General features: G+C 36.5%; 8 protein-coding genes and 1 non-coding gene across 10 annotated transcripts; 6 read left to right on the plus strand and 3 right to left on the minus strand.

The window, feature by feature from the left end:
- The first annotated feature begins 6,303 nt into the window (after positions 1–6,303).
- LOC141833254 (alpha-L-arabinofuranosidase 1-like) lies at positions 6,304–18,569 on the plus strand. Of its 2 annotated transcripts, XM_074720654.1 has the most exons (19): positions 6,304–6,325; positions 6,407–6,585; positions 8,554–8,608; positions 9,303–9,514; positions 9,747–9,868; positions 9,973–10,126; positions 12,019–12,088; positions 13,599–13,744; positions 13,823–13,868; positions 13,944–13,996; positions 14,454–14,598; positions 15,908–16,026; positions 16,108–16,179; positions 16,324–16,427; positions 17,033–17,089; positions 17,262–17,457; positions 17,976–18,116; positions 18,200–18,339; positions 18,481–18,569. In XM_074720654.1, the coding sequence occupies exons 2-18, from the start codon at positions 6,418–6,420 to the stop codon at positions 18,326–18,328; spliced, it is 1,989 nt and encodes a 662-aa protein (XP_074576755.1). In that variant the 5' UTR covers positions 6,304–6,325; positions 6,407–6,417; the 3' UTR covers positions 18,329–18,339; positions 18,481–18,569. The 2 variants fall into 2 exon arrangements, with proteins under 2 accessions (XP_074576755.1, XP_074576753.1); XM_074720652.1 differs by having other exon boundaries at positions 18,200–18,569.
- Positions 18,570–19,578: 1,009 nt separating this feature from the next.
- LOC141833729 (protein ROOT PRIMORDIUM DEFECTIVE 1) lies at positions 19,579–21,517 on the plus strand. Its single transcript, XM_074721223.1, is given in 3 exon segments — positions 19,579–19,848; positions 19,941–20,994; positions 20,997–21,517. Coding segments are annotated over 2 exon segments (1,302 nt in total). The 5' UTR covers positions 19,579–19,848; positions 19,941–19,991; the 3' UTR covers positions 21,296–21,517.
- Positions 21,518–34,298: 12,781 nt separating this feature from the next.
- Positions 34,299–37,132, minus strand: LOC141833230 (small ribosomal subunit protein eS4-like). The gene is made up of 5 exons (XM_074720620.1): positions 37,067–37,132; positions 35,724–35,801; positions 35,455–35,635; positions 35,188–35,285; positions 34,299–34,938 (listed from the first exon to the last, which is right to left on the minus strand). The coding sequence occupies exons 1-5, from the start codon at positions 37,067–37,069 to the stop codon at positions 34,501–34,503; spliced, it is 798 nt and encodes a 265-aa protein (XP_074576721.1). The 5' UTR covers positions 37,070–37,132; the 3' UTR covers positions 34,299–34,500.
- A 4,454-nt stretch (positions 37,133–41,586) lies between these two features.
- On the plus strand, positions 41,587–44,181 carry LOC141833349 (large ribosomal subunit protein eL18y). Its single transcript, XM_074720769.1, has 5 exons — positions 41,587–41,620; positions 41,700–41,789; positions 41,884–42,012; positions 42,115–42,297; positions 43,825–44,181. The coding sequence occupies exons 1-5, from the start codon at positions 41,618–41,620 to the stop codon at positions 43,981–43,983; spliced, it is 564 nt and encodes a 187-aa protein (XP_074576870.1). The 5' UTR covers positions 41,587–41,617; the 3' UTR covers positions 43,984–44,181.
- On the plus strand, positions 42,922–43,003 carry LOC141834257 (small nucleolar RNA snoR53Y). Its single transcript, XR_012602306.1, has one exon. It is a non-coding gene; the product is annotated as a small nucleolar RNA snoR53Y (small nucleolar RNA).
- A 5,002-nt stretch (positions 44,182–49,183) lies between the features above and the next one.
- Positions 49,184–53,885, plus strand: LOC141833059 (importin subunit alpha-1b-like). The gene is made up of 10 exons (XM_074720454.1): positions 49,184–49,519; positions 49,696–49,792; positions 49,913–50,004; positions 50,103–50,234; positions 50,337–50,522; positions 50,617–50,780; positions 50,854–50,932; positions 52,100–52,228; positions 52,905–53,032; positions 53,131–53,885. Exons 1-10 carry the CDS (start codon positions 49,310–49,312, stop codon positions 53,507–53,509), a joined length of 1,596 nt encoding a protein of 531 aa, XP_074576555.1. The 5' UTR covers positions 49,184–49,309; the 3' UTR covers positions 53,510–53,885.
- Positions 53,886–54,237: 352 nt separating this feature from the next.
- LOC141834147 (bZIP transcription factor 39-like) lies at positions 54,238–57,452 on the minus strand. Its single transcript, XM_074721601.1, has 2 exons — positions 55,838–57,452; positions 54,238–54,845 (listed from the first exon to the last, which is right to left on the minus strand). The coding sequence occupies exons 1-2, from the start codon at positions 57,420–57,422 to the stop codon at positions 54,376–54,378; spliced, it is 2,055 nt and encodes a 684-aa protein (XP_074577702.1). The 5' UTR covers positions 57,423–57,452; the 3' UTR covers positions 54,238–54,375.
- Positions 57,453–60,944: 3,492 nt separating this feature from the next.
- On the minus strand, positions 60,945–63,249 carry LOC141833634 (INCREASED PETAL GROWTH ANISOTROPY 1-like protein 2). Its single transcript, XM_074721118.1, has 7 exons — positions 62,637–63,249; positions 62,299–62,559; positions 62,045–62,176; positions 61,768–61,949; positions 61,568–61,679; positions 61,290–61,433; positions 60,945–61,163 (listed from the first exon to the last, which is right to left on the minus strand). The coding sequence occupies exons 1-7, from the start codon at positions 63,051–63,053 to the stop codon at positions 61,080–61,082; spliced, it is 1,332 nt and encodes a 443-aa protein (XP_074577219.1). The 5' UTR covers positions 63,054–63,249; the 3' UTR covers positions 60,945–61,079.
- Positions 63,250–65,571: 2,322 nt separating this feature from the next.
- On the plus strand, positions 65,572–66,202 carry LOC141833854 (small ribosomal subunit protein eS30z/eS30y/eS30x). Its single transcript, XM_074721362.1, has 3 exons — positions 65,572–65,641; positions 65,723–65,860; positions 65,961–66,202. The coding sequence occupies exons 1-3, from the start codon at positions 65,638–65,640 to the stop codon at positions 66,005–66,007; spliced, it is 189 nt and encodes a 62-aa protein (XP_074577463.1). The 5' UTR covers positions 65,572–65,637; the 3' UTR covers positions 66,008–66,202.
- The last annotated feature ends 4,563 nt before the right edge of the window (positions 66,203–70,765 follow it).

Consider the following 70,765-nt stretch of genomic DNA (forward strand, 5'->3'; position numbering starts at 1 on the left):
TTGACATGAATATGACTGGAGCTAGAATAAGCTCTTCTCGATATTTGGGAGTTCACCATCTCAGTTAAGTGGATCTAACATATATGCAACCACCTGTTTGAATTGATTCATATTGAATAATACTGTTCATGTTGTTGTAATTTGTATATTATGACAATTGTATAGTGATGCTCTTTGTAGTATGAAAGTTGTAATTTTATTAGATTATTATTGTTGAAATATTTTATTTGCTAGTTGTAAATTGATATTTGATATGTTATGAAATGATCTTGTTCTTTTATTTAGGAAATATATCTGTTGGTATTGAATTGTTGTTAGGATTTTCTGATACGAGAAGAGTTATAAATGGTGGTATTGGTTTTGACATCTTAAGGAATGACCCAATCGTGTTCAAAAAATCGTTGCTCTCAATAGGATATATCACATTGGTATTTGAGGGCATGGACACATTCAAGGGGACTACTCGAGCCTATAGAACTTAGTCCCGTGTCATTTCGATGTTTCTAGGTCCATCATCCATTTTCCTCAAAATCGGCTGATGGACCTTAGCCATTCAAAAAATTGAAAACTTTATATCTATAAAAAGAATGGAGTCCATGGAACATATTAATGGTGTCAGTCAGTGAGTATCATCGTCATGAAAATTATAATGAGCTTTAGACATCATTTCTCATGTTGATTCATGTTCAAAAAATTGTTGCTCTTAATAGGATGTATTATATTGGTGTTTGAGGACATGGATACATTCAGGGGGACTGCCCAAGCCCGCAGAACCTTGTCACATGTCATTCCAATGTCTTTAGGTCCATAAATCAATTTTACTCGAAATCGACATATGGACCTTAGCCATTCAAAGAAAATTAAAAACTATATATTTACAGAAAGAGGGGAGCTCATGAAACATATTAATGGTGTTTGTGATAGAGTATCATCATCGTAGAAATTATAATAAGCTTCGAATATCATTTCCCATGCTAATTCATGTTTAAAAATCATTACTCTCAATAGAATGTATCGTATTGGTGTTTAAGGGCATGGATACATTTAGGGAACTGCTCAAGCCCATAGAACCTAGTCTCATGTCACTTTGATGTCTCTAGGTCCATCAACCACTTTTGCTCAAAATCGGTGATGAACCTTAGCCGCTCATAAAATTGAAAACTTTATATATACAAAAAGAGGGGAGTCCGTGGAACATATTAATGGTGTCAGTGAATGAATATCATCGTAGTTGAAATTATAATGAACTTTGGACTCCATTTTCCATGCAATTCATGTTTAAAAAATTATTGCTCTTAATAGGATGTATTACATTAGTATTTGAGGGCATGGATACATTTAGGGACTACCCCAGCCCAAAGATCCTAGTCCCATTTTGATATCTCTAGGTTCATCAGCCACTTTAGCTTGAAATTGGCTGATGGACCTTAGTCGTTCAAAAAATTAAAAACTTTATATCTATATAAAGAGAGGAGTCTGTAGAACATATTAATGGTGTCGGCGAGTGAGTATTATTGTTGTGGAAATTATAATGAGCTTCCGACATCATTTTTCATGTTGATTCATATTTAAAAAATCGCTACTCTCAATAGAATGTATCGTATTGGTGTTTGAGGGCATGTATACATTCAAGGGGATGCTTAAGCCCACAGAACCTAGTCTCAAATCATTCCAATGTCTTTAGGTCCATCAGTCACTTTTGCTCGAAATCGGCTAATGGACCTTAACCGTTTACAAAATTAAAAACTTTATATCTACAAAAAGAGGGGAATCCATGGAACATATTAATAGTGTCGATTAGTGAGTATCATCTCATGAAAATTATAATGAGCTTCGGACATCATTTTCCATGTTGATTCATATTTAAAAAATCGCTGCTCTCAATATGATATATCACATTGATTTTTGAGAGCATGAATACATTCATGGGGACTGCCTGAGCCCTTAGAACCTAGTCCTATATCATTCTGATGTTTCTAGGTCCATCAACCTCTTTTGCTTGAAATCGATTAATGGGCCTTGGTCGTTTAGAAAATCAAAATTTATATCTACCAAAGAGAGGAGTTCATGGAACATATTAATGGTGTCGGTGAATGAATATCATCATTGTGAAAATTATAATAAGCTTCAAACAGCATTTCCCATACCGATTCATGTTTAAAAAATCACTGCTCTCAATAGAATGTATTACATTGGTGTTTAAGGGCAAAAATGCATTCAGGGGGATTGCTTGAGCCCATAGAACATGATCCCATGCTATTATAATGTCTCTAGATCGATTAGCCACTTTCACTGGAAATCAACTGATCACACAGAGGTGTATCAATCGATTAGTAGTAGGGATTCATGGTCACAGAAGGGTTTTTGTAATCAATTGATACATTGTCTTAATAGGATTTGACTAACCGTTAATGGTCACAGAATGATTTTAATCGATTATAACACTGTAGCAATTAATTAGGAGTACTGTTAATGATCATAGCAGATGTTTTAATCGATTAAGATACTGTAGCAATCACTAAGGAGTACTGTTTAAGGACACAAAATGTTTTGCAATCGATTGGTACACTGTATCAATCGATTAGGAGGTCTCCACCCATCAACCACTTTTGGGGCAAAATCAACTGATGGACCTACATATGTTTAAATATCTTAAATTGAATTTTTACTGACATAGTAGAGTCCTATGAATTAATTTGTGTTATCAAATAGTGTATATCATCATCTTAACAACATGTTGTTGATCTTTCCACACCAGCAACATACTACAATATGTGGGACCATTTTGTTAATCCTAGCAAGACCAATAACAAGTTGTTGTTGATCCCCCCTAGACTAGCAATATGTTGTTGCTGGTCTTTCCACACATACCTGTGAGAATACTCTGTTGCTAATCTTAGAAAGACCAGTAACACGTTGTTGATGATCCCCTTATACCAGCAACAGCGTGTTGTTGATCTTTCCACACTAGCAACACGCTCACATAACGCGACACGCACCCCCCCCCCCCCCCCCCCCCCCCCCCATGCCTCCTAACATGACCATGCCCAATGCTAACAAGAAGAACACTGGTAGGTCGTGCTTCTTGGCATGGCCATGGCAGATCTTTATAGTAGCTACAGTTTCATAGTTGCTACAATATCAAGTCTGTCTTATAGCAGCTATAGTTTTGTAGCTGCTACAAAGTGATTGAACAATTAATGAGGCCACATTGTAGCAGCTATATTTCCGTAGCTGCTACAACATCAAGCCTGTGTTGTAGTAGTTATAGTTCAGTAGTTGTTACAACGTGATTGAATAATTAAAGTCTGCGTTGAATATTAAAGAAGAGGATTCTTTTTCTCCGAGAAGATGAAAACGTGGTTTGAAATGGTGTTTTCTTCGGACACACGTGAGATTTCCAACAAGAGTAAGGATGAAATGGGAAATGAACTCACGTGAGGCTATGCGATTTGGACAATCGCAAAACCAACTATGTGATTCGGGTATATCGCATAACTAGCTACGCGATTTGGGAAAATATCAAAAAATTTTCTCTTAAATTAAATTAAAATTTAATTTAAATTTTAATCAGTATAGCTAGATAATCCTCTAAATTTATTTAATTTTAAAACTTGAATAAAAATTTAAAAATATAAAAGAAGGTAATAAAATATTTTTTTCCTATTTTTTAATATCTTCTATTTTTAATATCTAATTATAAAAGAATAAAAATTAAAATAAAATTAATAATGAGAACTAATTTTATTAATAAAAATAATTTAAAAAATGAATAAAAAAATTACTTTGATACTGATTTTTAAACTTAAATACAACATCACTGTGATGTTGATTTCTGAAAACTAGCACCATTGTTGTGCTGGCCTTTAGAAACCAACACAACATTGTTGGTTTTGATTACATATTGTGACATTGGTTTTTGAAAACTAGCACGACTGTGTCCTAAAAGTTTCAAATCATTTTGAGTATTATTGGAAGGGCCTTAAAACAGTAAAAGAAGGCTTATTTGGAATCAAGTTCACATAATAAACTCATAAGAGTTAGAATGTGTCTGATTGAAACTCTAGGCCTATCGATGAATTTTGACCAAAATCCATTAGACCTAGGGGTCTTACATTTCTAAAAATTTATAATGAGATGGAAGAGGGCAGTATAGTGAAGTTATATATGGTGTTCATTTTTGATTCTGACATCCCTACGATAAGTTATGTGAATATGCCAATTGCCTTAAAATCTAAAACTTCAAAAAGCTTTTGATTACAATTGTTAATTACTTCAAATTGATATCTCTGAACATATATAGACTCCAAAGAATTTTAAGAAACTATAACACTTGGAATGGAATTGATCGAAGCTCTCTAGGTACATCAATGGATTTTCACCAAAACCCATTGATGGATCTAAAAGTTTTGAATTTATGAAAATTTATCATGACATGGAAGAGGATAATACAGTGTATTTATGGTGTGTATGACTAATTCTGGCATCTAAACAATAAATTTTGGACAAAAATTAATAAAAAGGATAAAATTTCTTTTGAACCTCTAAAAGATCTTAAATAATATTTTTTGGGATCAAAACATGACCCGTTTCACCCCTATAATAAATGTAGATATCTGAATAAGCTTCAATTTGGCGTATAGAACGCCCCATTCTAATAGCCATGTAAAAAGTTATGGCCTCTAGAAATAGACATTTGACAAATATATACAACTTATCGTACAGATATCAAAATCAGGCACGGACACCATATATACCTTTTACACACTCACATCTTCCATCTTATGACAAACTTTTAAATTTTCAAATATCCTAGTCCATCAATGGGTTTTGACTAAAATTCATTGATGAACTTAGAAAACTTTGATCAAACTCATTTTAACTCTTGTAGGTTTTTGCAATGTCCTAAAGTCTAAGGGTGCTCTCCGTTATCATTGTAAAGAATTTCCATATACTCACAAGGTTTAGAAAGTTTCTAACTTTGTGTCAATTAGCATAAGCCTATAACTTTGTGTAGAAGATTTAGGACCATGATTTTTCACAATATCTATCTTCTACACACTCCGCACTTCCATCTTATTGTAAAATTTTAAAAATTCAAGTCATCTAGGTCCATCAATGAGTTTCAATCAAAAAATCATTGATAAATTTAGATAACTCCAATCAGACTCATTCTAACTTTTATGAGTTTATTAGGTGAACATGAGTCCAATAAATCATTTTTTTACTGTTTTAAAGTTCTCTCAATGATGTTTAAAATGATTTAAAACTTTCAGAGCACTATAGTATTGATTTCCGAATACCAATACTATTGTGACGTTGGTCTTCAAAAATCAACACCATCGATATTGTATTTAAGCTGTGATGTTGATTTAAAAAAAAAACACCAAAGTAATTTTTTTATTATTTTTAAAATTATTTTATTAATAAAATTAATTCTTATTATTTATTTTATTTTTATTTTTTATTCTTTTATAATTAGATATTAAAAATAAAAATATTTTAAATAATTTATTAATTTTTTATATTTTATTAATTTTTTATTAAAATTTTAAAATTAAAATTAAAAATAAATAAATTTAGAAGGATTATTTATTAAAATTAAAATTAAAATTTAATTTAATTTAATCACGTGCATCTTTTGGAAAAGAAAATTATATGTGTTTTTTTGGGGAACATTCTTAAACTTTAAGTGAGAATTTGCCGAGAGAATTTGATCTCATTCCACTTGAGATAGTTGTAGCTTAAATTAATATAATATATATATTATATAGTGAATGAATTGTGCTTAGTATTTCTTTAAAATATGTATCCTTTATGGGCAAATTACCCTGTAATACTGGGTTTATCCATGCTTGATTAACTTCAAAGGAAGTTAACCAAGTTTATAGCACAATCAAAACCAACCAACTTGAAGTTCCCGTGCAGGGTTGCTTTCTGGATTTCTCCATAAAATGGAAGCCGATAAGCTCCACATCGAGAGCGCGGAAAGTGCGCGATGAGATAAAAGCACAGACTTCCCTTCCAACGCGTCTTGTAGGGAATCCCCTCAACGACCCTGACCTCCTACTCCACGCGATCGGGTTTAAGAATTTTGTCCTCTCGATCATTATTATCTCTTTTGTGGGCCCACGGCGATGCACGGCCACGATGAGCGGAGGAAACCCGTGCGTGAAAGCAACGGCGACGAAGCGTGATCCACTTCCCATCCGGATGTCCGTCGGATCAAGATCCGACGGCCAAATTCGAGGCCGGAGTAACTACAAATTGCCGGCGCCATCTTGACTTCGTCACTCTCGCCAGTGGGATTCGTCGGCCGGAGCAGGTAAAGCTTAGGATCTTTTAGGTTTTTACCTGGAATCCTTCCGTTAGGGTTTGATCCTTCTTCTGTTGATTTCGGATGCAGAGGGAGAAACAATGGTGCTCCGAAGCGTGCTATGTGTTCTTCTCTGGCTGTGGGTTTCGATTTCATGTCGGAGTATTGCTTTGGGGCTCGAAGATAACCAAACGGCGACGTTGTCTGTGATTGCTTCACCGGAACAGGGGCGGCCGATACCTGAGCGCATGTTCGGAATCTCATTCGAGGTGAATCGTGTGCGCTTGCTCTTATTTGTTCCTTGCAATGATTCATTCTTCTTTCTTGAGAGGAAAGCAAAAAAGCTATAAAATTATATCAAGTTAATGCTGAAACTAACTATGGTGATATCAAATTATAGCAATCAAACATATCATATCCTTTCAATCATCTTCTAAATGCAACAGTAGAAGGAAACTGAAGACAATTATTAGCAGTTTAATTCATTACTCTATTGAGACCAAAGAAGACTTGATTAGTGATGATAAAATAAGACAAAATTCATTTAAATATAGATGAGGTTATAGTAGGAAATCAAGTCCAATGGCATAGGAGGACCCATATAATTGATCCTACTTAGTGGGAAAAAGATTTGATTGTTGTTGTTGATATTGGTGAGTTATATGATATAATGGCTTGAATATGTTTTAGATAAATGTTTAGTTCAGAACTTCAGGTTGCAAGTTTCTAATATGAAATTAGAGAGAATAATACAAATCAATGATTGAAATCTCGAATCGTTTTGCTCGATACTAGTGAAATTTCTCATTCTGTCAACGGACCGGCACCTGCGGTTCTGGTAGGGACGCTGTCAGGAGGCATCGCACAGGTCCAACAACGCCTCTGGAGGTGTTGCGCAGGTCCGGCGACGCCTCCGGAGGCATCGTCCGAGTCTGGCAACACCTTCGAAGATGTCGTCAGGCACGCGCCTGCCTCGATCACTCAGAATAGTGAATGGATTGAGTTTTTAAACTTAGATTTTAATAACAACTTAGGTTAATAATTTTAATCAACTCCTAGCTATAGTTGGGATAATTTAAATAGACTTAATTAAAGCCTCATAAAATTATCCTATTATATATTTTTTTAAATTATTTTTTATTTTTAAATATTTAGATTATATATTTTTAGTTACTATATTTTATACTTTAAAAATATCGAAATTATGCCAACATGACACAATACGGTACTGAAAACTGTATCGGTCCGATCTGCTACCAAAACCTCGGCACAGCTCGGTATTTTAAACCTTGATACAAATTGATAAAATATATGAGAAATTGAATCAAAACTCAAATTTGTGGTATTAAACAAGGGAGAATATGGGGAAAAGAATATTTTTTAAGAGAGAAAAGTGAAATATATTTTTTACTACATAAGATAGGCATAAATCCCTAATGTTTTAAAGTGCCTATAAAAGTTTGTTTTTTCAAATCCTATTAATGCTCTAAAAATAGTTCTGATTTTACCTTGGGCATATATGTATGTATAAATTTTTCAAAACATTGTTCATTAACAATTGTGTTTTGCGAATATGATTTCAAACTTTTCCATGAACAAATATTGTTGTACATGAACAAAACATTTCTTTAAGGTAACATGGAATTATTTTTTTCATGGATGCTTGATATGGAGCTTCTAAAAGAGGGTTGTTTAGGTGTTTTCAAATATAAGGAGCCCTTTACGTTTTTTTCTCCTATAAAATGGAAAACTAAGCTATTTATACTAAATATTGGTCTTCCATCACATGAAACAATGGTGCATTAGGTGAACTTAACTATTTCCTAGATAGGAAATGATCACGCTATCAATATTATCATCAATAAGCTCAATAGAGGCATTAGCCCCCGATTGCTCACTGCTCCCACTGTATCATACCAAGGTCACCAAAGCTATTTTGAGACTCAATTACATGGTTGATTTTCCATACACCTCAGTTTTTTTCCTAAAAATATATCAAACCATTTTAGGGTTTTTGGCTCATTATCTATCAAAAGAAACCAGATTGGTCATTATTTATTTAGTATCTTGCACTAGATGTTTTGCTATATTTATTTCCAACCTGATGATTTTTTCTATTATGCTTAGTTTGAGATCCTTAATAAAGTCCAATTTAATTACTTGTTCTTTCCTTTTTTGTACATGACATTTCAAAATTTGGAGCTATCATAGTTTAGAATATCTAAAATCATGTATAGGAGATCAACCATGCTGGAGCAGGTGGAATATGGGCAGAGCTAGTATGTAACAGAGGTAAGCTAAATTTTTTTGATATTACCTTATTTTTGTTGAGATATATTTTATAGTGATTGAAGATTCTCCTATATTAAATGATAATAGAATTTTTAAAATATTCCCCCTATGCTACTTCAACATTAATTGAGTGCAGATCTTTTTAGGTAATGTTCCTAACATGACATGAATTGTGCAAGACTGCAAATAATTGCATCTTCCTTGTCAATCTAGAAGAGTTTGATGTTATGTTAATATTTCAAGCTTATTTTAATATGTTCTTTCTTCTGTGCATCCATGATCTTTTTTAGATTTACTTCAAACCCAAATTATTGAAACACACGGCTCAATGTTTTAAATTGCATAGAGAAGATGAAAATTCTTTCATGTTTTTATTCAGAGATTCCTTTTTATTATCTAGCAATAGTCACAAAATAATCTTTAGGAAGGCCAACATTGTATGAACTTGTGAATTTTTGAACATATACAATAGGAGTAGGGTAAGGTGTCAATTGATTTTGACATTAAGCTCTGGATACTTCAGCTACCTATGCTTTCACAAACATTTCAAATATATACAGAGAATATGCAAAATTACATTTTTCAAAGTACAAACTCATAACATTTTGGAGTTTTAAACTCTGCACAATTTAAACATCTCTTGTTCATAATTTTCATATACCATGATAATGAAGCCCAAGCAAACATAATCCAGGTTTTGAAGATGGAGGACCCAACACACCTTCAAACATTTATCCATGGTCCATAATTGGAAATGAAAGTTACATTATGGTATCTACTGATCGAACATCTTGTTTCAACCGCAATAAAGTTGCACTTCGAATGGAAATACTTTGTGATGATGATGGGCCCAATATTTGTCCATCAGGAGGTGTTGGTATTTACAACCCTGGTTATTGGGGCATGGTGAGCTGTTCTTGAATGTTTGATATGATACCTAAATTATCTTGTATTTTTTTTACTTTCCCAGGTTAGGATCAAAAGCCATTACAGTCATTGTATCCTATATTCCACAGCTCTCCTATTCTGATTAATCTTCGTTTATAGTACACATTAAGATACAACAAAATGAGTAGACAGACATTTTCTGATATTTCCAATTACTGTTATTTACTTTATTTTTACTTTCATTTTCCAGAATATTGAGAGAGGGGAAATCTATAAGATTGTTCTTCATGTTAAGTCAAATGATTTAATTGACTTATATATATCATTGACGAGTTCAGATGGTGTGCAAAATCTGGCCACTACTAATATCAAGTGAGCCTGTTCTGTCGTTTTTACAAATTGAAATGTTTGGAGTAGAAAGGAGTATTACGTGTTTTGCTAATTTGTTCATACGATATTTTTTTGTTCCCTTTTAGATCCAATACATTAGATACGTCACAATGGACTAAGGTTGAGCTTCTCGTTAGATCTAGTGGAACAAATGTAAATTCAAGATTGCAACTCAAAACTAACAAGAAAGGTGTCATTTGGTTGGATCAAGTATCTGTCATGCCCTTGGAAACATATAAGGTAAATTTTCTGAAACCTGCTCTTTACTGATTGTTTGTTTATTTTCTAGCGCATCTCTTTTGTTATGAATGCATTTGGAGATATTTCTTCATCGAGGTTTTTTATATTTAAGAAATCATACTCATCGAATGAACTCAGGACCTTGGAACAGATCTTAGGTGACTAATGTGGATTGGAAATTTATACTTTGTAGTGTATATAAGATGATGGTAGAAGTCTAATTCTTTAAAAGGACACGCAATCAAAGACAATCCTGTTTTGTAGATGCCATAAACACCAAGTGAGGGATGTAGCATTCCTGGTTCTCCAGAAGGCACTCCGGTCTTCATGAGTCAGTTCCACCCACATAACTATAATAGGATTACATGGAGGTCCTTTGATTCTTTGTGAGGTTATCCTGCTGGTTGTGTTGTCTTGTAAACATGGGATAAATATATGGATATCAATCCTCATTTGTTCCTCAGAATAGCACACTAGGTGGAGTGAAAGAAATTCCTTCGTCTTATGTGTTGGTTTTGAGTTGTAGACACTATCTAAATTCATAATGCAAGACCTGAAATTTGAGAGATAATTTATTATTCCAATCAAATTTGATCCGCTCAATCCTCATCCCCAATCCATAATCAATTTATATTTAAGTTCCCTGTGCAATCACCAAGCACTTAATCTCCAAAAAAATAATCTTCTAATTCAAAATTTTTGGTATATGTCATACCTAAATCAATTAGGAGTTCCTGATAATGGGATAAAGGGAAAATGCATCTAAACAGAAGTATTGGCATCTCATATAATAACCGTATCCTGGATTGTGGAATTTAGTTCTGAAGAAATATAATCATTTTTCTTCATAGGAAACCACCAATGTCATCTATATCAAAGATTCCTTCTGTAATCTGATAGGGCAGTTATTTCCTGCACATTACCTTGTATTAATCATCCAGTCCTAAAAATAACATTCACTTTCCAATTTGGCAAAATCATAAATTATGAGATTGGAAATGTTGACCATTTGTTTTTGGAGAAGTATTCATTTAATATTTGACAATACCTGGCCCAGGCCAGTCCAATTATGTTATTATCAACTGTCACACCACTTGCCCGATCTAGCCATACTATGATCAACAATATTTGACATGCCAAGATGGCTATTGTCTTTGTGGGAGCTACTTGCTTCTGCATACTAGATGATTTATGCATCAGTGGTGGCATTCCTCAATTTAAGAAGTTACCATTCTTCTTAGCCATGGAGTGTTCAATTTTCTGCCTCTTAGTTTGTCATGTCGTAAGTTGACAAAGTAAGTCCATAAATTTATCTCTAGATGACTGCATGTTTTATCATTAAGGTTCCTTCTACTTAGCATACTTCCACTGCATAGTTGTAACATTTTACTAGCATACATACATTGTGAATGTCACCATCCCATGATCTTAAGTAACGGATTATTATTGTCATATACATGCACATATAAGGGAAGTCATTTTTATCTTGGAAAGACTTGTTAAGATAATCATATATCTGTTGGGTTAGTCCTAAATAATAGTTCTACATTCTTTTTAAATTTTCTTTTACATTGCCTTCAACAATAATGTGACACCATACGTTTCTCTCGCATGGTATGTTGTGTGCTTATAGAAAGGCTTTATAAACTTAGATGAGTGAACTATCATTAATTAACTTATGCTTAAGTATTTTGGGATATTGGTTGGGCCTCACAAGATAATACATCAATTGTCTCATTTAAGCAAATTATGACAGATAAATGCAACTAAAATGTTGTTCGTAATTTCAGTTTTCCACTGTTTGATCCCCAAAGCATTATATGCATAGAATAGTGTGAAGGGATATATTTTGTTTTAACATAAATTTTATTTATTTGGTTTATGCACTGCAGGGACATGGTTTCAGGAAGGATCTTGCTTCAATGTTGGCAGACCTGAAACCTCAATTCCTCAGATTTCCAGGTAAGCTTTTGGTTTTCATTATCCACGGTTTCATTTGTGTTGGGAACTGGGAAGAACAAGGTCCTGAATCAGTGTAGTAATATGAAACCTAAAACTGCAGTGGATAACATAGATAAACTGCATGTTAAAAGTAAAACTGAGTTTACATGGTAATGTTTCTAGAGGACAGGAAATAAAGATTGGTTTGTCGAAGCACGACCTAGAAACCATAAGCATCATTGCAATTGTCATTGCATGATGCGATGATAGAACAAATTGTTGTCTTTCTTTTCATGATGCATAATTAAAAGAAAAGAAAATACTATCGTCTTCTCAATGTTATATGTATAGCCAAACGCATTATGCTTCTATGAATATTCAAAGGCATTGCGCTGCTTTATTCATATGTGTATCACACAATATTTCACCTCAGGATTCCACAATATAATAAGAGCATAGGAACCCTATTCATTTGATTTCTGGGGGCACTAGGGGTAAGATAACATTGGAAGTATATATTTTCCAGTTGGATCTCAATATAGAAATTTTGTTGGATAATGCAAAAGAAATAATAAAGGAAAAAATTTGAGGAAACCATGATAAATAGTGAATCGAGTCACTTACATTTCAAATATTAATATTAAGAAGAGACTAGAAAAGAGTTAAATGAATGAATCAATTTCCTTTTACCAGTACCACATGCATGAAAGATACCAGGAATGAAAAAATATATGCCAATCACATAAGTAACCGAGATGAAAAGGAATTGATTCGCAATCTATTACCCAAATTGGCATATTAACAAACCATGCTCCACTCCAATTGGCACGGCTATAAATATAGGTTTCTTGAGAATACATCTTAACAACAAACAATGATTAACGGTAGCCTTGATGGGTGGTATAGTTAGAAGTGATAATAATGAAACCACCATTTTAGTAAATGATGTCATTGATCCGCACGAAGCTCAACAAGCTTTTGAATTAGTTGAAGCTAACTTGGGTGGAGCCAAACGTAAAAGACAAGCAATTGAAGCAAATCTGGCTCTTAGACAAGCTAGGATACAAGTGGAGGTTGCTAATGTTAATACCTACAAATTAAGTCATTAGACCAAAACAAATAGTTTTTTTAGAAGTTCTTTATATTATATACACCACATTGTTATTTTGCTAATTGAACACAATCAAATCTAATTTGATAAAAGAACATACAAAAGAAATAATGAAGAGAAAAATTAAACCAAGATAAATAGTGAATCAAGGCACTTACATTTACAAACATTATGATTGAGAAGAGACTAGCAAATACCCAAGTGAATAAATTTTCTTTTATCTTTACCGCATGCATGAAAAAATACAAGTAATGAGAAAAAAATATACATCAATCACTTAAGTAAATTGGCTTGAGTTATTTTTAAGTGTACCAATTTGGTTTTATATCTACTTAAATGCATCTTAATTTAGGCAAAACAATCCCATTTCTGGTTATTAACGTGGTCAGTAGAATCCTTTATGGTACTGTTTTGTTTTAGGTGGTTCTTATGTTGAAGGCGGATGGTTAAATAATGCATTCCGGTGGAGAGACACAATTGGTCCATGGGAAGAGAGACCTGGTCATTTCAATGATATTTGGAAGTATTGGGTAGATGATGGACTTGGGTTTTATGAATTCCTTCAAGTAGGTTTCTCATTTAAACAGTTTTTTATATCTATTTGCGGTCTTCAAAGGCTTTTATTTAATGCTGGATTGCTGCAGCTAGCAGAGGACATTGGCGCCGATCCATTATGGGTGATTAATGCCGGTATGCTATTTCATCTGTCAAAAGAGTTTTGTTGTAACTTCTGAGTAATCTGTCTGATACGTATTGCTATTACAGGAATCAGCCACAACGATCAAGTTAATCCCTCAAATATATTACCTTTTGTACAGGTATGCCCATAGAATCCCTTTGGTCTTCTTCAAGTTGCAGATAGAAATTTTCAATCTCTAACCACATCACAAGTTGTTTTTTAATATGTTTTTTCTTGGGGAGAGAGAAACTAACTAGTGAACTAAATATGATAACCAGAAACTTAAGTATATTGCCTTTTTCTACATCTAAGAGTTTCTTTCTGATGTGATCTACATAACAATTTAATTTAGTTGAACTTTTTGAATGTGTGAAAACTACAGTTTTTATGACCAGTGGGTTTAGAGAATATCTGTCTTGTAGGTTTTTAGAATATGTTATGTACCAACCCAATAGTCACCAATATGATGGAACTATTTAAATTGTATCTGTATGTTACTTTATGGCTCCAAAGTTTCATTGTAAATAAAAAAATAAATTAAAAATAAATAACAAAGAAAGGAATTGAGTTTGCTAACATCTGTCAAGAATGTATAGGATACTCTTGATGGAATTGAGTTTGCTCGAGGTGACTCTGGGTCTAAATGGGGCTGCATTAGAGCAGCAATGGGGCATTCAGATCCTTTTCAACTGAACTACATTGCCATTGGGAATCAGGATTGTTCAATGAGAAATTATAGAGGTATTTTTTTTTTTGTATTTGAAACACTGGATTATGTACAATAGCATTCCTTTGTCAAGCATATACACCTTGGTATGCAAGCAAGGACTCTTTCACAAGTTGACAGTTCGAACAATTCATGTACTTTAAAATGAACATACAGATATAGTCCCATTACTTGTTTGTCTCATCAATATAGATTGGATAAGGTGTGAAAGTGGATATGTAATTTATGATAATAATACTCATCCAATTATGGTTTTTATTGATCAGATTAATTTGCTACAAGCCTGCAGCAGGTTAAAGAACCTAAAATACATATGAGATCAGCTCAGACATGTAGAGTGTGCTAATAATCACTTTCCTATGTACAACATAAACAACAAATAAACCACAAGAACTAAGGCTTTAGCCTCTTGCTACACGTGCAAGGAGAACTTTGGCACAATGGTTAATCAATAATTGACCTTTTGATTTAGGTAAATCTTGTGTTGTCATTTTACTGCTTGATATTTTCAGACTTTCAAATTAGGACTTCTGACTGATTTTATTCAAGCTCAAGTTACCTTATGGTGGAAAACACAATAGACTTCATTTATTCTAATCACATGAACAGATGCATCGTTGAATTGTGTTTGTCTGTTATTTTGGATCAGCTACATGAAGCTTATCCCTCCATGAAGTTTATTCCTGCATTGGCTCTGTGCAAAGGCTATTTAACTAACAAATTAATAAATTGTATTTTTTAAAGCCACTAATCTCTTTAGCATTGTACCAGTTCATTCATTTGGGTACCAAGAGATCCTTTAGTAAGCCCAGATAGAAGAGAACTAGAATTTCTTAGAAAATGAGCATTTATGCCCTGCGACTATAACCAACACCCAAACTATCTATTCTAACAAACCATTTCATACAAAACTATCTATTCTAACAGGGAACACCAGGCCAAGCAAACCATTTGAGACGAAACCATTTATTCTAACAGGGAACACCAGGAAAATTGATTTATAATGTTTTGAATGTGGAATCAGGAAATTCAGAAGCACATAGTTGTGTGACAATCATCAAAAGATGTTGCCTTCAGTTTATGGAAATAAAATTAGTCAAATATAAATAAGCAGCTACCTCAGGACCTTTTGTAGTCTTAAAAACTATTGTATTCTTTATTATTATGTCGATAACTTTTTTGCCAAAATTAAAGAAATATATGGACTGCCATTGTATTTCCCAAGACTAAGAGCAATGTTCTAGATTGTATGTTTCTCTTAGTTGCAGTTTGAAGAAAAATAAGTGTTATATCAGACACTCATCTTGACTTACCATTTGACAGGAAACTACTTTAGATTCCACTCAGCCATAAAGAAGGCCTATCCAGATATCAAAGTTATATCAAACTGTGATGGCTCCTCTGGTTATTTAGATCATCCTGCTGACATGTATGATGTTCATGTAAGAGCTTTCTTTAAAACATTTTCAATGTATGTATGTTTAATTGTGTCAATAGTAGCTAAATGTATCACTTCTATATAGGTTTATGCCTCTGCAGATAGCATGTTTTCCATGAGTCATTATTTTGATTGGACACCACGTGTTGGCCCCAAGGTCAGGATAATTTCAGCTATAGGCACTAACTCAAGAATGTAGATAGAACCTTATGTTGCAATGCTGATTTAACAAATAGTTTTAAGATGGTTTGAATAAGGGTACATTGTCTCTGGGAAGTCAATCATGATTGTATGCTTCCAGGCTTTTGTTAGTGAATATGCTGTAACTGGGAGTGGTGCTGGAAAAGGAAGCTTTTTGGCAGCTTTGGCTCAGGCTGGTTATCTGATTGGACTAGAGAGAAATAGGTATTTGTTCCTTATTTCCATTCATATTAACTGAACTGATGCACTGAAATTCATTTACTGTGCTTACAAATGTAGATGATATTTAGAAGAACATTGTATTCTGAGTACCATCCATCTCGGGTTTACATGATCCTTTGACATATCTAATGCAAATATGGATCTACTTATTCTGCTTTAACCTACTTGCCTATATGATCAGTATCATTACCACAACAATTGACCACCCTTACCTACTCTGATCTTCTTCCTCTTTCTTTACCATTTCAGCCACCATCAGCACTAATATTTGGCAAATAATTCTGAAAATAAAGATACCAAATTTTTACAGATAAGCTTTGATTTCCATCTACTTAATTGTACCACCACCGTGGCCAAATCATGATTTTGTATGCTGCTTTTGGATATACCAAACCCCAGCAATAAGCAGTATTTTTTCATCTTTCTCTTATGTTTGTGCATCTGTTCTTAGAAGCAGCATTTCTTATTCTATCCCTTGGCAAAGAAAAATGAAAAATTCTATTTAATTGTGGAGCGATGTGTTCAAGTTATTTTTTCTTGCTTGTGCTGTTTGTCCCGACTCATGGTTTTGCTTGATGTCCTTGCAGTGATGTTGTTGAGATGGCAAGCAATGCACCACTTTTTGTCAATGACAATGATCGTAGGTAACTCTTTATTTGATGTTTCACATCAGAATGGAAAATAATATAGCTGCAAGACAGTAGGAGCTTCGGATCATGATCTCTTGTACTCTTTCTATTTATTATTGATCACTGAACAAATTCAAATCAATCATTATCTCTCTTACTTTTGAATACCTTTTCTTTTGGAGTCAAGATGGAATCCAGATGCCATTGTCTTTGACTCATGGCGGCACTACGGGACACCAAGTTATTGGATGCAACACTTCTTCAAGGAATCAAGTGGTGCAATTATTCAACCATCGAACCTACAATCTACTTCCTCCAAATTGGTAGCATCTGCAATTAGATGGACCAATTCTGATAATGCCAACGATTACCTTAAGATCAAGGTGGTCTTCTCAAAAAGTCTGCAAATCAAATGCTTTTGATCTCAATCTTCATGTATCAATGTAGTTCTGTTAATTTTCTCTTTCTTTTATGCCATCACCCCTTTCAAGGACAAATCTACCTTTCAGGTTATTTTCTTACTCAATCACAACAATTGATGCTTTTAGGTGATAATTAACAGTCAATGTTTTTATTAGACCTTGTTATTTAGGTTCTTTTCCAATCACAACTAATTAAGTCTCTATATATGCTGCTACCGTAACATACTCTTTTGGTCTATGCATAGTTTTTTTTTTTCAAATTATTGTTTGAATCTGTTAATTTATCCTGATTACTGCCATTTAAGATGGCTAAGTCACTTGTTCTGAACATGACTGATGATATAGACAGATAAGAAGGATCCATTTAGCCAATCCTAAATATCTGGTACTAATAGGATTCACCGATGATGATGATGATTGCATTAGATTTATTTCTACTCACTGTTCTATTAATCAAACAATTGAACTTCTTTATCCAGATAGTGAATTACGGGGGCGACCTTGTGAATCTGAAGATCTCTGTGACTGGATTAGCAAACCATGTGAGACCATTAGGATCTACGAATACTATACTTACTGGAAAATTGACAGATGAGAATTCATTCAGCAATCCAGAAAAGGTGAAGTAACTCTATCAAACACATTTCCCCCATGTTTGATAAATTAAGTTCCCTAACACTTTTTTGCTACTTTAATGTGATAGGTGGTGCCAATTGTGTACATGCTACCAAATGCTGGAAAGGAGATGAGTGTTTCAGTTTCTCCATACTCGATCAATGCATTGGACTTGCTTCTTGCACCAGAAAGTAACACAGCAGTGACTGATATCTAAACACGTGAGAGGTAATAATACTCAAACAATAATGAGAAGAACCTACTCATGAAATAATTGGTTGATTTGTGTGTGTTCGGGTTTGTGAATTATCCAAGTGATGAATGTTTATTGTTAGATTATAATAAGTATGTTTGTGATGATTTGTACAGTGAACAAGGTTCCTAAAGACACTCAAGATTCTAGATCTGATGTGTATGGATGAAGAATGACAATTTGTTCTTCCTCTTTGCCTCTATTATTTTGTGATTTCTACTGTTTCAATATTTAATTCGGAAGTAAGTTATTAAGTATAACTGAAGTTACTTAAGGCTCTTTATTAAATATCATAACAATAGTTACTGGAGGAGTTACTTCTTAATTTGAAATTTTGAGAGTATTTCATAAAAATTATAATATTTATTGATCATTAGTGAATACATTTTTATTTTTTTAATTAAAAATAAATATATATTTAAGAAAATAAATTAAAATTCATAAGAGCATCCTAATGCAGCTGTTAATGGGGATGTTATAACATTCCTTGGTATTAAACACTAATATGGAGCGGTGTTATTGTAAAATAATATGGAATCTTGTTTTATTACAAAAAATAAATCTCTATTTATACATGAATATAGGAACTTATTCTAGGAGAATTATTCTATAAAGAAAAATAGAATATTTATCCCTATTTATTAAACGATTAGTTTTAACCGTTGTTAACAAAATTATAAATTTTAAAATTAAAAATTAAATAAAATGGTTAACTTTTTAATGACTATTTTTAAAATGTATTTATTTAATATATATAATTTTAATATGATTGAGTAGACGGTGGAGCCCATAAATAAATAATGAGTGTTAATGTTAAAAAGAATGTGGATGAAAGAGATATGTTGTTATAATGAGTATGTGGTAGTGGATTCCATGCTTTTTAATGAAGTGGAGGGTGTTAAAGAATAACTTTAATAAAGTATTTAGTAAAAAGGCAATTATGTATATTAAACCTAAGGATAATTTAGAGAAAAATTTAAATTCGAAGCCTTCTTTTAATAACAGTAATAATAATAAAATTGAATTTGAAGCTAATCGTGTCCCGCAGATTCTTACACGGGTTAATTCTGGGTACAAGATTTTTAAAATTTGGAAGAATTTTTAAAACGGGTAAAGTTCGGGCTAAAAGTGAAATTTTTCTGCGCGTTAGATGTCACGGCAGTACCACAAACCTACCCCTACCGTCTTTCGCCCATTCCCTGCATCAGACGCAGTCTTCGCCGTCGCCGACGAGGGGCACTCCACCCACAGCCGCCGGGACCTCCTTCCCTTTCCCCCTCGCGAGAACCTTCTGTAGCGGCACTTCGTATCCCCTTCTCTGCTGCCGCAGCGAGGACTCGCTCCTCCGCGCAACCCTCTTTCTTGCGATCCTCGAAGCGTCTCAACACTCCTAGCTGCCCACGCTCACCGAAGAAAAACCCTAGAAAGTGGTCTTCCTTCGTAATCCTTGAAGTTTCACCGAATCGAAATCATTCTAGGGTGAGGTAAATTGCTCCCCATTTCTTCAACAATTCGAAATTTAGTGTCGTTAGATATGGTTGTTGATGTTTTTGTTTTTGTTTTTTTGCTGAATTAGGCCGATCCTGAACGAGGTCATAATTCCCGTAACGCAAAAAAAAAAAAAAGAATGCTTCGAGGAATTATACTTCAGACATTATCTTCGCCTTCTTTAATTGAGATTTACAGCTTTGGCCCGTTTAACTACAACATACAAAAACGATGGAAGAAACCAGTGGATTCTGCACAAACCCGTCTGGAGAGCAGAACAATAGATTTTACGATAGACAAGCTGATGAACCAGTTAAAGAAGCTAAGGCAAGCACTGGGAGTTCATGAGCTAATGTCTAAACGTAGGGGTCACTACACGTCTGTCCAGCTGCTCTCGAAATGGAGACATATGAGTGGCTTGAACACGAGCATAGGTGCCTTTCTAAGGAAGTACCCTCACATTTTTGAGGTGTATGTTCACCCAGTTAAGCGGAATCTTTGTTGTAAAACCACACAAAAGATGGTCGACTTGATCACTCAGGAACGTGTTATCATCAAAGAAACTGAACAGGATGCTGTTCGGAGATTGAAAAAACTTCTAATGCTGTCCGCAAATGGGACTTTACACCTCCATGCATTATGGCTTATACGAGAGGAGTTGGGTTTGCCTGATGATTTCAGGAACTCAGTTATTCCAAACTATCCAGATGATTTTAGAGTTGAAGAACCAGATACCTTGGTACTGATATCCTGGGACTCAAGTTTGGCTGAAGCATCAATTGAGAGATGGAGGGAGAATGAGTATAGGGAAAAATGGTTGAGTGAACATGAAACTAAGTTTGCTTTCCCGATCCAGTTTCCCACGGGCTATAAGATTGAAAAAGGGATGAGAGAAAAGCTAAAGAACTGGCAGATGCTCCCTTACTTGAAACCTTATGAGAAGAAGGATGACCTCAGGGTTGGAAGTGTTCAGCGATTTGAAAAGCGTGTTGTCAGTATTCTTCATGAATTTTTAACCTTGTTGGTGGAGAAAAGGCTGCCGGTTGAAAGGTTGGCTCACTTCAGAAGAGACCTTAGTATGGAAGTAAATGTGAGAGAGCTAATTCTTAAACACCCTGGCATATTTTACATCTCCACAAAGGGAACACCCAAACCCTGTTTCTTAGAGAAGCTTACTGCAAAGGTTCTCTTGTTGAGCCCAACCCTATTTATGTAGTAAGAAGGAAAATGCTAGATTTGGTATTGATGGGGAACAGAAACACTGGACAGATGCAACAGATGGAGCAGCTTGAAGAAAGACATAACTTGTTAAGCAATGATTCTCTTATAAATGATTGTAATGATGAGTGGCTTCTTCCAACCACTGAAGATACTGTTGAAGGACAAATTATTGATAATCTTGACAGCATTGGCGAACATTATGCTGAGGTAGAGCAGGAGTAATTTCCCTTTTCAGGAAGTTCCTGTGAGTCATACAAGACCAGAAGGTTTGTTCATTGTCAAGTTCAGAAGGTTCATCTTACCCACACACTATTGATTCATTTTTCTCAAAGCAAGCTTTAACAATTGGCCTCAGATTAGATAGTTTCAGGGTAGAGTTTATAGATACCATGCCCAAGTAGATAAAGTATACTAAGAGTGCATTATAAAATAAAGTTAAAAGGTTATTATCTTTGCCTTAGTTCATTTCCGTGGGTCTTATTTCTATACATGGTCATCATTTTTTATACAAGTGATCCTTTCATGAAAGCCTAAACAAGTTCTGACAAACCTCATTAAACCTTTTCTTTTTGAATATTGATTGAAAAGTGCAACTAACCAAATGCATTCTCATTGGTTATTTTCTCACATTTGTATGGTCTTGAGAATGTAATAATAGGCAACTTGTTGGGCTATAATCCCTGAAAATTCCTTGTGTGGACACATGTTCCTTGAGGAATTGGGTGCTACTCTGAACTAACAGTTTCTTGGTTATGCCTTTAATTGCCATTTTAATTGATTTAAATTTTGCTCACTAATCATCAACAAAGATAGTTTATCTTTCCATGAACAGAAGATTTTGATATGATGTAATGATTTTATCAGATATGAATTTTGGGCTTCTTATAATTGCAAGAATTTATCGCTGGATAGAAGTATATTTTGTGGAAACACTCCACTCTTGTGCTTAGTATAAAGAAGTATAGCAATTTAGTTTGTATTACACTAAAGTTTAATTGTATGACTTAATAGAAAGCTTACTTTCGATCTGCAAAATGTAGAATATATTAATTAGTCAGCTTTCCCAAGTAGAATTATTATCATATATATAAGAAATGAGGCAGGAAAGGTTGTTATTCTTCATTAGCCAGCCTTCCTAAGTAGAATTATTATCATATAAATAAACTATGAGGCAACAAAGATTGTCTTCTATATCTAACAGTGGAGGGAGAGCATCATGCATCATCGAGGAACACCCAACACTACTCAGCTGCAAGAAGTGGTACAATGTGGAAGGAGAGGGAGAGAGCTCAAAGACAGTCAACAAAAGACAGCAACAGTAGCTCACTGAGAACTCCTGGAGCAGGAACTGGTTGGTACCCATCTTTTACTGAGGTAATCCAGCAATCTCCACCCGTTTCTTTAAAATCATCTAGCTCTTATTTGCTAAAATCTTCTGATATTAGAAATGTAGGAAAGAAAATTTCTGTTTCTGAATGGGCTAGGTGCTTAGCATGTTTAAGTAGATGCCATCATGCTAGAAAGTGTCCTAACCCCATGAGATGCTATCTCTGCTTAAAGTCTGGTCAGAAATATAACCAGTGCTATCTCCATGAGTTCCTGAATCAAGCAACATGGTTGCCTGAACAAATGGAAGTTCAGACCCAAAGGTAGTTCCAACATACTTGTGCAATTGCTCAAACAAGTTTTTTTAACACAGAGTGAGTAGAATTCCAGTGTATTACCCCTTGCTCATATGGGCTCTTCAGAGTGCGTTCCTGGAATTGGTATGATGAGTGTCTTCCTCAATATGATAAATTCTATGCTAAAGTGAGACTGCTGGGATTTTTTTTCTTAAATATTTTTTTGGTAATTTAAATATTCAACTCTTTGGATCGATCAATCTTAGAGATGATCAATTTAGTCCCATAGAAATTTTCCATCAATCATTAAGGTAAATCAAAAAGCGTGAATGGTGCGTGGCTCTGCAGTCAGTTCTAGGGTAGTTTTTCCATTAGAGGAAATTAATTTGCAGTGTGATTAGTTAGAAATTGATCAATGGATGTTTGATTAACTATAGAAGTATCTTGCTTTTGCACCGTTGCCTCGGGGATGGTTTAAATATTTTTAAACTAAATTCTTGGGGTACATGTTCTTATTGATTGGAATAATAATCTGGAGGATTCACTCTCGTTCCAGAATTTATCATTCAATGCAAGGAAGATGAGGCTATTCCAAGCACAATCAACTTACAAGTGCACGATTTTAATTTTGCAGACAGGATTGAATTCCTTGCTACAGATCACAAGCCCACACAAACAGAAACAGCTGTGCTAATGGAGAAGATCAAACTGGAAAGAAGTCTCTCTTGGGGCAGATGGTTTCCTTGGCAAAATTGATAATCAGCCTAAATGGCATTCAGGAAGCAGTAAGGCTCAAATGAATGTTGGGCAAAAATTAAAAGGCTCTTTTAATTATTATTTTCGTCAAAAGTATCCTTTTTTTAAAAAAAAAATAAAATAAAATAGTGCTTTATTATATATTTCATTTTAAAAATGTTTTTATGTTAGTATTAGTGTAGCAATTACATCATAACTGTTAGTGTTAAAATAAATTATTTTTTAGTTCAATTCAATTAAAATATTATATATAAGATTATTATATAAATATTTTTATACTTAGTTAAAATTATTTAAATTTATTAAAATCATTTTAAAATGGTTAAAAATATTTTTAAATTGCTATGTAACTGTTATAATAGCTATTAAATAGCTATTTACAATGTTGCTACAACGGTTTTTAAATGATTGTTATAATATGATGGTTGTGGGATGGATCGTGTTATTGTTAAAGATTCTTTTTATATATAAGTGTCATATAGACATTGAGTCAACCATTGATGTATAGGCTTGGCATTCCACTGACGGGACGAGTCCATACTGGGGGATGGAGTTTATGTTCCTGAAATATTGCCAAGGCAGTTTTTATAAACAGCTGTAGAAGGCAATCGTAACAAAAAATGATAAATTTCAGTTAGTTTCATTGACTATATTTGGGGTGATCGGTTATTCCATGGAAGTTTTTCATCGGCCATCAGGGCAAATCCGGAAGTGCATGAAGCGATCATCCAGATGTTCAGCATTCTTTGATTGTGTTTTTTAATTGAAGGAAAATTTTTATAAATATATCGTAGTTGGAGATTGAACTGCATATGCTTGGATGACAATCTAAACTGTGGCACCAATCTTGGGGACTTTTATAAACAGCTGTAGTAAGGCAATCGTAGGTCGATAGGTGGGTGGATATCTGCGTTTGTACCACTTGGGATCATTAGATTACTGTATGAGTTGTTATTTTTATTTTTAAATTTATTTTAATAATCAATAAAAAAAATTTATAAAATTAATCTCATCTCTAATATTAATTGGATTGTAACATTTGAATATTTTAATTATTAAAAAAAATTATTATATGAATTGTCATTTGTACTTTTAAATTTAATAATGATTAATAAATAATTTTTATTATATTGGATTAATCATCTTTAAAAAAAATTAATCAAATTATAAGACTTCAATATCTGGATTAAATTTTCACTGGATTAAACCTTTAAAAAAGAGGTGGCAGTGACGCAAAGAAATAATGAGGTACATGTGTGTCGGTACCAACAGAATCCCCAAGACAGAATCTAGTAAAAATTGTATTGAAATTCAATCGAAAAAATGTGAATTTTTATCAATTGAAATTTTAAAATAAAAATTAAATCTTGCAAAGAAGAGTGAGATGAATCAGTATTTAAATTAAAAAAATAAAATAAAAGATGGGAAAAGATCATGAGAGAAAATTTTGTAAAAAAATTGAGTTTCAAATAGACCAACCCTGGGACTAGTCCGGCCCAACCTCGAGTCAAGTCAAACTCGATCTGGATCTGTAACTAGGTCAGCGAGTCAGGTACTTATTAATCTGGTTCACGGGTTGGACTCATAATTGACTCGATAGGGTGTTGGGCCGATTATGGTTCCAGTCCATTAAAATCCATCGGTTCGAGTTTTTTTTTGTTCTAACGGTGGGAGGGTTTTATTTTTTTTTGATGGTTGAGATCATTTGAATATTTTTTTTATCAATAACTATGATTTAATATTTATTACTCTCCAAACTTCATAAATAAAAAACTCATTTCATTGTTTCCACACACATATTCTTTACTCTCATTCTCAATTTGGTAATCTTTCGACTCTAATTCTATACTCTTTTGACTTTCACTTTTGAGTTCCAACTATAATGGAAGAAAGTTGACTCAGCTTCATCATCTTGATTTCAAAGGGGTAAGAAAATAGTGAATTCGAATGAAAAGCTCAACTTCAACATTCAATCCATCGATGATGAGACCGAGCAACTTTTGACACCGAACAACTTTCGATACTCGAAATATAAGAAAGTACTGATGTAATTATTTCGGGAAGTTTATCTTTTAAAATCTATTATTTTTATTAAACATTTTGAGAATGTCACTTTTTCTTCAAGAGAATTGCATGTAAAATATAAGCATTGTAATGTTTCTTACAAATTCTAAGTTGGTGGCTATGAGTCGTTGAACGACATGTAGAAATGAAGCACTCGATAGAATATGGAATCGATCATTCTCAAACATAATTATCTAGATTTTTCATTAGTGGGAGTACTGGTTTTGATTTATTTTTATATTCTGATAATAAATTACGAGAATGATTAGTTAGATTTGTTTCCGTAGAATACTTTCTATTTAGTTTTGGATCTAAATGTATTTTTGAAGATTTGGTAAAGAATCTCTTAATTCATCTCCTAAATATATTCCTGAAATTATATTTACTCGTACAATTAAAAAATTAGTAAAACAAAAATAAAAATTTTAATTGAAGAATTTAGTAAATTAAATAATAATTTTTTATGTTTCAATATTTGGAGTGATCATTGACAAACATATTCATATATGAGTGTGACTTGTCATTAGATCGATATCTCCTGAATATCTAAAAATGATTGTTAGTTTATAGAGTTTTTGATGAATTGTATACTACTCACAACATCTCACAATTATTATGTCTAATTTTAGAAGAATATGAATTAACTCATAAATATTTTTAATATCATTTGATAATGCTAGTGCTAATATCGTTAGTATTGATGAACTAAAATTTATATGTCAACGTATTATTAGTAGTTTATTTTTTTCATATTCGTTTGGTCATATTTTAAATTTATGTATTCAAGATGGATAAAGATTTTTTAAAAAAATCATATTAAATAAATTAGAAATATTATTTCCTATTTATTATCTCATCCATCTATAATGAAATAACGTGGCAGATTTTGTAAAACTAATGGAATGAGATCTAAAAATTTTCACATGATGTACTAATACGTTGGAATTCAAAATATCAATTGTTATCATTTCAATATAAAGAATTATTATATTTTTTACACAAATTATTAATAATATAATATATATTTATTTTCACACCAAAGAAATATTTTTAAGTAGTATTTGTGAAATTTTAAAAGTATTTTAATAATACAATTAAATAACTTTTCAATTTTATTATTCTATGACTCATTTAGTTTTAATTAATTTTTATAATGTGGTATTAATTTTAAATGAAAATAGTAATAATGAATTTTTATCTTCTTTCTTGTGTATTAATAATGAAAGTGAAATGGAAAAAAAAAATTAGATTCTTGGATTTATTTAGTTACATTTACTTTAACCTTAGATATAAATGAGAAGTTTTACCGGAAATGTTAATTTTATATTACGACATTTTAATTTCATTTAAACATTTTCTTTTAATCCTAATAATATTGTATATAATATTAAAAATTATTTATATGATATTTATAAAGAATATAGTATAAAATATGAAATAAAAATTACTATTTTGAAACATAAACTACTAGTGGTAGTAATTTAAAATTTACAAAAGTACAATTTTTATTAAAAAAAACGGATGAAACATCCACGAGGATTTTCAAATTTTACATAAGAACTTGAGAATATTTTACGACTTCTTTTCATTTTAATGAAGTAGATAGCGAAGTAAATTTTGATATTTTAAACTGGTGGTCACTGAAGGCTAAAATCTTTCTCGTTTTGTCCATGATCGTCAAAGAAATTTTAGCTTGTCCAATGTCAATAGTTATTGTGGAATAGATGTTTGTGCTAGCGGTAATATATTGGATGAACGATGATCGATTTTGTCTCCCGACTCGTTGAAAACCCAAGCATTATTTGACGATTAGACTAGAACCGAAAAAAGAATTCAAGGAATGCAACTTTTAGATGACGAAGTGAAAGAATTTAATGTCAAAAAAATGAATACTACGGGAACAGGAAACGGAAGTAAATAGCAATATCACTTCTTAAGATAAAAAGGTAAGAGAACTATGTGTGCTTTGATTCCCTTATACCCTAAGGTTGTGTTTGGTTTAAGGTTGGTTATTTGATTCCCTTACACCCTAAGGTTGTTGTTATGGGTGTTATAACCCCCCCCCCCCCTCACGGACTTGGTCATCTAGGACGCGGCCCAGCTCTGCCGTTCGGTTCGGAAGCCCCCACTCTGCCCATCCAGTTCGGCAGCCAGCTCTGCCGTTCGGTTCGGCAGTCCATCTCTGCCCCTTCAGCCACAGCAGCTCAGCACCGCCATTCGGCTCGGCACAGCTCAACAGCCTCCATTCGGCTCGGCACAGCTCAGCCTCCATTCGGCTCGGCACAGCTCAGCCTCCATTCGGTTCGGCACAGCTTAGCCTCCATTTGGCTCGGCAGTTCAGCTCTGCCAGCTCCATTCAGCACTCAGGCCACTCTCCACTCAGGCCACTCGGCATTCAGCCCACTCGCCTCAGCAGCCCCGTCATAAATAATCTCTCTCCAATAGTCAAACATCACTTGGGAGGTGACTTGTCAGAAATTGTCTTCTTTCTCTATTAAACAACATTGTCAAGCATTAAAGGAGGACGTGACTTGTCAGAAAGGGTCCTCTCTTTAATAAATAATCTGGTCAAGCATTAATGTGACATGACAGGATAATCTTCCCAAGGCCATATCTTATCCTACTTTCAAAGGAACAACTAGCATTAATGAGGGTGATCTTCTCGAGGCAGAAGGGATCCTTCAAAGAGAACTCTCCGATCATGAGATACAGGAGCTCCTGAGGTATAAAAAGGGAGAAAGGAGAAAACTCCAGGGGGGGCTCCGGGCTCTCTCTTCTCTCTCTCTCTCACTCTTTTTTATCTTTTTTAGGCTGAGCATTTCATTACAGTATTTTTATTTTACTGTACTTCTTCTTCCTCTTGACTGGGCTGACTTGAGCGTCGGAGTGACCGTCCGGGGACTCCCCGGCGCCAGGATGACCTCTGTTCTCCTGTGATGTTTCAGGGCCTTCCGGTGGTTGATCCTCTCTCCTTCCTCGGTGTGGAGGCCCTCTCCGGCGGTTGCACCCCCCTCTCTTCCCCTGCATGCTGACTGGTCCGGCGGCGCGTCCGGAAGCCGATCTCAACAGGAACAAATTTGGCGCCGTCTGTGGGAACACAAAAAACCTGCTTTGAGACGTGCTGATAGACAACCTCACCGGACCTGCTCACATCACTTTAATTCAAGAGGAGTATCACCACCTGGTGGCTGCAGCCGTCGTTGCCTCGCAAAATCAACCCTTCGCTCCAGCCCGGCCCTTCATAGAATTCGCCTTGTCTGAGCTCCTCAGCGTTTCGGCGGACCTCCTCCCTGTCGCTGAGCTCCTCAGCGTCTCAACTGGCCTCTCAACGGCTCGACCTACAGCTCGCCAGTCTTTTCAGCCCGGCGGCTTCGTCGATGTCGAAGGGAGCGATCCTGGTACACATAGCTGCATCGTATTCTGATCCTGATGCATATGCTTTTGCAGGGCATTTTTCTACCGCAATCTCAACCTCTCCCGCGCTCCTGCAGCCGGGGTCGAGCTCAATTCTGGTGGTCTCGGACCACTAGCTCCATCAGCAAATGTCCTTTTCAGGGCTCAACCTCCCCTCCTAGTCAGGGTCGAGCTCAATTCTGGTGGTCTCGGACCACTAGCTCCATCAGCAAATGTCCTTTTCAGGGCTCAACCTCCCCTCCTGGTCAGGGTCGAGCTCAATTCTGGTGGTCTCGGACCACTAGCTCCTCAAATGTCAGCTTACCTGGTCAGGGTAGCTCAATTCTGGTGATCTCGGACCACTAGCTCCGTCAGCGCTCAGGGCTGACTCCCTCTGCTCAGTCAGGTGGTCACCCAATAGCTCCCACCGAACGCTCTGGTAAACCTGACTCCCTCTGCTCAGTCAGCTCAGCTGGTAGAACGTCCGTCACCGACTCCTACCTCTGCTGCAGCCGGGGTCAGCTCACCCGGTAGAAGGCATGGAGTCAACTCACTCGACTCCCTCTGTTCTAGCTTTAGCTCAGCCAGGTATAACGCTCACGGACTCCCTCTGCTCAGTCAGCTAACCGACTCCCTCTGCTCCGGCTTCTCGTCTTCATCTAGCTTACAACCCCCTCGGCATATAAGCATTCCACATCCTCTCAACTTTTCACACTTTATGGCTCAGGATCTCAAGCAGTCCGACCCTTCAGCAGCCCTCTGGGGCTTCATCTATTTTACAACGCCTGCAGAATCTGAGCACCTTACAGTTCTCCTGACTTACACACATCTATAAATGGAAGCTGATTTCATCTGCTCCAGGATTTGCATGCGCTTTATTGGGTCATTCCCTAAATCTGCCACAGTTGGCTTAGCTCCACTTTGCAGGAGCATTATTGGTGGGTTTATAAGTGGGCCATTCCATGCATCTGCTACATTTAGCTTCACCACTTTAAGTTGAAAACTCCTCTAGCAATGCCGACTCGGCCAAATGCTCGCACGTCTGCCCTTGTTGACTCCCACCGCCTGCGAATCCACGCGTCGCTGGCTTACTCCCTTACCACTCCCGAGTTTCGTAGGTCACCGCTGCTCCTACGCTATCCGACCTCGGCCCCTACCAGCGCGGTGCTCACCGGAGCTGGTCCTCCGCCACCACACGGCAAGCTGCCGTTCCTCTTCAGCAGCCACACGCGGCGCTTTGCCGATCTCTCGCACAGCGCACTTTTGTTCTTCCTGAGCCGCCATCTGCAGGTCCCTGCTGCTCCCCCTCCGCTTCCCACGCTGTGCTCGCGCTTTTCGTCCAAGACATCTTCGCTCGCCTCCTAATCGGCGCGCTAGATCTCAAGAGTAAGGCCCTTGATTCCCCCCTGGAGCTTCTCGCTGCCGACCCTGCGAAGATCTCCCGCCACGTAGTCAAGGAAGGCGATCTCCCGATTGTTTCTTCGCCTCCTCGATCCCTTTGCTCACTCGCCTCTGCACAACCGCACGGAAACAGTGGATTCTCTCCTCGCCGCCGCCTGCGCGAACCGAGTCGCGGCAGCAAGTTCGCCGCCGCCTGCGCGAACCGAGTCGCAACAGCAAGTCCGCAGCCTGCACAGGACGAATCGCAACAGCAAGCCTTCGCCCGCGAGCCTTGCTCACCTGAGTCCTTTGCCGCACCCAATTCCTCCTCCCAAGCTTCGTTTGCGAGTTCTCGCCCTCCGCGTCGCTGCAAGTTTCGCCCGAAATCTCACACGGAGCCCTCGCCCTCCGCGTCGCTGCAAGCTTCGCCCGAAACCTCACACGGAGTCCTCGCCCGCGCGTCGCTCGAGCTCTCTGCCTCACGCGGAACTCCAGCGCCCGACTCCTCGCACGCGAAGCGCAGCTCCCGCTGCCTATCTATCTTCGCCCGCGCCTACGCTTCGCCCGTGCCTACGCTTCACCCGCGCCCAACTCCTCGCACGCGAAAACCCCGCACGAACCGCCACTCATCACCGCCGAGCCCTCGTCCCGGCTCATCGCCGAGCCCTCGTCTCGGCTCATCTCCGAGCCCTTGTCAAGTCCTCCGCCCCGGTGCCCGTCGCTGGGTACTGGTTCACTCGGATCGGGCGTCGAATGACTTCCGAGCGCTGTTCAGATCCGTGGCCACCGCCCTCGACGTCCTTCCTCTCGACGCCACGTCGCCGGAAGTGATGGAGCTGGTTCAGCCCGTGTCCGAGCAAGCGTGGAAGGCGGAGGGTGGGACCTTGTCGTCTGACGCGCTCGCCGCGCGGAGTGTGTGGTAAGCGCTTGTCCTTTTCAAAAATGACATTGAGCCCGACCCGATCGATCTCAATGATCTCATGGAACACTTGCAAATCCGAAGCTGGTCGGATTGTAGTGAGGAGATCGTCTTCGTCGAGGATTTATTCTTCTATTGGGTGTTATAGCTCCCCATCTAGGACTCGGCTCACTCAGCCCACTCGGCACAGCTCAGCCTCCACTCAGCACCTTTCGGCAACTCAACACTGCCATTCGGCTCGGCTCTGCCAGCTCCCTTCGGTTCGGCAGTTCAGCACTGCCAGCTCCATTCAGCAGCTCAGTTCTGCCTCTCGTTCAAGTCACTCTCAACCACTCAATCAGCTCAATCTCTTCATCCCAGGATTATCTATCCTTTCTCCGTGCAAAAAGGACAATCAAGTCTAGATATGACTTGTCAGAAAAAGTCTCCCAAGGCCATCCCTTGTCAGACGAGCATTAATGGGGACGGGACCTATCAGAAGTGGTCTTCTCAAGGCAATGTCCCATCCATTCCTTCCCCCAAGAAACATTCTAACCATATGGTGCTATAAAAGAGCGGACTCCTAAGGTCGAATCCTCGGTCGTCGCCCCGCCTTACTTTTCTGAAGCGAGAAAATAATATACGGTTTGCCGTAACACTTGGTCTAGTCAGTCGACCTTCCGCTCCTTCGACTAGACTAGCGAGGAGGCTTATGTTATGGGTGTTATAACCCCCCCCCCCCTCACGGACTTGGTCATCTAGGACGCGGCCCAGCTCTGCCGTTCGGTTCGGAAGCCCCCACTCTGCCCATCCAGTTCGGCAGCCCAGCTCTGCTGTTCGGTTCGGCAGTCCATCTCTGCCCCTTCAGCCACAGCAGCTGCCATTCGGCTCGGCACAGCTCGCCTCCATTCGGCTCGGCACAGCTCAGCCTCCATTCGGCTCGGCACAGCTCAGCCTCCATTCGGTTCGGCACAGCTTAGCCTCCATTTGGCTCGGCAGTTCAGCTCTGCCAGCTCCATTCAGCACTCAGGCCACTCTCCACTCAGGCCACTCGGCATTCAGCCCACTCGCCTCAGCAGCCCCGTCATAAATAATCTCTCTCCAATAGTCAAACATCACTTGGGAGGTGACTTGTCAGAAATTGTCTTCTTTCTCTATTAAACAACATTGTCAAGCATTAAAGGAGGACGTGACTTGTCAGAAAGGTTCCTCTCTTTAATAAATAATCTGGTCAAGCATTAATGTGACATGACAGGATAATGTTCCCAAGGCCATATCTTATCCTACTTTCAAAGGAACAACTAGCATTAATGAGGGTGATCTTCTCCAGGCAGAAGGGATCCTTCAAAGAGAACTCTCCGATCATGAGATACAGGAGCTCCTGAGGTATAAAAAGGGAGAAAGGAGAAAACTCCAGGGGGGGCTCCGGGCTCTCTCTCTCTCTCTCTCTCACTCTTTTTATCTTTTTTGGGCTGAGCATTTCATTACAGTATTTTTATTTTACTGTACTTCTTCTTCCTTCTGACTGGGCTGACTTGAGCGTCGGAGTGGCCGTCCGGGGACTCCCCGGCGCCAGGATGACATCTGTTCTCCTGTGATGTTTCAGGGCCTTCCGGTGGTTGATCCTCTCTCCTTTCTCGGTGTGGAGGCCCTCTCCGGCGGTTGCACCCCCTCTCTTCCCCTGCATGCTGACTGGTCCGGCGGCGCGTCCGGAAGCCGATCTCAACAGGAACAGTTGTGTTTGGTTCAAAGTTATTGTTGATAACCTTATCTAAGATTATTAACAAAAATCTTGTTTGATTTAGGTAATAAGTAATTCCTAGTAACGGAGCATGTCCGTCATGTCAATAAATGGGGGATATAACTCGAATGTGATTACTTAAGAAGCGTGAGGTTTTGCATGATTTCGAAGTTCACAAAAAAATTTTCCCAAAATTATCCTCCGTTGGCCACTGACGACACATGAACAACATCAGTTGCTCTTCACTCACGATGGAAACAGGGAAGCAACTACGGCAAGTTGAGATCGTGAGAGAGCAGGCAACAACGACGGGCTAAGGACGGGAGAGAGGATGACACAGTGAAATCTCTACAAGCCTTCGTGTCGTGGAGGTGACGTCGGCAGCTTGGGGAGGGGTTGCGCAAATAACGTAGGTTGTTCTCCGCTCGTGACGGGGAATTAAGAGGAAAGCAACGGTGGTGAGTTGAGGTCGTGAGAGTGCAGATGTCAACGACAGACAAAGAATGACATGGTGAACTGGGGAAGAAGATGACACAATAAATTATAAATAAATTTTAATTTGAACTTAAGTAATTGATTCAAAACTCCTTATTTAAATAGAATAATTTAATGAATCTTAATTAAATTACTCTATTAATATATATATATATATATATATATTTTTTTTTTTTAAATTTTAAAAATTATAAATAAATTATTTTTATTTATTATATATATTATTAATTTATTATTATTATTAATTTAATTTAATTTATTTAAAAAATTAATTAATTATTAAATTGATTTAATTGTAAAAATATTTAAAATTAAATTAAGAGTAATATAATAAATCACATAATCAACGTAACTTCTCCATTGAAAATAATAAATATTAGACAATTAAACTTGAAGGGTCGATCTATCAAAAAAAAAAATGATAAATCTTAATTAATCTCATTGACTATCCCTAAGAGTGATCTTTACAAAAATTTTCCACCGACCACTAAGATAAATCAGAAAGTACACACAGCGACCAACCCAGACGTCCAACATCTTTTGATTACGCTCCCTATTTGAAAAAAAATTCTTACAAATATACCGTAGCTGGGAATCGAACTGCTGGTACCTAAATGATAACTTGGATGTCCTACCACGGCACTATTATCCCGGAGACGACCTATCAAGAAAGAACTGTTGAATTCCGAATCATGATCATCCGATCTAATTTCAAACCTAATCAGGGTGACAAATAGACTGAGTATTCATACAAAAACATAAATTCTTCAGGATAAATTTCATCTAATACAAAAGCATTGAGGATGCATAACAATTGGATGCTCCATATCTTCTGTGTAAGATATGGAGTTTATAATTGCAAGCCAAAATATATCATTGAATAAAAACAAAAAGTGCTGAAATTAAAGAAAACCATAAACTACATGTTCAGATTGCTTCCGGCCACTACTAATTATCCGAACAAAGAGAGACTCATGCTAGAATATAATTTAAAGAAAAAATCCAGAAGCATTGCATCAACATGAACAATAAAGAACCCTTCAAACCCAGCTGCTCAAATTGTATCAGAGAAATTGAACTAAACAGCCACAGTCGCACCAGCAGCAGCTAGGCGCTTCCTGGCTTCCTCGATGATGCTGAGCTTGATACCCTTGCCCTTAGGAAGGGATACCCATGGCTTTGTTCCTTTTCCAATGGTGAAAACATTTCCCAACCGAGTGGCAAATTCATGGCCAGTGGCATCCTGGATATGGATGGTCTCAAAGCTGCCCTTGTGCTTCTCTCTGTTCTTAATGATGCCGACTCGACCAGTGTTTCTCCCACCGGTGACCATCACCACGTTTCCAACGTCAAACTTGATGAAGTCCACAATCTTGTTTGACTCCAAATCAAACTTGATGGTGTCATTGGCCTTGATGAGAGGGTCAGGATAGCGAATGGTACGACCATCATAGGTATTCAGGTAAGGAATTCCCTTCTGCCCGAACCTGACAGAGCGAACCTTGCACAGCTTGAACTGTAATGCAAAAACAAATTTGAATGCTAGAAAGAAAAGATGCACTACAAACAAATTGAACCTCGATGTAAGGAATAACTAATCAAAGATAGATTCGATAGATAGATAGATAGATAGATAGATGTACAATAGTTAAATAATCAAGGATCAAAACAACTGGTAAAACAATAATAGATAGATGTACAATAGCTCTATGATCAAGGATCAAAACAAATGGTAAAAGAATAAAGCTCAAAGGCACAAACAAACCTTTGCCTCCTCATCCTTGATTGAGTGTAGACGGAAGCGACCTTTGGTGTCATAAAGCAAGCGGAAATTCTCATTTGTCTTTGGGATGGAAACAACATCTGCACGGCACAGTATCCAGACCAAATCAAACAAGACAATACATGCAAAAATAACAAACACGAATACAAAACATGTTTTGGCATTTTGCAATGATCATGAAATAAAACTAAAGTAACTTCCATCAGAGAAACAATAGTAATTAGTAAATCATATGGGATAGGCTCATACCCATAAATCCAGCTGGGTAATTCTTGTCGGTCCGAACTTTTCCATCTACCATGACATGGCGTTGCATCATAATGGCAGTCACTTCCCGGTTAACAAGTGCATACTTCAATTTGTTTCTCATGATAAGAATCAACGGCAGGCAGTTCCTTGTTTTGTGAGGACCAGATGATGGTTTAGGAGCCTAGTTGATAACCAAATGGATTATGTTGGCAGAAACAAGACAAATGAAAAAAAAAAAAAAACTGCTTAAATTGAATGATTCAACTCACAAAAGCTCCACCAAGCTTGTCGAGCATCCAGTGCTTTGGGGCATTGAGCCTCTTCAGATGTTTCTTCAACCCTCTCGCCTAATTGCAACAAAAACAATAATTATAAGAGCAAGCAGAGAGGCAACAATGAAAAAGGAATAAAAATGTCAAAAACAATTTAGTCCTGCAAAAATAGATTTGAACATCCCAAATTTCAATAACTTGTCTAGAACAAAAAAATGTAGAACTAATAATTAACAAAAGCCCGAAAATCTAATGCAGCAAAAGAAGAAAATTCTTCATCTATTTAAACAAGTAGTAATTTTAACAATCCCAATCTGCATGATCTAAAAGTAAAAAAGTGCCATCCAAATCTTCTTGATCTAGAAGCAAAAAGAAAAGGTTTAGTAGAGAAAATAATACTGAAATTTAACCATCCCAATCTTCTTGATCTGAAAGAAAAAAGACAATGGTTTAATAGAGAACAAAATACTGAAATTAATGTAGCATTTTCTAGACAAGACCGAGTTGCTAACTCTAGACAGATACAAAGATCAACGACACTAGAGAAAACCCATATGTTTTCAGATGATTTGCTTTACTAGTAGCATAAGATGCCAGGACTATAATTTATTGAATACATTTGCAGAAAACATACTGTTATTGAAAATAGCATGCCAAACATCTTGGATCAACATATCTAATGTAAAAGACAATAACCTTGTATACAAAACACACTCTTATATCAGTGGTGCCTTTTCAATACAAGACCAATTTGTAGATCAGCCGCATATTTATAGAGCAATGCAGCTTGAGAGAAAAAACGAAATTTCCTAATTCATCAGGTTACTATTGATGAATTGCAGACACGTTCTTTCTTCTTTTTAATTGCTAACTATGCCTCTGAAAACAATACAAAAGAACATAAATCTACAAGTGGATCCATATCATCAACAACAATTTAGGCAGCATAAAAAGTAAAAATTAAAACTGTGAAGCAATCTCACATCAAGTTAACAATGCCTCTGAAAAACAATACAAAGAAAGCCATAAATTAATAAAACTGTGAACTAATACTCCATTGCTAAAGCTCCATAACATAGAGTACCGCCTCTGAAAACAATACAAAAAACATAAAATCTACAGGCGAATACATATCAGCATAACAATTTAAGCAGAAAAAAAAACTGAACTAACATGCCAATGCTAATGCACCACAATAAATCTAGGGGAAAAAGTACAGAAGGGCCGGCTTAAAAACGCGGCACTCACAAGTGCATCAGAAACAACAACAGTATGCAGGGAAAAACGGGAAAACGATCCAAAATCAAAATTTTACGTCTAATGACTGAATAAGGACTAACCATGCTTCCGAATCTCTCCCTTCTTCCTCCGACTCCACTCGAGAACTCCGGAACGGGGAAGCAAACGCTGCGGTGACGGCGCACGTAACCCTAAACAGCGGTTGGCATATATATCAAAATCAGGCAGGGCATTTTCTAAATGACTATAATGCCCACGATTTTTTTTTTAATACAAAATGTTCAGAAATAATTTTTTTTATTCAAAATCAGTGATAATTTAAAATTGTAGAATATATATATTAAAAATAATTTTTATTTTTCTAAAAAATTATTTTTTATATTTCTCTGAAATATATATTAATTCATTGATTTTTTAATGTCAAATTATTTATATTTTTTTAACAATATACAAACAAATCAGTATAATATAGGTAAAAAATAGAACTGAGTATTTGATTAAAATTAAATTAAATCGAACCAAATAAATCAAAAATTGAATAAATTTATTTTTTTTTAAACCAACCTAACTGATCAAATTTTTCAATAAAAATCAAACAAACCAAACTGATATTTTATCAGTTAATTCAATTTTAAACGAATTAATTAAATTTTTTAAATATTATAAAAATTTTACTAATTAATTATGAATTTATAAATTTATTTACTTAAAATTTATAAATTATTTTTTTTAATTTAAATAATTTGATTTATTCGATTTAATCGAATAAGAAATTTTAAAACCGAAATTGAATCGAATTAATCAAATTAATCAATTTTTATAAAAAAATAACTGAAATTCTGAAATAATCAAATCAAATTTTTTTAATTTGGTTGATTCGATCGATTTATTCGATTTAACCGAATTATTACTCACCCTTAGTAAAAAAAATACCTTATTTAAAAAAGGAAAATGAATATAGTAAGAGAAAAAACTATTTTCATTTTTTTATACAAATCAGTATGATGATAAATTTTATTTCCGATCCCAATATTTATAATCCGTAGATTCATTTTCCAAATCTCAAAGCATTGCGCGGTTGCGGTGATGACGGAGCACGTAACCCTAAGCAAGCAGCGGTTGGCATATATATCGGCAGGACATTTTCTAAATGACTATAATGCCCACGATTTTTTTTAATACAAAATGCTCAAAAATAATATTTTTTATTCAAAATCAGCGATAATTTAAAATTGTAGAATATATATATTAAAAATAATTTTTATTTTTTTGAAAAAATTATTTTTTATATTTCTCTGAAATATATATTAATTCACTGATTTTTTAGATGTGAAATTTTTATATTTTTCTAACAATATACAAACAAATCAGTGTAATATAGGTAAAAAATAGAGCTAAGTATTTCAGTTAAAATTGAACTGAATCGAACCAAATAAATTCAAAAATTGAATAAATTGATTTTTTTCGAACCAACCTAACCGATCGAATTTTTCAATAAAAATCGAACAAACCAAATTGATATTTTATCAGTTAATTTAATTTTTAAATGAATTAATTAAATTTTTTAAATATTATAAAAATTTTACTAATTAATTATGGATTTATAAATTTATTTATTTAAAATTTATAAATTATTTTTTCTAATTTAAATAATTCAGTTTATTTGATTTAATCAAATAAGAAATTTTAAAACCGAAATTGAATCGAATTAATCAAATTAATCAATTTTTATAAAAAAAATAATCGAAATTCTGAAATAATCAAATCAAAATTATTTAATTTGATTGATTCGATCGATTTATTCGGTTTAACCAAATTATTACTCACCCTTACTTAAAAAAAAAATACCTTATTTAAAAAAGGAAAATGAATATAGTAAGAGAAAAAACTATTTTCATTTTTTTATACAAATCAGTATGATGATAAATTTTATTTCCGACCCCAATATTTGTAATCCGTAGATTCGTTTTCCGAATCTCAAAGCATTGCGCTAGGGATGGCAATTAGACCCGGACCCGATGGGGAATCCGTTCCCCGATCCCATTTTGACCGGGGAATCCCCGAATCCGAGAAAGCGAGGATGGGGATGGGGAATCCCCGAATCTCGAAAAACAGGAATGGGTCGGGGATGGTATTCCAAAAATTTCCCGTCCCCATCCCCGAACCCGACTTTGATAATTTCATTCATTGAGATTCATTAATTTGATTATATCCTTATATCAAATGAAAAAATAAGTCATATTGATAATTACTTGTTTGAATACTATAATTTCATTATTTCTAAAACAAATAATATTTTCTTTTTTTAATTAATAAAAAAGTAATAAATTTTAAAAAATACTTTTTAAATATGTCATGACGGGGATGGGGATGGGGATGGGTATGGGTATGGGGATACCCATGAAAATACCCGCGGGGAAAACCACCTCCGAAATCTGTGGGGATCTCCGAAACCCGCTGGATACCCGAAATCCGACGGGGACGGGGATGATATTTAAATTATGATACCCGACGGGGATGGGGACGGGGATGGTATATGGATTTGGGTTTCGGGGACGGGGATGGAGAAGGCTTCCCCGCCAATCCCCGAACCCGTTGCCATCCCTACATTGCGCGGTTGCGGTGACGACGGTGCACGTAACCCTAAGCAAGCAACGGTTGGCATATATATCGGCAGGTCATTTTAATTTCTAAATGACTATAATGCCCATGAATTTTTTTAATAAAAAATGCTCAGAAATAATATTTTTTATTCAAAATCAGTGATAATTTAAAATTGTAGAATATATATATTAAAAATAATTTTTATTTTTCTGAAAAAATATTTATATTTCTCTGAAATATATATTAATTCACTGATTTTTTAGATGTCAAATTATTTATAGTTTTCTAACAATATACAAACAAATCAGTATAATATAGATAAAAAATAGAGCTGAATATTCGATTAAAATTAAACTGAATCGAACCAAATAAATCAAAAATTGAATAAATTAATTTTTTTAACCAATCTAACCGATCGAATTTTTCAATAAAAATCAAACAAACCAAACTGATATTTTATCAGTTAATTCAATTTTTAAACAAATTAATTAAATTTTTTAAATATTATAAAAATTTTACTAATTAATTATGGATTTATAAGTTTATTTACTTAAAATTTATAAGTTATTTTTTCTAATTTAAATAATTCAGTTTATTAAATTTAATCGAATAAGAAATTTTAAAATCGAAATTAAATTGAAATAATCAAATTAATCAATTTTTATAGAAAAAATAATCAAATCAAAATTTTTTAATTTGGTTGATTCAATCGATTTATTCGGTTTAACCGAATTATTACTCACCCTTAGTAAAAAAAATACCTTATTTAAAAAAGGAAAATGAATATAGTAAGAGAAAAAACTATTTTCGTTTTTTAATACAAATCACTATGATGATAAATTTTATTTCTGACCCTAATATTTGTAATCCGTAGATTCGTTTTCCGAATCTCAAAAGCGTTGCGGTGACGACGATGCATGTAACCCTAAGCAAGCAGCGGTTGGACATATATATCGGCAGGGCATTTTCTAAATGACTATAATGTCCATGATTTTTTTAATACAAAATGCTTAGAAATAATATTTTTTATTCAAAATCAGTGATAATTTAAAATGGTAGAATATATATATATTAAAAATAATTTTTATTTTTTTTGAAAAAATTATTTTTTATATTTCTCTGAAATATATATTAATTCACTGATTTTTCAGATGTGAAATTATTTATATTTTTCTAACAATATACCAACAAATCAATATAATATAGGTAAAAAATAGAGCTGAGTATTCGGTTAAAATTAAATTGAATCGAACCAAATAAATCAAAAATTGAATAAATTGATTTTTTTTAACCAATCTAATCGATCAAATTTTTTAATAAAAATCGAACAAACCAAATTGATATTTTATCAGTTAATTCAATTTTTAACTGAATTAATTAAAATTTTTTAAATATTATAAAAATTTTACTAATTAATTATGGATTTATAAATTTATTTACTTAAAATTTATAAATTATTTTTTCTAATTTAAATAATTCAATTTATTCAATTTAATCGAATAAGAAATTTTAAAATCGAAATTGAATCATTAATCAAATTAATCAATTTTTATAAAAAAATAACTGAAATTCTGAAATAATCAAATTAAAATTTTTAATTTGGTTGATTTGATCGATTTATTCGGTTTAACCGAATTATTACTCACCCTGAGTAAAAAAATACCTTATTTAAAAAAGGAAAATGAATATAGTAAGAGAAAAAATTATTTTCATTTTTTTATACAAATCAAGATAAATTTTATTTCCGGCCCTAATATTTGTAATTTGTAATCCGTGGATTCGTTTTCCGAATCTGGATGAAATTCTATCCCATCTATCGTAACTTCCTCTCCGTTACCCAGAGATATACCCAAGAATTGGCTAAACAAAAAAAAACGTGGGTCCCATCATCTCTTCGAATTGTTGTTGAAGTGGCATGACTGTGTGTCATAAATCAGTGCTGCTCAGTACTGCAATTGGAAACCCTAGTTCTCCTCTATCTATATAAACCATGCTTTACGACCTAGGGCAAGAGGAAGGGGAGCGGACTCAAGCGGCGACGAGGCGCCATGGTAATTCGCAGCCCCAGCGGTCGTCCTCTTCCTCTTCCCCATCCTTTCTAATCTTCTATCTTTTTGTGTGTTGATGTAGGGTATCGATCTAGTCGCCGGCGGTCGGAGCAAGAAAACCCGGCGCACAGCCCCCAAATCCGATGATGTCTATTTGAAGCTCCTAGTTAGGGTATGATTTACTCTCACATATATATTGTTTCTTCTTAAGCGACTCATTTGGAGATTAGAGGAACTTGATCTCTTGTTCTTGTTTGGATCGTCAGCTCTACAAGTTTCTGGTGCGTAGGACTGGAAGCAAGTTCAACGCCGTGATCCTCAAACGGCTCTTCATGAGTAAGACCAACCGGCCGCCCCTCTCACTCAGGAGGCTTATCAAGTTCATGGAAGGCAAGGTTGAATTTTTTTCTTTCATCGCTGTTTTTTTCCTTGAAGTCTTTTGGTAATTCATTTCATCTTCTGTATCTGATCTGCATTAATTTGTTGGTTTGGATTAGGAAGACAAAATTGCCGTGATTGTTGGGACGGTGACAGATGATAAGAGAGTATACGAGGTGCCTGCTATTAAGGTGACGGCTCTTAGGTTCACGGAGACGGCAAGGGCGAGGATCTTGAAGGCTGGTGGAGAGTGCCTCACCTTCGACCAGCTTGCTCTCCGAGCTCCTCTTGGGAAGAGCACTGTAAGTCTAATTGTTTTGTTGTCCATATTGTCTTTTTTTTCAGTGAGTAATTTCTTATCTGTCTAAATCCTTCTTGCTAAGAATTATATTCTGTTTTATGGAAATTATTAAAAACCACATCTATTGTGTCATCGCATTTTGTATGTTGATTATATCACAATTTCAGAACAGATAACTCTTTTAAGGATTTTTCAAAGCTTCTGTTTATGTATCTTTTTTGTCGTTTAATTTTACTTCCGTATACCTTGTTACTCCAAATTGCATTCTATGTTGGTCTATAAAAGTTATACCTTTTGTTTATACACTTTTTCAATTGACTGTTTCCAATGACTTGGTTTATTTTTGACATTATGTGATGTTGAAGCGCTTGAACTTGTCATGTAATCAGAAAGGCAGGATTGATTAATTTTCTTGGCCTTCTGAAAATGAACATTTGTGTAGGATACAATTGAATTGATCATGTTGCAATTCCTACTCAATTATGTTCAGTGACAACTACATGTTGAAATTGCACTCTACAATTTATTTAGAGTTTTTATTATATATTTAACTGTTAAAAAATAGTATTATGCCATAAGTATTGACACTTTTGGAGCTATTTCTTGTTTGAATCTTGTTCTTTTGGTTCCCAATGATGTTTATCATTCTTTACCATGCTAATGCTGAGATACTTTGACGAATGTTCAATGTGTATCCTGAGGGAACTTATCATTCTTCTTTTGAGCTTCCAGAGTTTTAGGTTTCTAGAGGTGTCTTACCATCATAGTGAAAATTCTAATTTTCAAACTTTTTGTCAATATGGTATCCCTTTTCAATCAGTGCAAAAGTGTTGTGTATCTGTTGAACCAACTTGTTGACTCTAAAATGCAATGATGATATTGTTATTAACCCAGCTCATTATGAGATCTTCCATGTTTTGGAACATCAAAGGATATGTTTCATGACAATATCTGAGGTCATTACGAGATTCTCTAGTAATTCTTATTAACCCACTGTCCTATATTTCTTTTTTCCTAATCTTATCATTCCTTACTATGCTAATGCTGAAATTTTTTGACAGACTTTCAATGTGCAATCTGAGGTTATTTTTGTTCTTAATTCTTTGAGCCACCAGAACTATGAGAATGTACTTCCAGTTTTTATAGAGGCTTCTTGATATCATTATGAAAGTCTCAATCTTTGAACTTTTGTCAACGTGGTATCCTTTTCCATCAATACAGTAATGGCACATATCAGTCTGAATCATACTTGTGGACTGTCATTGTGCGATGATGATATTGTTATTAACCCAGCTCATTATGAGATTTTCCAATTCTTTGGAACAATCAAAGAATATATTTCATGACAATATCTGAGCAAACCTAAGTTCTGTATAGCCTTTTCATTTTGCATTCTAGTGTTTCATTTTCTTTTTGGAACCGAACGTGTTTGAATGATCTAAAATAGTAAAACTGCACTGAAATCATTGCTAACTTTTGTTTGTGAAGCAATTTATTTGTTGTGACAAAAGCTTATCTACATGTATAGATTCTCCTGAGAGGTCCGAAGAACGCAAGAGAAGCCGTTAAGCACTTTGGCAGAGCTCCTGGTGTGCCACACAGCCATACAAAGCCCTACGTCCGATCCAAGGGGAGGAAGTTTGAGAAGGCGAGGGGTAGAAGGAACAGCAGAGGATTCAGGGTTTGAGTCGATCGATTTGATACTTCGGGTGTTGTATTGGAGAGCAACGATCTTCCATCTTGTTCTTTCTTATGTTCTATTTTGCATCGCCAGGGATTTGTCAATTTCTCTTGGATTTCTCATTCCTTTTTGAGTTAATTTTTGAATGATCAAACTAAAATGTAGTTTGCCTTTGGTTTCTTACAATGCATCTCTGTTTAGTTATGATTTTGGCAATATTATTGCAATGTCAGTTCAATCTCTTTTATACGTGAAATATTCTTTTTATAAATTTATATCTAGATATGTTATGTTTAATTATTAGTTTTTTTATTGAAATATGCATTTATTTTTTATTGAGCTTGTTCAAAATTATTTATTAAAGAATTTTTTGAATTTGAGTGTTTTTTTATTGACCTTATAATTTATTTAGGCAAAATATTATTATAAAAAATAAAACCTATATTAATTTAAAAATATATTGTAAACGATTTAAGATTGTAAAAAGAATTATAGATTACTTTATTTTCATATATTTAAAATGTTTATATAATTAAATTTTAGCGATGCACAATCTATCTATTCCTTAACGTATGTACTAAAAAAAAGCAAATATGAGAATTTAGGGTTTTAAATCAATTTGACTTAACAATATACGTTGTTTGAACAAGTCGTATGATAGCAGTGTTGTAGAAGAGGACAAGAATTCAAATTTTGACGAAGTCAGGTAATACCTTCCTGTGTCATGATGCAGTTTCTTGATTTACCTCTTCATAAATGATCGTGGGATCGATCGTGTGGAACCACTAAGATGACGGATTCCACTTTTATTTTTTATTTATTTATTTTTTATAGAAAAGAACAAGTCATATGAGATAATAAGAACACCCACACCTTTCTTATTCTGATAGCTTAATTCATTTATCTCCCTTTAATCCCTTTTCATACTTGTTAATGTTAGAGTTTACCGAGATTGCAATAATTTTGCCAAGCAACCATGGGAGGATCTACCCAAAAACACCCACCTAATTATGACAACCTAATCCTATTGGATTATATCAGATCTAAACACTTGGTGAATCTAGACTTAGATTCTTATCTATTTTCCAACTTGGCTCATTTATTAAAAATTTATTTTTCCATTTTTGGTGGGTTATGAACTAAGGCAGGAGGCAGGTTCCTTCAATTTGATCTTCTCCCTTCTCCTTGTGGTTCTCCATCCCCAATACTCTCGCCATGCTCTCTTCTCTCTTGTTCTCCACGCTTCTGCAGTAGCAGGAACAACACAAACTGGTTTAAGAGGGCTCCTCCCGCTGCCCTGCCCCCTTGCCTTGAGGGGAGCTCATGAAGAGGCTAGTAAGTAGGTTTTCTTTTCTTGTCTTTTTTTCTAGCATGATACTGACTCTTGTGTGTTGGATTGGATTTTAAGTTTGATGGTCTTTGTGCCTTGTATGTGTTTGGGGTATTGTCTCTCCCCTAATCAACCATCTGTAGGGATTGTCCATGACTGTATTGGGTGCTCCCCAAATCCCATTTTGAGGGTTTCTGTGGGGGAAACTTTTGGTTTTGAAGTGGCCATGTATGCATTCAGAAAGTGATCGTTTGGATTTTGTGTTTCTCTCCTTTTTGATAAGGTTTTTTAGGGCATCCAACACTGACAAAAGATAGCTGAGTCTTCTTCAAGAATCGATAGTGTTCTTCGATCAATGTCTAGATCTTTGATTGCCTAATTCAAAATTTCTTTTGGAATGATGTCGAATTGTCAGAAGATTCCAGGAAGGATATGTGCTTGCTTATTTTGCTTGTTTAAAATCCAAGTGCTAACTACTCTGATGTTTTGATGCTATTTTTATAGGATTTTTTGGGTGCTACCTTGCGTAATTAGATTTTTCTAGTCTTTTTTACATCTCATTTCATGATTCTAGACTCAATATTTGGTTTTAGATCTTATGGTTTTGTGAAAGAAACTAGGACCAATTAGTTCACTCAATAACTCTTCTTTATGATGCTTGGATTATCGATGTTGATGCAATGTAGATTGGATGCAAATTCTAAAAGAACATGCTAATAATTTGATCATCTTTTTGGGTTTCTGATTGTCGTTTTCTAGGCCATTGTGATACTGGTTTTAGCAATTGTCGATCTCATCAAAGTCATTGGAAACGATGATGTTGGCTATTGCAATTACAAACACAACTTGACTCCTAGGCCACACTGTCACAATAACAGAATTTGGCGCGATCGGAGATGGCATAACATTGAACACAGTGGCCTTCCGAAATGCAGTCTTTTATTTGAAGTCATTCGCAGACAAAGGAGGGGCTCAGCTCTATGTTCCTAAAGGGAAATGGCTCACTGGAAGTTTCAATTCGACAAGTCATCTCACTCTCTTCCTAGAGGAAGGTGCAGTAATTATCGAAAGCGAGATTCCATCAATCAGCGTAAACTTCAAAACCGCTCTTGGACGCGGTGGTTTCATCAAGAACATAGTTGTCTCAGGTGGAAATGGAAAATGTGCACAAGGCATTTCAATTTTCAATTCACTGGTAACTGCAGTCGCCATCCTGACGACCAATATGATCCAAGTGCTCTCTCTATCATCCAACAGGAATCAATTATGATCCTTTCACCGGTATTTGCCTTTCAAACATCACATTGTCCATCACCTCAAATTCCTCGGTTTCCTGGTCCTGCTCAAATGTTTCAGGATACTCTGAATCAGTCTGTCCTAGACCATGCTCCAATCTCACCTCAAACTCTTCCTTCTTCTGCTTCTCCTTCTTGGACTACTTCAATGCAGACACATGACAAAATCTTCCTATGTGATTACAGTAGCATTCATTTCAGCCCTCATGTAAAATTGCGAAGCTCAAGCTTCATTGAAGTTCAAATTCTTAATTCCCAATAAAATAAATCCCACCAAACTAAGATCCTCATTTCCTCTCCCCATCATTGAGCAAAGCTTGTTCGCCCCTTTCAACTGCACCAACCGTCTCGGTTTCGGAAGGAAACAAGAGGTGTGGGTATGGGTGGTAGTAGTGTGCAGCATTCTTTTACAGCTACATTTCTTCATTCAATCTGTAAGAAATAATGTTCATAGCAGTTAGTATTCCATACATTTGGTTAAAGCCATTGCATAACGAAATGGTTCTTGTTAATTTCTGTTGGTATTGTGCCAAACCATGAGCTCATCTTCACATTGCACTAATGGGCATCGACAAGTTCATAGCTGGTGAAGTAGCCCTAAAGGTGTGATGATGCAAGTTTCAAAGAATTTGGTATATGATTACCCTTTTTTTGGTTCTGATGTTTGATTACTGTAAAGACAAAGGTCTACCCTATTAATCAGTTGTTGTGCAGTGGTGCAGGTGTTTTTAGAGTCTGACAAGATCGTCGTCCGATCGAGAAAATATGAATACAGTAGGTCTGTTGATTCATCAGAAGTGACAAGTATCTGTAGGGTCTAAAGAATGTCCGTATCTCCACAATGACATGATATTGTCCATTTTGGGCCTAAGCCCTCATGGCTTTGTTCTTGGGCTCTCCCCAAAAGGCCTCATTCCAATGGAGATACTTTCCATCCTTTTAACCCCATGATCTTTTCCATGTGCTTTAGATGTGGGACTATGTTTGCACCCTTGCAACCCAACAGTATCGACAATCTTGTGTTGCATTACCACCTTCAATCTTCATCACTGGCTTGCAAGTAGATGCAGGCTTCAAGGTAATTGTTGTATCAGTGCTATAAACACAAGGTTTGAAATCCTTTAGCCCCCGGGACATAGGTGAGTTGGTTACGACGCAGCAGACTTGCAGAAGAGGGCAAGGGTTCGAATTCTGGCGAAGCCAGGCAATATTGCGTTGTAACCAAATCATTCACCTCCTCACAGATAGTCGTGGGACTGACCGTGTGCAAGTGCAGAAGAGTTCTTTATCCTTTGGCACTCATCATGGGAAGATGCAAGTGTTCCTATGATCAAATAGGATTGTGCGGTTCAATCAGAAAAATTGCAAAATGGTAGTGCTTTCGATTCCTATCATACATTTATATGTGTTAGTCGCTTGAATTCAAGCTAATCTTCTATTGAATTCTGAAAGTGTTCCTACTACTCCTTTTGACTTGAGCCTCTAATTCGGGAGCAATTTCGACATTGATTTTTCAAGTTTGACAACTTCGCGATCTTAGCAACTCAAGCACCACATCTTGGTTCATTGATCTACTTGACTCGCTCTCGATTTCTTTTCTTCGACAATCATTGAGAAGCACTAGTTTAGATGAAGTTGACAAGCCAAAACATTATTGGTTATGAAATGTTCTAACATTTTGTTAGCATCAGGTATCCAGTTCTTATGAAATGTTACCTCATGATCTTTAAAGTTGGTGCGTCTTTGATGTAGTTCAAGCTTAGATGATCGAATCTTATCGTCGTCTTGTTCCTACTTCGCTTCCTTGTCTACACTTGCCTCGACATCAATCACAAATGTTTCATGTCGATTCTTAGACACAATGACACCCACTTGGAAGGTGATCTCATTATCGAGCTATGTTGCAATCAACTTCATTGGGGACAATGAAAGCATGAAAAAAAAAATTGATCGTTTGTACAACTACAATAATTGAGGTTTAAAGAGAATATTTATTTTTTTTCTAAGTCTTATAAAATTTAGCAATTTTTATAGAAACTAATTGTAATTCCCATAAAATTTAATCATTTTTAAAACACAATTACTAATAATTTATCCTAAAACAAATAGAGATAATTTATAATTGTCTTTGGAACAATTAACAATTGGCATAAAATTTAAACCAGTGGCACGCCCGTAATTTTAACAACACAGAAGCCTTCTTTATTACGTTGAAATTTAAACTTCCGTTCCACCGCGGTTAACTTACCGTGTCGTTTCCTCGGCACGATAAAGAGAAGCAGATAAATTACACGTGGCTAACCAGTTACTGATCGCCACGTCGTGCAGTTCATTTGAAGTTAAACTCTACCGCGTGCTCAGCCACTCTCACCTGGCACAACTTTCCTCTCAGTTGACGAAGACTTGACGTCACCCACTTTGTACACCAAATCGGCAACGCCATTCGGATGGCGCCCGCAGAGCTTGCGGCGGGTAGGCGTTTGGGTAATCGACTTCGGCTGGTAGTTGGCTCCAAATTTTCTGTCAAATCTAGGGTTTCAGCGTTCTTCGTCGGCGTCTCTCTTCTCTTTCTCTTCTCCGCCCCCGTTTCTCTCTCATCACCGCCCTCTGATCACGCTCGAGCTTCACTGTGATCCGCCACCATTTCCTGATCGCATCGCGGACCGATCTCTAGTTCTTGTTGGCTGCGCGGGTCGAGCGGAGCACGATGTCGCTGAGGCCGAGCGAGAGGGCGGAGGTCCGCCGGAACAAGTACAAGGTGGCCGTTGATGCGGAGGAGGGGCGTAGACGGAGGGAGGACAACATGGTGGAGATCCGTAAGAGCCGTCGGGAGGAGAGCCTACTGAAGAAGCGGCGGGAGGGGATGCTGACTCAGCCCCTCCCTCAGACTGTCCACAGCTCCGTGGTGGAAAAGAAGGTGATGCCCTTTGCAAAGATCCTTTCATTTTCGTAATTTGAACTGTTAGATCTGTGTGAAATCCCATCGGTTTTTCTAGGGTTTTAATCTGGACAGGTGAGATTGATGATAAAGAGGGTTAGAGTTGTGGATTTCCAACGAGTCATTTAATTCTTCGTTTGATTGATGATTTGCAGTTGGAAAGCCTTCCGGCGATGGTAGCGGATGTTTATTCTGATGATAGTTCAATGCAATTAGAAGCAGTTACACAGTTTCGAAAATTACTTTCTATAGGTACTTGTTGATGAATAAATATGCATGATTCTTCTGCACATAATCTTTGATTCCTGTAGACGAGAAATTAGTCATTCTGAATCGACTTCAAATTGTATTCACGTGGTTTGTGTTTGTCAGAAAGATGCCCTCCGATTGAGGAGGTGATACAGTCTGGTGTAGTTCCTCGATTCGTTGAGTTTCTTATGAGAGAAGATTATCCTCAACTTCAGGTAGTAATTTTTCATAATCTAGTGTTTTTCATTTCCCCCCTCTTTTCTACCAGTAGGCTTGTATATACTTGTTGGCTTGTTGCTTTTGCATGTTATAGTTTGAAGCTGCTTGGGCTCTCACCAATATTGCATCTGGCACTTCTGAAAACACTAAGGTTGTCATTGATCATGGCGCAGTTCCAATATTTGTTAAGCTTCTTAGTTCCCCAAGTGATGATGTCCGTGAACAGGTATGCTCCTTTGCACAATGGAATTTTTCTTTGATTCTAGTTGATAACTTGATATCTGCTTTTCCTGTGAATATTTTTGCTAATGCATTGCATGTTATGTAGGCGGTATGGGCCTTGGGAAATGTTGCTGGGGATTCTCCAAAATGCAGAGATTTTGTCCTCGCCAATGGTGCATTGTTTCCACTCCTTCAACAACTGAATGAGCATGCCAAACTCTCCATGCTAAGGAACGCCACATGGACTCTTTCTAATTTTTGCAGAGGGAAACCCCAACCAAACTTTGAACAGGTTTATTTATTGTAATATTGATTTTTCTGTTCATATTGTTTTCCAATCTCTTTCATGTTTGTCTTTAATCCTGTCTTACATTTTCTGTGATCAGGTTAAACCTGCTCTTCCAGCCCTCGAGCGTTTAATTCATTCGAATGATGAAGAAGTGCTCACAGATGCATGCTGGGCACTCTCATACTTATCTGACGGGACAAATGACAAAATACAAGCTGTACTTGAGGCTGGTGTCTGTCCTCGGCTTGTAGAACTACTTATGTATGCATGCAGTTACCCTGTCCATCCACCTCATCTATACTTCAAGTCCTTGACCAATTTTATTATATGGCAGCCATCCTTCACCTTCTGTGCTCATCCCAGCACTTCGCACTGTGGGTAACATTGTGACAGGAGATGATCTACAGACGCAGGCATGTTAGCATTTTACATTTCATAAAGAAATATTTTTGCTTGTTTTGTTTGTGTTGTCTGACAATTCTGAATCCTCTTGCTCATAATGTGATACTGGGTCTGCCAGTTCAACAATTCTTAGTAACTAGTAAATAAATTATGTCAAATTGGAAATCTTTAGCTGGAAATTGTAAAATATATGACAGAGGACCTATTTCTCTAAGCTTGTATGTGGGTTAATGGCATTCTTACATTCTTAGAAAGTGGCATTTGATGTTTTGGTTGTTGCAGTATCAGAATTTGTTTAGTGTACAGCATGAATGATGCTTCATTTGGATTCAGTTTTTTTAAGTGTAGTCATAGTTAGTTTGGTGGGAAGATGCTAATTGGCTCATGCTAGCAAGTGTTTTCTTTAAATCCACCTTGAGCATGTGGTCGGGATTTACTCCTTTGAATTTGTAATATATAACTTGCAGCAAAGGTTATTTTGATTACTAATTTAAAAGACTTTCAGATACTTGAAAAGGAACATTCATTTTCTGATACATGCTGCCATGTTCTTGATGCTTGATTATATCTGAAAGAGTTGATGTTATCGTTCTTTTACATTTATATGCTTATACTCAAATTTGATATGGTAATTCATGTAATATAGTACTAGCATCAAAAGGAATGTTTCAGTAAACAAAAGCTCCATAATTTTCAGCATGAAATAAATGCACTGCTAACTCAATTATATAGATTCTTTCCTAAAAAATTTAAATTTGTTCATTATTTGGATACTATTTATTTCTTCATGCCATTGGTCAAATTACTGATATCACTAGGTATTTACGTAAATTTATGGTCATATCTCAACTAGTATCCCATTTGATGATTCGTCCTTCCCTCCGTCAGTTCAAATTTACTGATATTACAAGTGTCCACTTTTGATGTTTTGTCATTTGCACCATTGATTAAAAATACTGATAGAACCTGTAATTTACTTCGATTTACGGTCATGTTCCATCTGAGTGCCCACCTTTGATCATTTGTCTGTGACTATTTTCAGTGATTTGACTTATCTTGTTTGTTGTGTGACTAGATTATTCATCGATAAAGTATATTTTAAAATTAGTTTTCTTAAACGTTTGGGTATGTGATCTTAATTTTAACGTTTTCTTCCTTGATTGTCTTTGTTTATCCAGTTTGTTATCAATAACCAAGCACTTCCATGTCTCCTCAACCTCTTGACTCACAATCACAAGAAAAGTATCAAGAAGGAAGCTTGCTGGACAATATCAAACATAACAGCAGGAAATAAGGAACAAATACAGGTGAATTTAAGGAGAATATATAAAATTGCATATCGTAGGATTCATTTTTACAAGGATTTGTGAAATGGTACGAAAGCAGCTTCTTCATGGTTTTGAAAAAGTGCATATAGGTGCAGTGGCAGGGCGCTTTCTCAGTTTCCCAGGCATTTAAGGATCGAGTTTCAGCTGATGAATTAATGGATGAATTTCCCTTAATGAACGGTTGGTCTAAGAACGCTGGGCTGATGAGCCGTCCACTGCGAGCGCTTTCCGATTTACACTGATGGTCGGTGGGAAACTTCCATGAGACCTGACCGGTTACCCCTAGGACTAGTCGGCGTAAGCCGAATAGTTGGTGCCAATTAATAAAAAAAGAAAAAAGAAAAAGTGCATACATAGAGATATGCATATGGATATGCAATTATTTTTTCCGTAGACAAATGTCGTATATCTACCGTATAATATATCAAATTAATCAACCTAAGTAATTAAGATCAACAAAATTTATTTTTCTCACTTAACAATTAAGTTAATCATTCTAAGTTATTCATAATTCCAAATAAAAGATAAGATATCATAATGCATGTTAACCTAAACACATGAATCACAGAAGAAAATTCACATCTGAACCTAAGCAGCCATAAATGTGCTACTTGTAATTAATAAATAATATTATTTACTGGTGAATCAATTGCAGGCAGTTATAGCTGCTGGTATCATCAGTCCGCTTGTGAATCTAATGCTAACTGCTGAGTTTGATATCAAGAAAGAGGCAGCATGGGCTATCTCCAATGCTACTTCTGGTGGCACACATGAGCAGATTAAGTAAGCTGCCGAGATTTCCTGGTTGCATGTAGGATTTTAATTTTACAGTTATTCATGTTTAGTTTCTTGGATCAACTAAGTTTTCTGTGTTCGACTAGGTTCTTGGTTAGTCAGGGCTGCATCAAGCCCCTGTGTGACCTCCTTGTTGGCCCGGACCCAAGAATTGTCACTGTTTGCTTGGAAGGGCTCGAGAATATCCTCAAGGTTGGGGAAGCAGAGAAGAATTTGGGCACCTCTGGCAGTGTCAATTTGTATGCTCAGATGATTGATGAAGCTGAGGGTTTGGAGAAGATTGAAAATCTTCAAAGCCATGATAATACTGAAATCTATGAGAAATCTGTGAAAATTCTCGAAACTTATTGGTTAGAGGAGGAAGAAGACGACGCAATGCCTGCTGTGGATGCCGCTCAAACCGGATTCCACTTTGAGAACAGCAACCAGAACGTAGCTGCTCCTGGTGGATTCAACTTCAGCTAAACTATGCCTTCCAGATCAGTATTGGTAAAATAGTCACTGCTGAAGAGAAGCATACCCTGCACAGCAGGCGGCAATTGGAGATGTTTCGAGATGGATGATGATAGTGTCATGTGTTCAGGTCAAGTCAGTTTAGTCCATGAAAGGGGCGCTGACGTACAAACTCAGGTCTGCTGTTGCAGGTGATTGCCACAAGTTGAAGGTGTCATTAGAGTTTGCCTCGTGTAGGGAATGAGCTTTTTGTTGTCTGAGTCAAATTAGTTATTGTTTAAGGTCAGCTGCGTCTTCATAGTTGTGGTTCGTCCATTCCAGATGAGTTTTATAGTGTAGTATTGTCATACAAGTCTTTACTAAAATGGATTTATTTTATCAATCTAAATATCCAAAAAGTATATTTAGACTTCTCCTTTACATGTGTGCATGTTTGTCTTAAGAATTTCCTATTGACTTAGGGCAAATTGATTGGTTTAGAACATTTTAGAATGCCAATGACATCAAAATGTCTAGATGATGGGTAAATGCTTGTTTACCTACTTAAATGACATGGGAGTTTGGAAGTACCATTCTGACATACGATTACAATAAGTTCTTTTCTGCCTCTATCAGACAATGATAAGAGATGGGATGAATTTTCTAAGTAACGACGGTTTAAACCTCAGATATGCAATAAATCCCAAAAGGGAGGGCATAAAGAAAGCACCACAGCAACTCATCAAATGACTAGGCATCACTTATAGAAAACTATATAGTTATCCGTAATCCAAGTGTAACTCAGACCAGCTTTAACCATTTCAAGCAGCTGCTGATCCATATTACATGTTAGAATTAGATACCAAGCTCTTTATTGAGTTGCAATCCGGCAGCCCGAGTTAGTTAACAAGATGGGGAATGGCGGTTTTGAAAGGAAGAACACACGAGTATGTGACATACTTCACGCTGTCGATGAGCACGACAACAAAAATGCGAGATAGGGAGTTCGGGGAGACTCGCCCATCATTTTCACCATCACCAGCCTCCCTTGGATCGGCTAGAATGGAAACCACCACAGAGGAAGCAGCTGGTTTAGTGTTGTGGAATTTGCTATTTTCCGAAGATGAACTATTGAGCTGTTCGGTGTTATTTGTTGTAGTTCCGCGAAGTGGAATTGGGTCGGAATACATCATCCTCCTGCTCCTGACTTTCTCTCTACCACTGGAACTGGGAGGGAGGTTCGCGGAAGCATTTGCGATGGAGGACGCGTTGATGATTGAACTAGTCGGGATAACACCATCAGAAGAGGAAGAAGGGGAGACCTCAAACTGGAAAACCTCCGTGCACATCCCAGAACTTAATATAGAGCCTGTGAGAAACAAAAAAAGACAATAGAAGTCGAGAAATTTATATAATTTGTTTATATCAAAGAAAAGAATTGATGATTAATCTAGAGAGATTAACAGTCTAATTGCCATCGGATCAATCATGGCCTTCCAAATTAGTCATGGAATGTCTTTAATGATTCATATAGATGGTATTGAAGCGACAAAATAGGGAGACTTAATGTTCGACTATAATTTAACTATAGAAAGAATTGTGTATGCACTGTTTAAACATGAACAAATCATATTGTTCACCTGCTAGTAAACTTCATGCACTTCTCAAAAAATTAGGGAATGAGCTATTGTATTGATGTTATATCTTTTCTTTTTTAAAAAAAAAAAAAGCTGAACTATTCCATCTTACATATATGATACAATTATAACATCTAACATGTTAAATACTAAAGGTGGGATTAAAACTATTCAACATGTAATTACAACTAAACTTATTCAATTCTAACAGCAAATACTATTTTTTCCAGCTAATTATAGAAAAGAAGGATTTTTTCCCCAGTATGTTGAGGAATATTAGGAAAGCCCAAGTTAATAATAAATTAGTGCAAACCCAAAAAAATGACAATTATCACAGGTTTAGCTTCATGCATGTAAAACTTAGGAGTAGAAGTTTTCAGCGGCAATGGCCTAACGACTGAAGACAGAACTGAAGTTACAAACTATTAGAATTGTTACCAAAGCAAGTAAGAAACATGAAATAATCAAATACAAGTATAAAAATGAATTGTGCAATACTTTAAGTGGATAAAATCTAATGAGCCGTAGGACTCAATTCACTCATTTACAAACTCAAAAGCAGAACAGTTCTCCAGAATTACATATAAACTATCATATATGGTAATATGGAATTAACCGTACAGCAGATATATAATAGTGAACTGTTAAAAAAAATCAAATACTCACTAAATTGATGAGAGATTTGTAAGAAAAATTATATGGCAACTAGAAAGTATATGCTCACCTGTCATTCCTTCCCGAAACCACTGTTGCAGTGCGCCATCAGCCGAAGTAGATTTTAAGTTGCTTGCGTATGTATTATCAGAGTCAATAGTTTTATAAGAGTTGGTTTGTTGATCCACTTTTTTTCCAGCCTTAGCGACAGAGAATGGAGACAACACCTTCCCGGAAACAGCCAGGCCGGTCTCTTTAACTTGTGATGACTGCCTTGCTTTTGCCTGTTGCATGGCCTTCTCGCTTGCAAGAACAGAATGGATTATCAAATTTCCATTGATCTTGACATGCTTGCCATTTCTAGGGACATAAAGCAATGCAGGCAAATTCTCACTTGAGTTATGTGATTGTGAGGCCACAGCTTCAGGACCAGAAGGCCACGGACTGCTTCGTTTTGGCTCCAGTCCAGGGGTCACCTTTACGTCCTCACATCGACTACCAGTAACCCTATCTACACTGCCACCTCCACTGAAATCCTGCTTCCCATTGCATGTTACCATCTCACGAGTGTTATTCAGAGCACTAGGATGACCTCTAACATTCAAAATCCTACCTTTAGTCTGTTTCAAAATTTGAGATTTACTGTGACCGAGGTCGATCTCGTTTCCTCCATTCCAAAAATTTATTCCGGGAAATGCTCCACAGACCGTTAGCATTGTGAGAAATAATCCAATAAGGCTAACGCTAGCCATTTTCATTGTCTTGCTCTCGCTCTTCTTGCTCTCAGACTTCTTGGCCTTTGGAGCTGGTGTTGCTAGTTGAGTCTTCAATCTGGGTATAGGAACCAAAGGAACCTGTGATCCTTGTGGCTTTAAAGCATACCCTGGAATCCATGGGAAATGCAAGGGTGCAAATGCTCCAGGCGGAGGATAACCGGTAGGAGGAGCGCCACCACCACCAATCTGCTGCCGTAAGCTCGCATTCTCCGCCATGAGGTAGGAGATTTTGCTGTTCAATTCATTAATGGTGGAGTGCATCGTCCTGAGCTTATCCTCCAGCTCGCCAACATGCTGCTTCTTCCTCTGCCTCGACAGCTGCGCGCTCTCGCGGTTCCTCATCATCCTCGCCCTCCTCTTCTCGTCCTCCTCGGCACCCGCACCCAAGACGCAGGGCGAGCTCTCCTCCGGTCTTCGGACCTTCGTACTTCTAGGGTTGGAATCGAAGTTAGAGTTAGGATCACTTCCGTTAAACGTCGGCTCATCATCCTCCTTCATCTTCCTCTTTAAAGACCACCCGGCCTTCTCCGACTTGACCTCTCGGTCGGCGACGAAAACGCCGGAGGCAGCAGAAGAGTCGCCGGAATCCGAGTCGGAGGGACGATCCGGCAGATCCGGTTTTCGGGAAGGCGAGAACGAGAGGTTGGAACCGTCAGCCTGGGAGGAGCGGGGACCTGGGGAGCCATTTGACGAAAGGTGGGTCTTGATTTGGTCCTCCGGCAAGCACAGGTAGTCGTCGACGGAGAAATCGTCGAAGACGAAATCCAGATCTAGGTCTCCGAAATCGTCGGACGGAATGAGAGGGAGGACGCCGACGGCGAGGTCCTCGAAAAGTGGATCTGCGACGGGGGCGGCGGAAGGCGGCGACGGATCCGCCATGGGAATTAGGAGGGGGTTTGATTCGGCCTCACCCACACGCAAAGATATGAAGAAGGGTGGTTTAGGATAGCGGGTATAGAAGTGGGCCTCGAAGTTGACGTGCGCTAGACTTTGGACTCGGTCTTCCTGGTTCGGGAAGCGTCTCACCAAAACGCAATACACACTATATGTACCACTTTATTATCAGCTGATCTATCCTTTTTGTTGGATCGAAGCGTCGGTATTAAAGTAGGTAAGATTCACGTGTACGAAGGTTTTGATGTTTTTGAAACAAACCGGGTCGTCCACTTGTTCCTGGCGGAGCGTAGAAGCAACGATCGTGCAGCGACGTGGCCGTCAGGGACGGGCAAGTTCGTCTACTTGACCCGTCTGCTACCACGAGGGGACTCGACGGAAAGTTGGCCCCCACCCGCATCCAATATGTGGGTGCGACGGCGAGTAAATTTCACGAGTCAAATAGCGAACCCACTGCTATAGCATCATTTATGCACATCGCTTTTAATTATTTATTTCCTAAATATTTTTCCAATTATTATTATTATTATTATTACTATTTTCGTAATATGTAAGAATTTCTCTAATTGGAAAATTGTGGGTAAAGTAATTTCAAAATCAGATAAAATGATTTTTTACTTAAATTGATTTATCTAGATTGTTGTTTTATTTTGGGGTAAAAATTAAAAGGATTCCCTTAATTATGATTAAAAAAATAAAAAATTAATTCAAGTCGATCAAAAAATCTATACACAATACACTTTTATATAAAAAAGTCTTTATCATTTTAGTTAAAAATACAATTAAAATTATTTTAGAATGATTAAAAATTATCATAATATTATTTTATTGACTATTTAATGGTTATTATAATACAATGTAATAGTCAATTAATGTTTGTTATAATGACTAATTAATGACTGCTATGACGTGTAAAGACCAATTAATTAAGTGGTTGGGATCATATATTAATATTATTTTATATTTTTCAATTTTATAAAAACTATATTTCAAATTAAAAATATTTAATATAAAAAACTATATTGTTCAATTAAATGACTAATAAGTGGTTTCTAAAATGTTATAACTTCAACGCTATAGCACTCATTAATTAGCTGTTATAATATTTTTAACAAGAATATTATGATTATTTTATATATGTAAACTATTTTAATTAATTTTAGTTGGTATGAATTTTTTTATGTAAAAATATTCGATTTATAGTTTTTTAAATTGAGTTGAATATATATAACTCTCTAAAATAAGTGTATTTTATAGATGAAAAATATGATGAGATATTATTTAACTTTAAAAAAATCACCCTTTTGATAATTCTAATAATTAATGGTGCTTTTTTTTATTTTTACCCTTTATCTTTTAGAATTTTAATATTTAAAGTATAATTTTTAATCTTGATTTTTTATTAAATATTTGTAATCTTTTTTTAATTTAAAATATATGTTTTATAATCATCCTAAAGATTTTAGAATGAATTAATGCAGGGTACATAAAGAAATAAGGAGCAGCAGGATCACAATTGCCAAATTTCACAGTTTTACATCAACCGTGCCTGCCTACCTCTATGTGATACGGTAAAGTCCATCACTATTTCCTCAAAACACCATATAAAAGGGAAAAATAAAAGGTATCAAAGGAGACTAATTTTCTCACCACGAGAAATTTGTCACTCTAATGATCCTATACAGTCAGCCCCATGATCACAAAGGTAAATTAAGAAGCTGTAGTTGTCTATGACGGAGGAGGATATTGTCTCAACTTTTTCGAAATTTAAATTCTGGTCCTCTTCTGTAAGTGTCTCAACTTCTTCGAAATTTAAATTCTGGTCATCTTCTGTAAGTCTGTTCTACCGTAACCAACTCAGCTATGTCAATGAGACTAATTTTCCCACCATCAATTTTTTTTATAACAACAACAATGGAAACAATTTATCAAACAGCATACCGGTGCCTGTATATGTGCAGCACCGCGAACCCAATGGCTCCAATTGTATATCGAAATGCAACGATGACAAATAGAGTACTGTTAGATTCGATGAAATCCAAATATATCTCCACAACGATTCGATATTGTCCATTTTAGGCCCACGCCCTAATGGTTTTGTTTTTGGACTTTATCCAAAAGGTCTCGTACCAATGAGATATTTTTCATCTTATAACCCCAAGATCTTTTTCATGTATTTCTAATATGGGACTTTGATTGTATTCCAACAATCTATCCCTCAAACAAAGGACCATTGGGAGCTCCTCCTTAACGGTCCTAACAGACCCCTTATTGGTACGAGTCCCAATGAATCTGCCCTCTTAACGGTCCCAACAGTCCCCTTAATAGGAGCCTCCACCACATGAATCCGTTCTGATACCACTGTTAGATTCGATGGAATCCATATATCTTCACAATGGTATGATAGTTAGCCTCATTGACTATCTATGGAATGATCGATCCGATCCCACGGAAGTTTTCCACTGGCCATCAGAAAGATGAAAAGTGCACGCAGTGATCAGCTAAAATGCCCAGCATCCTTTGATTGCGCTCTCTTTTTAAAGGAAAATTCTTACTGGATAAACCATAGATCGAGATGAAACATATGTATCCAATAAAACTAAACAGAGTGGTAGATAACAGTATCAATAACCTTGATAGCCAAATTGAGTTCTCAAGTAAATCTTGTTGTTCAGGAAGTCACTGCCCCCATGATACGACCTCGGCCTCAACTAAACGAAGATCGACGAGGGCAAGCTTAGCAAAAGAGCGGAGCGAGGGAAATACAGGCTAGGGTTTGAGCACGATGGAGATTTCTTCCACGAGATCACCGGAAGCAGAAGAGGCGTCAGCCGCTTTCCAACCTAATCTACACAATGTCGAAAACCACGGAAACTGAGCAGTTATCGTAATGGAGGAGGGTATTATTAAGAGGAAACCGATCAAATCGCTGACAAGTATCTTTACCTCTTCTATAAGTGCGATCTCGATTCCCAGTCCAATGGCAACTATATTCCGAGGACATTTTTATTTGTCAATCATAGAGGATTTTCCCTTGCTTTCGACAAAAAGATTAATTAGCACCTCCGCGCCGTCCATCGGCCGTTCATCACGTGCCCCGCCGATCTCAAAGCGGAACCACCTGCTTAATGGACGGCGAGATTGAAGCTATTCCCCGGCCATACTTGGCGCCAGGCGCCAGTTAGTTTTCACCTTCCGGGCTCCCCTCAGTCTCCCGCCACCGCCGGCTGTTCAAGCTCCGAGCTTTCGGTTACAGCGCTCCGCCGTGGAGACCGTCAGCGTCCCCAGCGGCTCCATCCATTTAACGGCGCGAGCTCTGCGTCGCCGCGTTGCTATTTTGAGCTCTGATCTATGGAAACGGATCTTAGCGAAGAAACCGCGACGTGATCGATCTAAATCAGTGGATTTCTCTAAATTTATAGAGTGCTAAATCAGTGGATATATGACACTTGTTGATAGACGCATCAATATCACTTTCGATGAAATTTCTAACGATGCAATTCGATAGATACTAAGTCTTTCTTTGTCAAAGTCAAAACACACACTCAACTACAAGCTCATACATGTAACTGGATGAAGATTGCTCTCACAGAGTAACCTCTGTAACTCATCTTCTCACTATCAGACTTGAATCAGGTTGATCTAATGTCCTCTACCTTGCAAGTCGACTCTAGTTTTTAACTCCTCGAAGATGAGCATGGTTTCCGAGTCTAGGCCTCCTGCAAACTGTTGAGCAACACAAGGAAGCATGAAGGCCATTATCAATCAACCTGCTTGCTTTGAGACTGGAATTGTCATGTGCATGTGGAATCACAGATAACAATAGATAGAGTTCGAAGTCGAATGACTTGCCTGATGTGCTCGATAAGCAAAACACACGGCTTCAAAGAGAAGTGCCTCCTGTGCTGATTCCCTTTCAGCATGTCGAGTTGATTCTAGCTCCAGTGACACTTTCCTCATGTAGACTTTTGAAAGCATTAGAGAAACTTGCTTCATCTGTAACAAACAGCACATTACACAAAAGAAAAGATCACTTCAATTTATGTTGTGTGTTTATGGACTAGAATTCATCGTAATGAAGTATCAGAAACACATAGAACTCCAAGAGATAGATGCAATATATAATCTACCTTGTTAACCATCCCAGAATCAAGCATCCAATCTGTTGGAATTTTGCACTCCCTATACAAAAGCATGCTTGTAGCCCTCAACTTAATCAACCTACTCGTGTTTCGCTCCAACCTTTCGGAAAATTCATGGATGAGATTAGATTGGTTGCAATGGACACAAACATTAAAAACAACAACAAGCTTAAAGATTGAATACTCACTTAGCTAGAAAGCTTGAAATCCTTTTTAGGGTGGTCTCACATGCTAAGGAGTCATCATCCTTGAAACAAGAAACTTCGTCTTCGAGTGATTTTAGAGCACGGAACTCAAATGCAGCTTCTCTCAGAGCGTCGGCTTTCCTTTCGGGCCAGTCAAAATGCTTCAGAACAGCACTCTCATCAGCCTGAAACCATTACAAGTGGTATGGCAAAATTGCCAACTTTATATGCATTCATCTAATCTAGCTAACGTGAAGATGAATTTGTTTATGAGCAATACCAAGGTAGAGAGCTCCCCATCAAGCCAATCGACGAAAGATAGGACTTCTTCCATATTAGTGAAAGAGGCTGATTGCACCTTCTCTATGAGATGGTTGATGAGGTGCCCTTTTGTTTCAACATCTGATTTAATCTGTGGAATGACAAAGAAAGTCAGGCATGAAAAGAACAAATACTTAGTTGAAGAAGCATAAAAGCAAACACTTGGTGTTTCACTACTTCCACATAATTCCTTCATATAAAGAAGGGACTTACAGCTAGTAGATGAGCCGATCGATTTCGAAGCTCCCCGACAATGCTGGTGCGCGCGATATCTGTAGCCATGGAGCCTTGCTTTCCATCTCTCTTGGTTAATGAATTGTACAGTTCAACTAGTGCAGAAGACTTGTGCACTGTCTTTGCCTTTCCCAAGCCATACTGAACTCCTGCTGCTGGTTGTGATGGAGGAGGAGGTGGGGGAGGAGGAGGTGGCGGCGGTGGCGGTCTAGCGACACCAGATATGGTGATTGAATTTGCCTGCACTCGTTGGGAACAAGGAACAAACACATCAACTACACGGCCAGTGGAAAAGAAGATGAGATCTTTCTGCAAACCTGATCACACTTGTGCTCCAAAGATTTGATCTTTGCTTCAGCAACAGTCAGGCCATCAGCCAAATTCTTGTTCTCCAACTCCAATTCAGCATTCAAAACCTGCAACTTCTCGACCTGAGCTCTGAGCGCCAGCACCTCGGCCTGCGAGTCCCCCAGCAACTTCTCGCGCTCCCCAAGTCTCCTCTCCAATTCTTCCACCCCGGCGTCGCCATTAGCTCCAGCTCCCCCGCCGCCGAATGCCGAACCTCTTCTGGCTCTGTTGCCGCTGCTTTGGCTCATCGTCTTCGCCGCCGGCTTCGGACGGGGCAAGGCCCGGTTCCCCGAGTCTGCTCTCGGAGTCCTGGACTCGGTTGCAGAGATTCTTGTTCTAGATGCAGGCAGTGCATTGGACGACGCCTTGCCGAGCTCTTGCCTCATGGCTGCTCCTTCCTTGTCTCTCTCTCTCTCTCTCTCCCTCTCTCTACTTGTCGACGAAGTGATAGGAGGAGGAGGAAGCGGTGGTGGTTGATGCAAGGCGTGGAATTGCAGTGTGGATCATGTGGAACAAACAGCTAAACTTTCTCAGCATTTGACCACGAACATGTTCCCATTGCCTTTGGCTGCACATGAAGAACAAGAGACATGGTAAGTAGACAAAGGAGTTCATTATTGGATCGTTATCTAAACTTTTATTTTAAATCTTTAAAAATTATTTTTTAACTTAATAATAACTCACTCCTTCCCTTTGTGCGTGTTAGGAAGGGAATTGGCAAATTGATGTGTCTCTATAATTGAAGACACTAAATTATTGTTGGGCTTGAGATTAGGTTACAATAATGATTGGGTGGAGCAAAACAAAGCTCTTTATTCACAAGCTCCAACAACATTCTCTTCCTAGCGAACCCACTTGTACTCATGAATTAAGACCAAGCTCATGTGGATCCAAATTTTAAGTCTCTTTGTTCGAATGGGATGACAAATAAATACTATTCCAGTCAAATATCGCGGATGATTAAGTCATCAATCAACGAGCAATTTGACGTGGACGAATGCCTGGATAAGCTAGGACACGAAAAACGATCAGGACATGAAACACACTTCAAGGAGAGATTAGACTGGTGTTGGAGAATTCCGGTAGGCCACTCTAAAACTCAAGTTAGGGTTCTGCCAAAGATCATGAAAAAGTGGACGGGAAAGAAGATAATACTAACAGAGTTTTCGGAGTCGAACTCGGAATAAGACTGTGGGCTAAGCCTTTTATAGCCTGCTCAAAGCATCTCCACGTTAGATGGATAGAGCCCTAATTGTAATCTGCAAAAAGAGGACCAAATCCGACAACCGTTTCTTTTTGGCCTTATGTGCAAAAGAGCAGTATCCGAGAGGATCGGGTCTGACAACCTCGTAACCGCTTGTTTATTCTCGAATTACTGTGTGTCCGTGAGAATATTCATGTTCCCATTTAGTATGTCATGTAAGATAGCGGTTCACAGAAGACGTAGTCAGTCGAGGCGGAATGACTAAGACGAGACTTGAGGTAGAGATGGCCGAGACGAGATTAGCCAAGATGATTGTGACGCCGAGGCTGATGAGGCTGGTTGAGACAATACGACTGGGACGCCGAGACGAAATGACTGAAACGTTGAGACGAGATGACTCCAACGCCTAGACAAGGCTAGCCAAGATGACTAAGATGAAACTGGCTGAGACGAGGCTGATCGAGACGAGACTGACCGAGATGAGATGACTGGAACGTCGAGATGACTGAGATGACCGAGACGAGGTTGGATGAGACAAGATGACTAGGACACCGAGATGAGATTGGGTGAAACAAGGCTGGCTGAAACAAGACAATTGGGATGCCGAGACGAGATTGGGTGAGACGAGACTGGGATGGACGAGCTGGGCAAGACGAGGCTGGCCTAGACGAGACAACTAGGACGCCGTGAGGATGCTAATCGAGACGAGACGACTGTGACACCGAGACGAGGCTGACCAAGACGAGACAACTAGGACGCTGAGGATGCTGATCGAGACAAGACGACTGGGACGCCGAGACGAGACTGATCGAGACGAGACGACTGGGATGCCGAAACGAGGCTGACCGAGACGAGACAACTGGGACGTCGATATGAGGCTGACCGAGACGACGACTAGGACGCCGAGACAAGGCTGATCGAGAGGAGACAACTGAGACGTTGAGACAAGACTGACCGAGACGAGACGACTGGGACTATTAACCTTTACCCCGAAGGGAGCCATGTCTTCTATGACACCCGCATTATATATCATACCCGATAGCCCATCGAGTGTTATGGTTAATTTGAAATCTTTGATGACAATGGTGCTTAAATTAAGTGGTAGGAAAGGGTGTCTCCTTTTCTTTGCCCCCACCCCCATCCACTCCACTCTACCCCTAGTAATGGAGAATGTTAAGTGTGAAAGTTAAAATTTGAGGATGTTTTTCTTTTAAATTGTTAATCATTTTGGAACGAAGTGAACTCGACAACTTAACATAAAAGCACCTAGACAAATGATTTCGATAAATAACTTTTGTACAATGGGCCGAAAGAGACCTAAGTTGGATTTTCCAAATGAGAGGTGGAGTGGAACTTAGAAATCTTTATTACCATGGACAATCTTAGCGTTTGCTTAAGATAAGATGGTGATGTGTTAACCACCACTCCAACTCCAAGGAGGAACAAAATACACTCCAAAGATAATAACATTTATTTTGGTAACTTTGGCTAATTATGATTTCCACAAGCTAAATAAAAATAAAAAAATAAAAAAAAGATTTTATAAATTATTTTTTAAAAAAGGAATTTAATTTAGTGCTTTGGATTTTCAGGACCGCCTTCTGGTTGGATCGAACCGGGCACAGCACTAAATGGGCCGGGCCGTATCATGGAGGCTATAAATATCCTGCGGCACAACCCTCCCGAAACCCTAGTTTTGGATCGCGGGAGAGGAGAGGGGATTCTTCGTCGCTGCCGCTGCTGCCTCCAGTTCGCCGCACGCCGCTATGGGTTAGTAATCAATATTTCTCTGTCCGATCGCAATTCGTTTCCTCCCTCTTGGATACCGACTGGTCGCGCGGTGGGATTCAGGTAAGGTGCACGGTTCTTTGGCTCGCGCGGGGAAGGTCCGAGGTCAGACGCCGAAGGTGGCGAAGCAGGACAAGAAGAAGAAGCCCCGTGGAAGGGCCCACAAGCGCATGCAGTACAACCGCCGCTTCGTGACTGCCGGTAATCTTATCTCCTCTCATGGAAGATTTCCTCCCACCTTTCCCTTTTGACATTGGGGTAGCTCATGATAGTTTCTTGTTATTCTTTTTGTTCTTTGCAGTTGTTGGATTCGGGAAGAAGAGGGGTCCAAACTCGTCCGAGAAGTAAAGTCAGCGATGACGGTATCAAAATGAAATTTTTAGCTGTTTTCCCTCAATTTTCTGGTTCATGCTTATGCCTCATTGTCTTTCTTATGTCTTCCTTATGCGTTTGAATCCTTGTTCCATGATTAAGTGGTAGATGACTTCGAACTGTGAAATTGTGTAGTAAAGTGTCTTTTAATCATCAGTTATTTTGCATTAACTTTATTGCCCGTTCTTACATTGAAAAGTATGGATTATCAAATACTATATTAATTTTCTCTCCAATTAGTTTCTAAAAGCATTGTGTTTAATCAATCATGGGTGAATTGTCAGTTGTTGTTGCTGGCTAGATTCTAATCTCCTAAATTACTTGTCTGATCTATAATTCTTCATTTTCAATTTTAACACATCCCATTCGTATGATTTGATTGCAAATTGTACCAGTGAAGATGAACAGTTATAGGTTGACTCATAGAGGTTCATGAAGAGGCCCTTTCTATAATTTTTCATTTGAGAGAAAATTTTGACCTAGTCATATAAACCTCTAACCAAGCATTGTCCTATATCGTGATCCTTGTTGATTAATGTTTTATCTCATTCTAGATTATAGTTTATCCTCAAGCACAATCTGAAGGTGACTTACCTTTTGGGGAAAATTGAGGCTCCTACTTATAAATTCTATCCTTCTTCACTTGGTAATTTCGCAAATGAGTCACCTATTTTAACCAACATATATATACCCTATCTCATTTGGAGAACCCATAGATGCTCCGGCAACACAATCTATATATCTTCCTCTCCTTGCCGACTAGGCAATGTGGTGAAGGTTATAATTAATCTGTCGAAATTATTCTGGTTAAATCATGAAAAGTAATACTCCAATGGTGTATGAAGACTGTTGTTGGTTTCCATAGTCATTAAGCTTCTGTTAAGAACTAAGGAGATTAGTTGGAGACATGGTTCCAAGATATGATATCTTTTATCTCTATCGTTAAAAGGAACTTCTATTTTAAAAATAATTAAAGCAATATCTTGTCCATAATTTCTACCTAAAATACTACCTTGGTGTTGTTTTGTTTGTATTGATAGGGCAAATGAATCAAATGTTCAGAAGTAAATTTAGTGTTCTGTTTTGTAATAGTTTGTGTATATTGTTCCGATATACACAAGGTTAATCAAGTAAATAAACTTTAATAATTCATTAAACTAAATGAAAGTTTGAATATATATGAGTTTGGTTTGTTAATATTGAATAGATAAGTGAATTGTTCATAAATAATGTTCACTAATAACATTTGATGAATTATATTCATCAATAAAGCTTTCATTAATATGGTACATAAACAAATAAGTTTTTCAAAATCAAATTCATTGACTAATTAAAGAAGTTTAAAAATATTAAAATTGTAAATAATCAAACTGAATTTAGAGTTTAATAGTATAGCTCGTATGAAAGATAAATTTGAATAATCGTTTTAATGATTTGATTTATTTTAGATTCTGCTTAGTCAAATAAGTTTGAACAGCTCGGCCACCTTTTTAAAGTTGTTTTATATAAAACAATGCCATTTTAAAATTACTTTGTACAAAGATGACCCAAGATGGTGCTATTTTGAACTAAAATTGGGATAAGTTAGTCAAATCTGAGTCAAAATAGCTTCAAGGTGGACCTTTCTTAGAGCAATAGTTGGCCAAAGTTGTGCTACCTTTTTTTGTACATAACAACGTCACCTAGAACTGTTTTGTACAAAACAATTTCAGAGTGAAATGTCATTTTGAAAAATTTTAAAAGCTGAGCGTCCTTTCAATTTTTTGCCAATATAATTTAAGTTTTATAAAATTAATTTCTATTGTAATTACAGTAATATTTAATTTTTTTTAAAAAAAAGGTAATAAATTTTGAACGAGATGTGGCATAACTATTTTAGCAAATTGTTTACAACAAAACCGAAAATAATATGTAATTGTGACCATTATTCAATTAAACAATTATGGTCAATAATTGCCCTCACAGGCTGGTGCCCAAGGTAAAAGCATTTCGATTCACATGAGAGACGGTAATTCGATTGTCTGGTGGTGGGGCATGAATCAATATCTAAATTTGAAGGAAAAATTATGTTGGACAGTCTCGATTGAAGTATCTACGTGCAAAAAAAAAAAAAAATTGAGAGTTTATCCTTGCAAGTAAAGTGCTCATTTCAGTATTGGAATGACTTTACAGGGATGGTGATGTTCGTAGAGATCGATCCTAAATGTATTACTATGAGTGTTTTAGAATGTACTAACAAAAAAATTAAGAGTTTGCTTTCGCAAGTAGAGTGTCCACTTCAACATTGAAATGATCTTACAAGGAACGAAGACTGTAGAGATCAGTTCTCAATGTATTATTATGAATATTTTCAGATGTATTTGGGATGAATTCAGGGAAGGACTGTCCACCTCCAGCGAAGATTGTAGAGATCGATTGTCAATGTATTATAATGAATATTTTTGAATGTATCCGGGTGAACCAAGGAAGGACTGTCCACTTCTAATTTTTGAATGTATCCGGGGCGAACCAGGGAAGGACCGTCCACCTCCATGACTTAGTATATATATAAAAAAAAAGGTCAATAATTTTGAGAATTAAAATTTTCCTTTTTTTGCACTAAATAATTAATAATTCTTTAAATAAAAAAATCATTTCTACTCTTTTCTTATCATCATATAAAAGATGTAAGAGGAAATAGGTATTGTATTTGACACAAAATTAAAATTAAATTTGCTAAAGATGTGTTTACTACTTAGAGCAACCGCAACGCTGTATTAATGGGCATTAATAACACTCTAAGAAAGAGAAAAGAATGATGTGGCACATGAACGCGTTCAATATTTTGAACACGTTTATGTGCAATGAGGTGGGTCAACCTCTGGTTGGTCCACCCCACATGCATTTTTTTTTTAGTGTTATAACACGTAAGGGTGAGTATTCGGTTAAAATCGAACCGAATTAACCGAAAACCGATTTTTTTCGAACCAACTGAACCGATCGAATTTCCCAATAAAAACCGAACAAACTGAACCGAAATTTTATCGGTTAATTCGGTTTTTGACCGAATTAACCGAATTTTTTTTAAATATTATAAAAATTTTACTAATAAATTAGAAATTTATATATTTATTTATTTAAAATTTATAAATTATTTTTTTAATTTAATTAATTCGGTTTATTCGGTTTAACTGAATAAGAAAATTTAAAACCGAAACCGAACCGAATTAACCGATTTTTTTAAAAAAATAACCGAACTTCCGAAATAACCGAACCGAATTAAAAATTCGGTTCGGTTTGATCAGTTTATTCGGTTTAACCGAATTTTTGTTCACGTCTAATAACATGGTAATGTTGCAGATGCTCTTAGCTTAAAATGGAATTCAGATGTAATTAATTAACAAATAAATTTGTCGTACCCATAACCCTTTGATTATTAATCTAACCGTTAATCACCATTGTAAAACATTTATTAATTAATAAGATAAAATTTGTATAAGCTATTATTTTAAACAATTGAAACGACACGTTTTATATATATATATATAATTGATACCTAAGTAAAAGAAGTCCGTCTGCAATAGAACATTTCAAGCAAAAATTAAAAAAATCAACATAGAGAAAGAATAATAATTTGATCTCAACATCTACCATTATACCCATGATGATTAACCATACAATCACTATTCATAATGGAAAGGAATATTTACTTATTTATATAATGGATCATAATGGATCATAAATTAAGAGAATTTATACTTAATCTGTCTTTTATGAAAGAAACGATAATAAATCTTATGATAAGTTCGTTGCTTAAATTCTTAAGTTATGTATTTGTATTTAAGTTATTTTTATTTATATATATATATATATATATATATATATATATAATTTAAATATCTAAATATGTTATACAATATCAATAAATATGTATGTTATACACATAAAATGAAAAAAAAATTATTATACAATATCATTTTTTATTTTAAAAATTTATTTATTTATTTATTTCATTTAAGTTATTTTTTTCTTTTAAAATTTAAAGGTTGGATAATAGTACTAAACACAAAAAAAATTTTAATTACTCATGGAGTATGTTAATTATTGGGATGTATACCAGAATCCTAACTATCTATGTAAATAAACATTCTGAAATAAGAATCATATTTGGTCAATATTTGCATTTAGTTTTTATGCAAGTGTCCATTTAATCTATATTGTAGATAAACATGGTGTGCGGAATCACACACAGAAGACCATGTTATCAGTTCCTTATAGATTACAAACAGTGTTCACAACCAAGATGAATTGGACAAACCATTGGATTGGTTGTAGTGTAATTTGGTCTTAGTCTGTCTTGACTATAGAATTACACTAGTACACTCAGTGTGTATTGAGCAGGACCATCTGAGGATTGTTCGATTTATACTGACTATATAATCGAACTAAACCTCTGTTGCTATGAATGTACATGCTCTTAATCTCTATATAATAACAAGCACATGTACTTAGTATATACTTCCTTGATTCATCAAAGGGTGAGATTTAGAGCGATAGATCAAAAGGCCCGATGAGTTGGGAAGTAGTATTATGTACATGATGTGTTGTTGATTATAGAAGGAAACTGTGTCCTATAACCTAGGCTGATGATGTCCCCTTGAGGAGCTCATAAAGGATTATCATGTAAACCCTGCAGGTGGACTCAGATCCGCATGATAACAAAAGATGAGTGTGGTACTACTCTCAGAATCAGAA

The sequence above is a fragment of the Curcuma longa genome, chromosome 8 (genome assembly GCF_044706935.1).
Source record: "Curcuma longa cultivar G26 ecotype Majalengka, Jawa Barat chromosome 8, ITB_CL_G26_1.1, whole genome shotgun sequence".
NCBI lineage: Eukaryota > Viridiplantae > Streptophyta > Magnoliopsida > Zingiberales > Zingiberaceae > Curcuma > Curcuma longa.

Coding starts and splice junctions, on each gene's coding strand:
- LOC141833254 (XM_074720652.1), top strand. CDS start 6,418: ATGGTGCTCCGAAGCGTGCTATGTGTTCTTCTCTGGCTGTGGGTTTCG. Junction 9,869..9,972: donor CTGGCCACTACTAATATCAA/GTGAGCCTGTTC, acceptor GTTCCCTTTTAG/ATCCAATACATTAGATACGT. Junction 13,869..13,943: donor ATTATGGGTGATTAATGCCG/GTATGCTATTTC, acceptor TTGCTATTACAG/GAATCAGCCACAACGATCAA.
- LOC141833230 (XM_074720620.1), bottom strand. Junction 35,286..35,454: donor TTACCCAGCTGGATTTATGG/GTATGAGCCTAT, acceptor TGTGCCGTGCAG/ATGTTGTTTCCATCCCAAAG. Junction 34,939..35,187: donor TCAAGGATGAGGAGGCAAAG/GTTTGTTTGTGC, acceptor TTTGCATTACAG/TTCAAGCTGTGCAAGGTTCG.
- LOC141833349 (XM_074720769.1), top strand. Junction 41,790..41,883: donor ATTTGAAGCTCCTAGTTAGG/GTATGATTTACT, acceptor TTGGATCGTCAG/CTCTACAAGTTTCTGGTGCG. Junction 42,013..42,114: donor TCAAGTTCATGGAAGGCAAG/GTTGAATTTTTT, acceptor GGTTTGGATTAG/GAAGACAAAATTGCCGTGAT.
- LOC141833059 (XM_074720454.1), top strand. CDS start 49,310: ATGTCGCTGAGGCCGAGCGAGAGGGCGGAGGTCCGCCGGAACAAGTAC. Junction 49,520..49,695: donor GCTCCGTGGTGGAAAAGAAG/GTGATGCCCTTT, acceptor GATGATTTGCAG/TTGGAAAGCCTTCCGGCGAT. Junction 50,523..50,616: donor CCCAACCAAACTTTGAACAG/GTTTATTTATTG, acceptor TTCTGTGATCAG/GTTAAACCTGCTCTTCCAGC.
- LOC141834147 (XM_074721601.1), bottom strand. CDS start 57,422: ATGGCGGATCCGTCGCCGCCTTCCGCCGCCCCCGTCGCAGATCCACTT. Junction 54,846..55,837: donor GTTTCGGGAAGGAATGACAG/GTGAGCATATAC, acceptor TGTTTCTCACAG/GCTCTATATTAAGTTCTGGG.
- LOC141833634 (XM_074721118.1), bottom strand. CDS start 63,053: ATGAGGCAAGAGCTCGGCAAGGCGTCGTCCAATGCACTGCCTGCATCT. Junction 61,434..61,567: donor ATTCTGGGATGGTTAACAAG/GTAGATTATATA, acceptor TGTTTGTTACAG/ATGAAGCAAGTTTCTCTAAT. Junction 61,164..61,289: donor TTGCTTATCGAGCACATCAG/GCAAGTCATTCG, acceptor GTTGCTCAACAG/TTTGCAGGAGGCCTAGACTC.
- LOC141833854 (XM_074721362.1), top strand. Junction 65,861..65,960: donor CCGCCGCTTCGTGACTGCCG/GTAATCTTATCT, acceptor TGTTCTTTGCAG/TTGTTGGATTCGGGAAGAAG.